Below are 66,506 nucleotides of genomic sequence, written 5' to 3'. Positions count from 1 at the left end.
GAAGGAGCCACTAATGCGTGCCCTTTGGCTGCTTGCTGTGCTAAACCCATTTATCTGAACCATGACAGCATAAGAAGCAGTTTTAGCGATTAACCCACTTTTGCTGCCATAAAACTAATCAAGCTGCTTCTTTTTATTTACTAGGGGAGTCCGTTTTAAGTTCCCAGATGCTCAATTGTAGGGGGGGGGGAAGGCGAGTTTTGCACGTTTAAAATGGAGTATTGTATTCATTTAAGGAGCAGGAGGGGAAGGAAACAGTGAGTGATCCTTTCCCCGCCTGAGGATTGACAGCCTGGCAGCCTCCAAAACAGAAAAGTCTTTGTTTATTCCGTCACGACCACAGTGCCCACAGCTGTCAGGTCCGGCGCTCCCATACTGGCCAGCTCATAATATTAGGAAGAACCACTGTATCCAAGTCATCAGGGACAAGCTGAACAGATCCATCAGTGCGGGGCATGGGAGCCAAGCCACAGGTCAGGCGTGTTTCAGGCAGCTGATAGCTGAACATTGGGAGACCCTGGAAATCCAGGAGGGTTAAGATGCTCAACACATCTATAAGGCTGTGGAATGAATCTTCAGGGAAAAAACAGCGCAAGCAAGCTGTCAGATGCTACGGAGGAGGGTGGTTGGAAGGTACCGCTTCTCTTTTAAGTGGGTTAGCAGTCTTAAATGTGTACTTTGAAGATCAATTATAATCTGAATCTGTAACGCATCCCACCTCCAGCTGTCCTTTCCTGGCTGGGGGAGATGAGCAGTGACTCCCACCAGCAAGCCATGTACAGATGGATGGAGAAGTTGGTGGGTGAGGAAGTCCTAAACCACAGGCTTAACATTAACGTGAAGAAGTCCCAACAGGTGCCAACTGGAGTTATCCTGCTGCACTGGAAGAGCAGTGGTGGGGAGAGATGTGGGGCCAAAGGGGACGAGCAGGAAACACTGTTCTTCAGGTTTCAATAATAAGAGGCCCCTAAAGCACAACACGTACTATCCTCTTAACTTCTAGCAAGAATTGCCCGTGGGAAGTAACAGCCCCCTTGGGGCCACAGAGCTCACCTTCCCCTGCTTTATAGCACTGAAGAGCACAGGTGATGCCTGTCAGCCATAGGTGGTGGCCCCCCCGAAGTGGTTAAAGGCTGCTCAGCTTCTCTGGCCAGCTCTTTTCTCAGCTCTGGTCCAGGCAGACCTTGAGCCAGCATCTAAACAAAAGAGCTTTGCCCGCAGCTTCCCTCAGCCAACTTTGAACTGCAGCTTAAACAAACAGTCCCTGGCTGTGACTCAGAGCAGCGCTGCTCGTGGGCACGCAACCAGGACCTGCCCTGCGCCTCTGACAGCTGCCGTTTCAGCTAGTTGCAAAGTCCTCCGTCTTGCTCCTTGCTTTTCCTCATCCACAGGATGCAACTCCTTCCGCCTTTACGTCCTAGAAACCATGACAAGACCCTACTAGAAATATTAGCAACGCTTTGCTCATCAAAGAGCCACCCCACTGCACTTGCTGCCCCTTTCAACATAGCATTTGCACCAGCCCTGCTGCTCTTACTGTGTATTCCAGCTGAGCGACTATGGGCAAAACTAGTCTATGAAATGTTGTCTTGAAAGCATTAAGGTTATTACTGAGATTGGGACCTTTCAGAGACACTGCAGCAAGCAAGCTGAGGCTGGTTGTTATGTTGGGTAATGGTTTGCCTTGCAGGGGGCCAATCCACAAGAGCTCAGGCAGTAAGGCAAGCCTCAGCCACAGCTGCTGGCCCTGAGTGAGCCATTTGGAGTACTTGCTAATAAAACAAAACAAAATAATCATCTAAGTGGAGCAAAGGAGCAGTTAATAGCCCACCTATATTTTAAACTCTGGAAATACGTAAGACGACTGGTTTAGACCCTATGTTGTCCTGTCCCCATTAGCTGCAAGTGCCAGCAAAACTAATGAAGACAGCAGTCAGAAAGCAGCTTTATTTGTAACAGTAACTGGTTCTGAATTGCTTGGCAATTCTAATAGTTTTCAGCTGACTTGGGCAAAGAGGCAAGCTATGGACACTACAGAAATGCTGAAGTGAGATACGGGAGTGTGAAAAGGAGACAAACATACTAAAATCCTTCTGAACACAAACCCAACCCCCCCCCCCCCCCCCATCATTTTTACAAGGCTTTTCAGGTGCCAACCGGGTGCCCACAGCAGGGAGGAGACTGAGGAGCACCAGTAGCACTCAGGAGTTCCTCCCAGGAGCCACAGACAGGATCACAGAAAGTTTGCCTAAAAGCATCTGGGACATTGCCAGCTTTTGGGCTTTGAACCCAGGTACAGAGGCTAATGAGGAACAGAGGTGCACTGCCACTGAAATAAGTCTTCCATGAGCAGCAGACCCAGTGGGGATTCACACCCCCTGCGCTGTCCCACCGCAATAATCCATCTCCTTGTTGCTGTTCCCTGGGTCATCCCAAAGAGCACAGCCAGCTCCTCATCCCTGTCTGTGATTTCTTTCCCATGTTTTTCTCTCTCCTTTCCCATGTGTTTGGGCCCTTCACTCCCTGATGTGGCCTCTAAGCCAATTTCCCAGCTGCCTCCCTGCCCTCCATCATCTTTTTTGCCTCTTGGAAGGTCAAAAGCCAGCATGAGATGTGGCTAATCTGAAGCTACACAGGGCTAACTGGCCACCAGCTGCCACCAAGCAGAAGAGCTGGCCTTCGCTTTTCCCTTAGTAGAGGCATTAATAATTTTCTCTTTTCTCCAGCCATGGATTTCTACATTGACCTTATGGAAACTTTTTCTCTTGGAGGCCTCTATTCGTCTGCCTAACATGTTTATATGGCCAAGAAATTCAGATTACCACAAACAGAGAAACAGGCAGAGGGACTGCACAGATGCAGTTATCTTAGGGAGCTATGTTAAAAAGCTGGAATGCTATATGTATGTATACCTGAAAAAAATTAAGAAACCTGTAATAAAAGAAAGGGGTTTTACTAGTTTCAAAAGAAAGATTTCTGGGAAGCTGACAGATAGCAAATAGCTTTATGTACATCATTAGATGTCTGGCAGGTGCCCCTAGAGAAACAAATTCTGTATTTCTACATGCTCCGTTCACCCTTTGGGAGACACTTCTTCCTCAGACTGACATTTCGGTTACATTCATTCCCTGAGGCATTTTACAGGAAAACACAGCAAGTATTTGATTGTTTAGGAGGTACTGAACTTTACATAGATGCCATTTGGAAACACAGAGACCTCATGCCTGGGAGCTCCAACTGCTTTGAAAGAAGCAAAGCTGCTGGACTCAATTATATGGAAATGTAAATTTGGTGTAGCAGTAATACCAAAACAGGGAGAGAAGTTAGTGCTGCTGGATTGCGCTAACCTCAGCTGCAAAGTGTACTGGAAGTTCACAGTAAAGTTGCTAAAAACTAAGACTAGAGAAGACTTTTTGCAGTGAAAGCCTGCGTGGGGAGAACCACCTTCCTCTGGCTGTCCGAAGCCAAAGTCCGAGAGTACCATTGGGATAACATCCTAGTGAATGTGAAATGTAAGTGTTTTAAGAAACCTAGGATGTTTCCAAGGTCCCAGTCCCAACAATGAACACAAAATTAAGTAGTCTGTCATGCACTTTAGATAATGCCTCAGTTGAACAGGCTGAGGCTTAAGCAGTGTGTGTGAGGGAAGAGCAGGCATGGATATGTCACTCCTCGTTAGCCCCTGCAGACAAGTCAGCGTGAAGGAGAGCGGGTCCAAATAAGAATATGCCACATATGTGAAAATGTGCCGAGTCAGCCTCTACCTTGTGTTTAGCATTGTCAAACCACAGAAGAGCACCAGGGAAATAATCTGTCTCACGCTGACAGCAGAAAAGACAAATACACACACTGCCAAATGCAGTCATGGGAGAGCTACAGCAACACAAGGAGCAGTGTGAGCCAAAAACCCAAACCTGCTGTCGTGAGAGCAGCCCCTGGAAGATGCTTCATGTTGTGAATGCGATGGTGAGCGGCCCTGAGCGGGGCGCAGGGGTTACAAACGCGAGGCAGCTCTGTGGTCGGAGGAAGGTGAGCCTGTCCCAGAGGAGATGCGTCCTCCAATGCCCAGAGGAGAAGGAGAAGACGGCCAAGTTGGCCAACTTGGTCCAGAAGTTGAGCCATAACTCGGGCAAGATGCTGGATCATCCAGCCCTAGCCCTGCACTTGCTTAATTGACCACTTGGCTTCTGCCTGCTGCTCACAGGAGAAGCTGGCATGTAAAGCTGAAGCCTGGGAAAGGGCACAGGCTCCTGGCCAGCATGAAAAGTTTTATTTGAGCCTAGTGTGCTCCAGCAACCAGCCAAAACTGGGCATTTGGCCCCATCAGCTGCATTTACCCCGTCAGACCTGGGAGCAAGAAGGAAGGCATAACACTGTGCCATGGATTTACAGAAACTGGGGCCAGAGGAGAGAGTCTCAAGTGTAAAGTCAAGATACGACAACTCTGCGTAAAGCATCAGTTTCTCACTCATACGCACGGTCTCTCTTATTTCTGAGTACATCTTGAAATATATTCCGCTCCCTGGAAAAATCTTGCCTCCCTTCTTCCCAGCCAGAGAGTGCAAATGGGTTTGTGAACCTTAGTACATCATTTACAGCTGCCGTAAATCTGGAACAATGTACACTATCGGATGTGCAGGTCTCATTTATAAAGAAGGATTTATGATTTCACCCCTTAGATCTGCAGATGGGTTTCATTGTGATTTATGCCTGTGTCATGAAGGACCATATATAAGAATTACCTGATGTTATCGAGGGACCTATTCTTTTTGGCCCTTATCTTTCTTCTGAAAGCAGAGACTACTTAATCACTGTTAGCTATAAGCTGAGCGCAGTGTCCTCTGTGATTTACCCATATCCCCGTTTTCAGTATTATTAGCTTGTGATGTTAGGACTAACCCAATGAAATACTCACAGCACATGCTGAATTGCAACTATATATACAATTTATAAATGGTTCTTTGGTGACTGTGTTGGTAAATATAATTACCGTCTTTTTAAAGGAGACATTACATCAACATTAACTGAATGCCAGCATCAAACTGAGGTACAAAAAAAGGCTCTTTGGGTCCTCTGAGTAAAATATTTAGGTTTCCACTATTATTGGTAAAGGCTACACCTCGCTAGCATAAATTGTAGGGAAAAATTCCCATTTCTGAGAAAGATTGAGGCCAGATTTCTGAAAGCATTCAGCCGTCTAACCACCACTGATTTAAAAAAAGCATTGAGACACTACAGAGGATCTTGCCTGGTGAAACAGAGGGACATATAGTAGAGTTTCACAATACCCTATGCATTAGGCTTCTGTGGTTTTCACTAGACCGGGGTCCCCAAAGAGCTTGTGAGAATGCCACTTAGGTGTACCCCACATCTCTTCCAGTGCTGATGTGCCCTCAGAAATCAGGCTAATAACCTGTTCTTCCTTGAAAGCTAGCAAGTCATAGGCTCCTGGAGATGTTTTGGTATCTTACAGTCACTGGAATCACTTTTGATGGCTTGGGTCTAACTGCATAAGAAAAGATAACCTGTGTCCCTTAAGTGGGTTTGAAACATCTGCAGCAATCGCTAGGAGAGGCTGCAGTTACAGTAGACCTGTTTACTCTCAAATATACTAACAGCCAGGGGAAGGCCCAAAACATGAAGCTCCAGCATTGCATCCTATTCTGCAAGTGCTCCTTGGCCATATAGGTCTGATAGTCCTTTTTTTCTGCTTTTGGTCCAGGAGAGACAGGGAATTTCTCCACTCAAAACCTCATACAAGCCTGCATTGAGACACTGTCTTGATGAGAGAGGTCTTTGAATCTCCTTCAGCCAAGGGGTGAACTAATCCTTGGATTCCGGCTTCTTGCTGATTGCAGCACTAGGAAACTATACAAAACGTGGCATTGCTGCTGGCCTTCCAGAAGCTGCGACTGCGTGTTATAAGAGAAGGGTCCAAGCATTTTCATGGCTCCATGTGTACAAACAGGTCTCAACAGTGATTGGGCTTGAGCCCAGTCTTGGTCTCAAGCACCACAGACCTACCATAAGGGCAAACCTCATGTCTAATCACATATTCATCTAGGTGAGAGGATAACTGTAGCAACAGCCCTCTTCCCCCTTCCATTTCTACCTCGGCAGTAAGAAGCACTCCCTGGGAAGAGGCTGGGGCAGTCAGACTACCAAGACCTCAGAAAACATCAGGCTGTGAGATGCTACTGCTGGGTCTCCTCCCATGTGCCGTCTGTTGGCCCTTTCCTTCTGCCTGCCGAGAGCAGCAGCTATCTGCAGTGCTGTCCCATTTCAGGGAGGGAGTTAAAGTGCTTTCAAGTAGCGTTTTCCTCCCTGTGTCCCGCAGGACATTTGTGAGAGCAGTGAGATAGGGATTGCAGGGAGCACTTTCTTACCCGAGGCTTCCTAAAGCTTTTTGCCTTGCAGGAGAGGAACTTACCAGGTATACATCCCTCCTCTTGCCTTGCCTGCTGTGATGGTAGCTTCTTCCTCTCTCATGGAAAAAAAGCCCCAGCAGATTTCTGAAACAAAGTTGGGAATTTGGGTTATCTAAAAGATTGCACAGAGGATGTCAGTGCTTGGTGGAATGGTTCATTTAAATTAATTTGGCTTCAGGAACGGACTCTCGTGATTTGAGTCCTGGCTATTTTTTACATCCACGTGAAGGTATGTGATGTGCCAAGACTTTGATCTTGAGTGCTGGCCCAGAACCTGCAGTGGGCGAGTCATCAGGCACCGGGCTTAAGTTGTTGTGAACCATGAGTGGATGCACGCTGCTCGGAAGTCCTTTTAGGAGCTCGAGAGCAGCCTAAGCTGCCTGCGTAGGGACAGCCCTTTTGTCTGAGGTATTCTTAGTGCATGACTACCAGGGGGAGCTGCTGCAGGGATTTAGGGAAAGGAATGCTAAATTTCTGGATCCCAAAGAGCTGTAGATGCACATGACATACTGAGCAGCTCAGCTGGGATGGGATGGGAGCACTTCGGAGACCCAGAGATCACAATGACTGTAAACATCTGGGGAACTTTAAACAGGGAGGTGCCTTTGGAGTTTACACAGGCTGAAAGTCTGTCAAAAGCTGAATAGGGTTTTGTCAGCATCACAATATTAGATTTAGACACCTCCATTCCACTTTAGGTTTAAGTCCTTAAGTACATCTTGTTCATACCACTCAAATTGGCTTCAAGAATTTTCTTATTCTATGTGCAGCTTCCCAATGACTGTTCCATTTGCTTTCAGGTTGACAGCCTAAAGCACCCCAGTTTAGATCCTTAACTGCTAAGAAATATATATTTTTTCATCAAAGCAAGTAGAAATCTTAAATGAGGTATAGATTCTTACCAAAATTTCAGCTTTCAGCAACTCTTGTTATATCCCTTTAAAAAAGGTGTAGGCAGAAGAGTTTTTTAGAAGTGTAGAAATTAATTTCTTCTTCAGAATCCTGTAATTCAAACAGCAATTTAAGGACTACAAGGTATGACCCATTCCTAGTGCTTTCTATTACATCTTCCTATTCTCTCTTACACATATAAGTTTAAGAACAAAAACCTCAGCCCCAGAGGAGCATCTCAGATAACACAAGTGCATGAAAATAAGAGGCTGTGATGCTCAGTGTTTTGTAGCTTTCGAAGTGGGCCTAGAAACATTTACAGCCTTAGCTAATCACATTACATTTGCTTAATTAATGGGAAGAGCCTATGCTCTCAAGCTGACAGGCTTTGATAGATGAGTACAGCTGCCCTGGCTTTCAGCAGCATGTGTGAGTGCTTAATAGGAATAGGGTGGGGGACAGTAGGGGATGCAAAGCAATGAAATATATGTACTATATGCGAATGGAGCTCCCGTTCATGCTTACTCTGCACCTGAGACGGAGAGGTAGCTCCAAGCCGCCTCTCTGTTAGCTGCACCTGAGGCTGTGCAGGGATCTGACCATCACCGCTGCATGGAGGGGGCAGCCCTTTCGCTGGCACAGCCCAGACCCATCACCGTGCTCTGGGTCACCAGCCCATGGGGGTGCTCCCGCCTACTTAACATCATTTTAGACAGCTTGAGGGAACCTTATGTTAACAAAGACTTGGCTATAAATGAGAGCTAGAGGTCAGGGAGAGCATCAGTGGTTTTTCTAGGCAGGGAAAGAGAAATCCTGCTGTAGATGGCACAGAAAATCACCTGCATTTTTCAGAGCTTCTCCTGTACTTAAATCAGAAAAACAGCCCTGTCTCTTGAATTCTCTGCTCCGTTCCTGTCCAAGTGACTTCTCGTGTGCTTGCGTTACAGTACACGAGCCTGAAACACATGATATGAGCAGCTGCCAGGCCAACTGCTCTGATGATAATCAAGCCGGCTGTACATACTTCTGTACATCATACCCCATTGCATCCGACTCTTACTCACCCCGTTGCCAACTGCTTCTTGTCTATTTTCTCCAGGAAACGGACTTTATCAGTGTAATTTGCAAGAAACCCTCCCAGTCCCAGCTGGGGAAGTCATACTCTCCCCCACCTCCCTTCACACTTTCTTCAGGGCTTTAAGTTGCGCAGCAGGGCCGATTAGGAATTCAAACCAGGTAGAAAGTGAATATACAGTAGCATTAAGAGCCAGTGGCATGATTGATGATGCTTATACAAATGCTTCTGGCTTGAAAAGCAGTGTCTGGGTTGATTCCAGAAGCTGTGTCTAATTTCAAAAGGATCTTCTGAAAGAAAAGAGGGTTAGCAGCTCATGCTACAGAAGGCAACTTCTACAGATTATTCCTTCCCCAAAATATCAACCAATTACTAAGAGCAAAGCGTGAGAGAACTAACAAGAGCTTTTACTCATACTGATCCTCCTGCACATTTACTGAAATAGGGCTGACACTTTTTTTTTCTATGGGCTTCCCAATAGTCAGAGTTGCATTGGTCTAAGTATGGTTTTGAACATGTTGTTACATATATTAGGAATAATGGCTTAAAATTATGAGAACCTGAGTAGCTATTAGCCACAGTAAAAAACCCAGACACTGAATTTCCCGCTGATTCAAATGGATCTGTGCAATTTTTGGAGAAAACAAGAGATTTTCTTACATCAGCCTCTGATTTTTACTGACATTTGCTAGTGATGCCTGTCTGTGAGTCTGTGCATTCACGCACAGCTTTGACATGGTTAAACCAAAACCCCTCATTCCCTGCCTGTCCTTCCTCATCAGTCAATGGCCCTTCAGTACTGTCCTGGCATATCCCCCTCTGCCAGCCATGGCAGGAAGAGAACAGAAATCCTATGGAAAGATGTTGACCCAGTTTTACCCTGGAAGCCTCCAAGTCCAGGAGGGTGGGTGTCAAGAAAGCGTGAGGACCTGCCAGCTCCACAGCGACGCGGGCGATGAGCTAGTGGATATCTGGATGTCTGCCAGCCGGGCTGCTGGGCATCCGGAAACCTTGGGCAAATGCAGAGGGACACTGTGTCCCACACGCAGCAAGGCTGGGGCATTGGGATGCCTTAGCCTTCTTCCACGTGTGCAGAGGCTATTCTGAGCAATCCAGCTTGGGATGCTTTAAAACATACTTTTGGACCCAAAGGAGTTGTTGGGGTTGTGTGTACAGGCTGTAGCCCCAGAGGGCCTAGGGTGAGCGCACGGGCATGGAAGGGTGGTTAGGATGGACAGGGGAGCTGGAGGTCTCCCCTAATACTTGGTAACGTGGCGAGTATTTGCACAACCCAACCTGAGGCATTTAAATGAGGTGTCTAATTTAGAACTGTGGTCTCCAGAGGCCCTTGTATATTCATTGGAGAGAGGCAGGCTTTCCTGAGGTGTGATCTACGTAGGAGGCTGTATTACATGGGAGAGGAGCCCATCTCATCCAGCAACTGCAGAGGGAGCCATGGTAGTTTGGACTTTTCACTTGCACACCTAAGCCAAACCCAATTAAATGCCATGACCAGCACGTCTATCCAAGAGGGAAAAGCTGTAGTGCTTACGTGTCTAAGCAGATGTCTGGATGGTACAGGACATCCCTGGCCCTAGGCACAAGACCTGTAATGCTCACTGGACCCTATCTTCATGGTCCCGCAAGAACCACTTGCCTCTGGCTCATACCAGCAGGACTGCTGTTCCTGGTCTTGTTCTAGCTCTTGCCACCAGTGTAAAACATGATTTCCCTTTACCCAGGTGTCTGAATCATACTGGGATCTGACTGGCACCTACTGCCATCCGTCTGTGTGTGGTGCAACTGGTACATGGTTCAGAGGAGGGTGCATCATCCCTCTGAGTAACGTCAACCATGGTAAGATGACCCACCTCTCTGAAAGTTTTTGCTCCTTTGGTGACTATTACTTGATTGCCTTTAAAGTGGGCGCTATCCTTAGCATCAGTAGAGCTCTTCAAGCAGGTTTAGGGTTTTCAGGGTGCTGGCTGTTCTTTTATTTTGTAAATACTGAGAGAGCTGCAGTAAGATGGGTAATCACTGATGCTTCGTTTAAGGCATTATTGCATGTGGCAATTCATTAAAAAGCCCCAGGGAACGAGAATGAGGTTTTTATTTTAAAAGCTATAATCTCTAGGACACACACAATGTTCTCTCCCAACCCAGATTTGTCACAGCCGGCTGCTATAAAGCGCCATTCTCTGCTGTAAGCCATCTTCAGTGTATTGTCATTATAATTGACAACAGATTTTTTTTTTTCAAGTGACACTCGAGGAGGATTGGAGGATGACAGCACATGACTGAGTAAAATTATAGTTAGGGAAGCATAGGAAGAGCCGACTCTTCCCAGAGAGCTTGTGGCTGCCAGGCAGGGTTTTCGTTTTTGTGTCTGAAATGGGATTAAGCCAAAAGGCTTATGGATTTACTGCCATTTGTGCTCTGCTCCTTTACAAAAACAACTAAACCAGTGTCTATTTTGAATACACTGGATTAAGATCTGACCTCACATTTTGCAAGGTTTGGGCATCAGAGCGAGTCCCTGGCAGGGCCCAATGTGCACGAGGGAGTCCGGGAGGCTGGGGAGGGCTGCCCACGCCGCTGTCCTGGGCTTTCCTGCGTGGTCGTGAATGAGCCCCTTTGGCTTGCTGGGACCCCCCGCCTTGCAGGCTGCTGCATGATATGCATGGGGAGGTCTCCAAATTTGTTTTCAAATTTGTTTTAAACAATCTCTCTCCCTGACTCACATTTCAGGCAAGCAGCGTTAAGCTCTTCTTTGTCTAATCACTGCTTCCCCTCCACCTATAAGGTCCCTCTACTCATCCACCTGACCGAGACTTCTCTTGGTTCAAATCAAACCCCTGCTCCGGTGCCACCTTACAGGCACAGCCCTGAGCAGCGGGACTACATTTTAGATCCTACATTCAAAAGGGCTTCAGCAAAGAAAAAACATTAAATGCCAGTAAGCCTTAAACAGATGGAGAATCAGTGGCAAAAACTAACAGCAGAGAATGCTCCAGAAGGATGAAGCAATGAAGAAAGGCTCTTATACCAGCTATGGTGGATAGATAATATGGAGGGAAGACGGAAAGGTAGTGATGGAGGAGTAAAGGCAACAACTAAGACAATGAAAGGCGGATAAGAAGGAAAATATGAAAGGAAAAATGATCCGAGTGCTGATTTGTGGAGAGCTGGTTTACTCTTGTAAGCTGCAAAGTACAAATGCTCTGCTTGAAAGTACCCTGCACCAGCAACACAAAGCATTTTCTCTCTAATGCATGCATTTAGTAAGCACTCTGGATTACGTTGTAATGGCCTGCCATAAGTCTCTTAAGCATAACTGAGCGTACATTTAACTGCAATGGTTTTATGAGCAGGTCAGATGGACTACAGCCCCTCTGCAAACCAAGCCTCTTACTGTACTCAGCAAATATGACTTGTCCTAAGTCTTAAATACATATCTGTTCGGTTTTGTATGGCAAAAATGCAAAAATACTTGTTAATAGGCTACGTCTGCATGTCGCTGTCATTTTTATGTGGTCTTGTATTGCTAAACCCAGTGAAGACAGGCTTCTTGACTGAGCAGCGCACTGTGCAAAGCAAACAGAAAGGTGATTCTCAAAGCACAAGAACTAGCAAGGTTCAGAGTGCAGGTAAATAAAAATAAACTTCTGTTTAAAAAAACCTCATACCCATAAACTGGCAAGGGATCAATTTACCTGCATAACCGTCTTTCTGCGTTTTAGAAAGATGTTACCAGATGAAGACAGGAATAAATTATGTGGCAGAATTGAATGTTTTAGGGAGAGGTCATTTCTTAATTGAAATTGTCCAGTAAGAAGGATGGCTATGAATTAAGGCGTAATTGCAGAGGCATATGCCTTTTGTATGAATAAAGAAGCTGGTCACAGCTTTTCTGTCAAAATGATTACTGAATTGAAAATTATTGGTGAAGCTGGCACTTTTTGTGGAGCACATCTCCTTTCACAGAAGCACTCTTCATTTCTATTGCTAGAAGCCTGACCAGTGCAAGGTCTCAGCCACTTCCTCCCCTCACCGTGTCTAACTGAATAATTTCTGATTTATATTTTGGCTTGCTTGATGAAAAGTCAACATTTTTTTCTGCATTTCTCTCCATTGCCCTACCCTGTCCACTGCTTAAGAATAGAAGAGCAGAGAAATAAAGCAGCTACAGAGTACAGCTTCCCAGTACCTCTGAATGGACAATGTGCTTTAGCAGTGACTGAAGGCTCCTTTGAAACCAACAATAAAAGCATCTTTTCTGTCGAGGAGCACAAGGCTCACAGGGGCAAGAGACTTTAATGACACCATTATCTTTCAGGCAATTAGGACTCACTGGCACAATTGGTACAGGCACTCTTTTGATTGCGCTGCAATGGCTTAGTGAAACGTAGACTGCTGAGACTTAGGAACATCATAAATCACTTTTAATCTCAAACCACCATGGATAAAAATGTACTAACACAGGCATAATCAGAATTCACAGGCATATTTTCTCTTTTAAAAACATATGCCGGGGAACAGAGTTCTCCCCTCCTCCCATCCTCTCCCCGCGTATTACACGAGCTATGGAACGCTTATTCTCCCGCTTCTCTCCTAACACGCTTGCAGAAACGGCTTTGAGCCTGCCAGCTGCGTGTATGTTTGTTGTGTGTTGTGGATTATATTTTAATGACATACCCTAAGCCTCTTACGCTCAAACAAATGTGCATTTAACTGTCTGTGCGTTCGTGCTGGTTTATAAGGTAGAGGGTCAGCCAGCTTATCCCCCGGCTTCTCTGCGAGGGCACTGTCCAAGAATTTTAATGGACTTTTCAAAAGCCTCTCGTTACGCAAGGTGCCTATAATGGAGAGTCCTTCTGCCTCTGAAAGTTCCCTCTTGTTGCTAGACACAATGAAAGGCAAGCCATAATCTCCGCAGAGAGTGCTCGGATTTTTTCGTGTCGCAGCGTGTAGCTGGGATGCAAAGCACGGCTCCCTCCGCTCTCCTGCCACAACCAGGGGGATTCATTTCATTAGTTCAGAAAGCTATTTCGAAGGGAAGGGAGGTTATGTAGGTCACCGATTCATCTCTGCTGCCTTGCAAAAAGAATTCATTATGAAATTTCAGTTTAATTAATGCAATGCACGGGCTCTTAATAGTATTTCATCAGGACATCTGGTAAAAGCACATTAGCTACAGTTTAATGTTAAGACATAATTGAACAGAACTCTTGTTGGACCTTGGCTTTTGCAATATGTTTCACTTCTGCTTCTCCTGCAAGCTGCCAATTAAAGGAATTGTGGGACTCCCTCATCAGAAGGTGATGGAGCCTGATCCAAAGCCTGATCAATTTAACAGAAATGCTCTGGCTCACATTCACAAGCTCTGCAGTGGGTCTCTGAGGAACAAACCCAACATCCATCCTGTATTTACATACCAGGTTCTACTGGTACTGCTGCTGATCTGTAATCCTGAATATAAAGTAACAACTCTGGTGTTTTGTTCCAGTTATGCTTGAAAGGCCATAGTCAAATGCTCTTTATAAACCATTTTCTTTTGGCTTAACTTAGGGCTTTTTACTGTTCTAATTTTATCTCTGCATAATTGTGTGTTTTAATACTTATTTGATTATCTGCCCAAATTAATGTCAGCGCAGCAGCTTTCCAAACAGCCGTATTAAATATTCACATCCAAATGGGATTTTTTCAGCCCTTTGTTTTACAATGATCTCCTGGAGAATAAACGTGAACTCTCAAAAGATTTTAGTTACTCAGTAAGTACTAGGTCATGATTATTTAAGTCTAAGTAACAAACTAAAGAGTCTTTGGAAGATTACTGTATTTAGAAAAAGTTTGTGAACTGTTTGAAATCTTCTGTTTGATTTGAGGCTGCTGCCTCTACTTCTCCTTTTCTTTTTTTGGGTAAGTGTTTGAACAGACAATAACAGTAATAATAAAAACATCCACCACTAACACAAGTGCAGATTGCTTAGTTTCCCTTTTACATTCTCTCCCTTCAGCAATTTTTTCACCATTGTTTTTGGGGCAGTTTTACTCCCAACCTTCACTTAGAAGGGACATGAAGGACTAAGGTGTTAGAGTTTCTGCTCTTTAGTGGTTCTTTGGGCTATTTTCTGCAGCTGTAGGCAAGAGAAGGGGACAGGAGGGATCTGGAAAAGTGTAGTATGCCCTCACCAAAAACCCTAGCGGTGCCCAGCACCCAGCAGTCCTGCTGGCAGTACCTATCCTGCACACACATGAAGTGGTCCTGAGGGCAAATTGACCTCCCTGGTTGCACCAGACACCATACAGCTGGCCATTTCTGAAAGACCCTGTGCCACCCACCCTGTCTGCGTTTGCTGCTGGACATTGTTGGAAGGGGCAGGTGGGACTGATGGAGACCGCTGGGACAAGACCAGTCCACATGGCAGGTAAGGCCATCTCTCATCACAGATGCTCTCCTGGGGTCTAATCTCTGTATACAACAGCTAATCCTGATATCACGTGAAAACACAGACAAATCGTTCCTGTCCTCAGCTGGTTGACGCAGGGGATTCACTTCTGGGAAACAGCCACATTGCTCCAAAGAGATAGTAAGACCAGCAGGTTGGCAACGAATTTGACCCTGTCCTTGAAGCTGCTCTGTGCAGTAGACACAAACCCAAGCCCACACCAGCAAATTCAAGGTACCAGCTTTTCTCTAGGGAGGAGCACCAGCTCTGTCCCACCGTTACAGAGCCTGTGGTAAAAAGACTGTTGCAGAGAAGAGGCAGCTGGGCAGTAAAAGATACTGTGCCATAGCCAAACTGTCTCTCTGGTGATTTTTCAGTGCTACAAGTCCCATACTGGTCACAGTAAGAGGAAACCCAACTGAGACCATTGTTAGGGCTGAATAAGCCTGCAGTTTGGCATTAGTTGGCAATAAAACACAAGAAACAGAGGCAGCCTTCCTCCCTGTAGCATTGGTCAGGCTGATGCTAACTCTGGCCCAAGAAGCAGAAGTAGTTTATCCAGCACAGGCGTTGGTAACATTATTTATATGGCCAGTTCTGAAGGTCCTCTGGATGCTAAGAGGAACAGCCACACTGAGACTAGATACCATCATTTCTTTGTTGTTGCCTTAGGACAACATTGCCAAAGGTCCTGTTATTTTAAAAATACGCATTAGCCTCTGCCCCTCGGAAACTTGAAACAGCAGCCTAGCTGTGGGCTCCCATGGCTTATGCTTGGTGCTCACAAGGGAGCACCAAGGTTTGTTCTCCTAGGGCAGCCCATCGCTGATACAGTCACCGGTATTGGGGGCTCCATGGGACAAGCAGGATTCAAGCTTTTGTTCTGTAAGAAAACCAAAAGCAGTCACGTAAGTAAGTCCAAAGGCATTTTACAAAGAGTATGCTTTTTTTTTCCTAAATGAAGTGATCTTGTGATCTTTTCCATTTTTATTTTATCTCTAGGATGTGATAAGCTGAATCCCAAATTAGGAAGGAGATGGATTGTTTAGAAAAAAAATTGGAAATACTAAGAAATACACCATTTTTGGAAGCAGTCTATATCTAGTAGGTATTTACAGTTTTTATCAGGGACTGAACCTCTCAAGATAGCTGGCCTTAGACCTCTTCTGTCAGCATGTAATATTTATCTTCAGTTAAGTCTATGCTAGTTGTAGTTTCACAGCTTGAAGCAAATTGAGGCCAAGTCCCAGCAGTGCTAGGTGTTCGGGCACCTCACCAACTTCAGCTCGTTCTTTCTCCACACTTCAGATTGCTGCGCTCTCGTTTCTGCAGCCTACAGAACAAGATCTGCCACCTCTGAGTGTCCTCGCTGCAAAGTGGTTGGATTGATTCATGAATGCTTTAAGATCCTGGAATGAAAAATCCTTAGTGCTATTTCTCTGTTCTTATGGCAGCAGGTATCACGTGAGTTTTCCCAGAATAATTGTTACATGCTAGAGTAAAACCACCAAAAACCTAGCAGAATGCCACCTCTGACTTTATTTTATGCTGGTGGTGTGACTGCTTTGCTTTCCCCATCTCCTGCTGGACCTCCTCTCCCCATGAAGCACCTCCTGCCAAAGGCTGCCCAAACACCCCCCCGCCAGCAAGCTAACCCTTCTGGCCAAAGGGTGCTGGAGGAGACAAAGAGACTTCACCAAGCCAAGCAAAAAAACCCCAAAAAACGTGGGAATGAAACTCTGCGACCAGCTCTGTGGGAAACTCAGTGCCAGAAACCGGCTTAAGCTCTTGTGAAGGTTTTGAGATGGGGATGAGGGCAGGGCAAGGCAGGAAGCTCCCGGGGGGAGGGTGAGCAGCACCCTGTCCCCAGCTCAGGCCATTGTGCTTTGTTCGACCCCCACAATTGTGTGAGCAGAGCCCAGTGCATCAGCCTTCGCTTCGAATTTCCTGCTTTTTGTCGGCTCACATCCCGGGGACGGTTGTTTGAAACACGGCTTTTATTATGGAGCTAGCAGAAAAGAAACCCCTGCCCCATAAGCATGTGCCCAGGCGTTTCAGTGGGTTCCCAGCGCCAGGGCTCCTGCTTTGAGGGGACGTGGGCTATTGAGATGCAAAGAGACGTGCCAAGTACCTGACTGGGTCTCAGGCTGGATAGGCTCGATTATGGTAGTCGAGAGGAGCCGCTGTGACAGAAGCCACACGACAACCACCCCTGCGTGCAGCTGTTCAAGGACCAGCTCGTGACTTGTTCAGCTGGGCTGACTTCTCAACAGAGATTGTCTTAATCACAGACTGTACAATGCCTCTTACCCAGATTTGCAGAGGATTTGGCTTTATAGAACAGGCTCCCAATTCACAAAGGTCCTTCCTCCTTCTCTTGCTCCTGCTCTCTTTTTGAGCAAATCCAGGATTTTGTCCCAGTCCCTCCTCTTTGGCTCCTGGACCTCACCACATGCCCAGTCTGAGCTCTCAGACTATGTTGTACATGCCCTGGTCTGCAGAAGAGACCTGGGAGGGGGGATGGAAACCAGAGAAGTAGTAACGCTTGTGGCAAGTCAGGCGGCTGCGCTGGGCTTAGCATGATGTTGCGGGTCCCCCAGGATTTGGCAAAGGGAGCCCTCAATTCACAAGAAATAAAAAAGCTGTCCCAAAACTGCCAGAAGGATTAGGCGATTTTGCCTGTCTCTACTCCGCACTCAGCACCGCTGGACATCCCCATCACTGTCAGGAACACTAACCCTTGTGCTCACCGACCTGGCAGGTCTCACATGCTGAGCGTGAGCTTTCCTCTCCCGGCCCCCTCCCTTCGGCACCGCACACAGCAGCGATGCAGCACCCGCACGTTTCCCCTGCCTCGGGAAGCCTTGGTCTGCCTGACCTGCTGGCCACTTACGTGTGACTTCTTCAAGCTGGAGGGATTTGCCACAGTGGTGGGTAAAAGCCCCCAAACCAGAGCATACCTCCGTGCTGCCGCTCCTCCTCGTCCCTCCCCGCTGTGGGATCCAGCACATGCAGTGTCGTCTCCCTGCTCTGTTCTGTTGCAAGCAAGTCCCATGTCATCCCAGAAACTGTGTCTGTGAGGTCATCTATGAAATATTTATTTCCCTTGCATGCAAGAGAAAAAGAAGCAAAAAGCCTGCATAATATCGATGGAATCCCTGATAGCCAAATATTGAATTATTTACAGCCTAATTGTGCAAGTGATACTCATGAGATTGCTTAGCCTGCATGATGCAATTAATACATTTTGCAAAATTGGTGACTTCTACTTCAGACTTTGTTTTGATGCATCGGTGAGTCCCTAAAAAGCAGGTGAGATCACTTTGCAGGAGAAGAGCTAGAATATCCAGACACTTGAAATATCCACAGACTTTTCTCAGAGTGCTGCTGTGAAATAGGAAAGAGCTCTCAAACAGCCAACTAGCTGCTCAGCTAGCTGCCTGAAGACACACATCTGGAGCCATTTCAGACGCTCAGGTGAATCTTACCTGGATCTCCCATAGGTCTTGTGTTACATCTGAAACTCCCAGGCAAACACCCTGGATACCCCAAGGCATCTCAGACAGCATTAAGTATATATATACAATACACAGAATTGAGCCTATGTGACCGCTGGCCCCAGCAGACCTCCCAGCACAGGGAGCAGAGACCAAGAACTGCAACGCTCCCTGTGCCACAGCATCCTTCGCCTCCTTTTTACTGTCATGTTTGCTGTGTAGCTGTAATGAAGTACTTCATGAGCGCACTAAAGGTCCTCCTTTCTGCCCAACCTACGGCAGATAGATTGGCCACTGAACCCCAGCTCACAGAACCTGGATTTCCAGACACAGTGCTTTTCCGTCCAGTCCTAGGTACAGAGCTTGATGTGGCAGTTGTCACAGGGGCTTGGCTTTTTCTTTAATGCTCAACTTCTCTCAAGCCCTCTCTTTCTCTCTCTCATTAGGAAATACATTATCTGAACCCTGACAGTTGGAGTAGTCCACAAGTTGTTGTGTCTTAAAACACTCTTATATTCTGTATTCTTCATTATATTCTATATTCTTCATTATATTCTACTCTTGGCAGAGCTTTGGGCGGATCGCCTCCTTCCCAAGCACTTCAGCTTTTAACAACCATCCCTTGAAATCACTGGAGCTGAACAAGGCTCTGAGCAGTCTGTTTTGGCCTTAGGACGGTAACAAGCAAAAAAAAAAAAAAAAAAAGAAAGGTCTGAGCCAGTATCACAATGCTGTCCTCTCCGTGCCTAATAATACTCATTTCCTCTCGAGACAAGACACACCATGTATGTCTAAAACCCTCAGCCTATCCCAATTTACAAATTGTAGTACAGCTGTATGTTTAAAGAGCCAGCCAAAATTAATTATGACAGATTAAGGAACAGAGCAACATACTGCAATGGCCTCTTGTTAAACTGAAACATCTGATCCAAACCGAGCAATTTCAGCCCCTCATTAAGCTCTTCCTTGTCTTGTTCACCATCTCTAGTGTTTTTCTGCTGAGCACCATCATCTGAAAATGGCTTACTCGGATGTACCCAGACTGTCATTTAGCAGCTTTGCCAGCAATAGCACTGGCCTTGGCCGAGACAGCCGAGAAAGCAGGTTTGTAGGTAGCCCACCACCTGCAGGCCTGCTCAGGTGGCGGTTTTTTGTTTGTTTTTGTTGTTACCAGGCTTTTGTTCCATTTAGATTTGTTAGGCAGAGAGGGACAATTAAAGCCTCTGCTTACACCAGAGGAAAATGTATTTATTTCAGCCAGGTACTTTTCCTTCCCTTCCTTCCCACCTCCCCTTTCCCTTAAATGAGAGACAAAGGTAGACAGACAGATGACTTTGCCTGTACAATAAATGCCATACATCTCAAAAGCTGGTAAGAAAACAAGCCAGTGTCTGCTTTATAGGCAGAAGGACCTGAGGGAGGAAACGGCAACATGATTCACCTGAAGGCAGTGGTATAGCTGGGATGAGATCCCCGGTTCGGGAGGTGATTACGCCTTTACGAAGCTAAAACTTATATAGCTTAAGGTTTTTTTGTTGTTTTACAAATATTGTTCAGTGTCTAAAATGAAAAAAGGGGGCCATTTCATTATCAAATACAAGTAAATCTGCAAGGTTTTATCCCTCTTCTCTTTTCATTTTGTTTGAAAATGTGTATTGAAAGCAAGGTAAGGCTATGGCCAGCTCTACCTTCTAAATTCCTGTTTAGTAGAAGAGGAACCAGATTGCTCCGAGACAAGCGAATGCAGATTAACCCAGGGGCTGAAGATGTTAGGTCACCTGGACCATCAGCTCTTTGTTAAATAAGCCCCAAGCACACCCTTACAGGATCCTTCTCCAGACTCTCTGACCACAGCAAAAAAGTGCCTATCCGCTGGATGCTCCATAGAAAAAAATAAGCTACCCACCAGCATAGCTGGTAGCGTAAGTACCACCAACCGGTGTCTCACAACCCAGGTCCCCAGGTGCTGCGTATAGCAGGGAAGGTGCTCTTGGGTTCCCAATGGCCCTGAATATGAAAAGGTGAATTAGATGGCAGTAGGCTTTGTACACCTCGCTATTTTGAGCACCCTAGACTTGCTAGAGATGCGATCCCTGTTGGAAAACACTCCTTGCTATAAACAAGTTGATGCACATGGAAGGAAACGGGCATGCTGTCCCCATTTGCCACTATCCATATTCAGTTGTTAATCTGCTCCTTTCTCCTCCTCCCCATTATTCTGCAATAGCTGTTAATTGCTAAAGAAGCTGAAGGAACAATTAAGATGCTTCAGAAAAAGCAGGTAATTTCTCACACGCAGTGCTGAGTACCCAGCAGATGTGACTCAAGATACACACATGCTGTTTCCAGGCAAGTATTCCCAATGGTTTAGATGAAAGTAATGATGAGGGGTTTCAGCAGAAATCAGGTTATTTTTAAGTGGAAGGGCTCTAGGGGGTATTAACAGGGCTCCCTGAAAATGCCATCATCTTTTTGTGTGGGGGATTCCATAGCATTAGCTGTGTTAATTAAAAAAAGTTAAGCCAGTAGTCAGGCTAGACAAGGATTCTGGCAGGAAAGTGGCAACGGGGGTTACAGCAAATTGGTTTGGTTGCAAATATCAGACATCTTCTGATTTACTAGAGGTTTCCAAGGCAGAATAAATGAGATGCCTACAGGGAGCTCTTCACCTCCAGAAGATAGTGGCAAGTCTCAAGAGCCAGGATTTGACCCAGATGGGTTCAGTCACCACAGTTCAGCCAACAAGAAAACAATAAAGTAGGAGAAGTGCCGCGATGGTCTGGAGCCAGATCTCGTTTGACACAGGGTGTTGCAACTTTACTGAAGAGTATGGCCCACATCCAACACTAAGAGTCCACGAAAGATATTTCTTTCCAATATCCCCCTTCTTAATCTATCCCCAGCATCTGTCATCACACAAAAGGGGACGGAGGCAATGGAGCCAGCATCACAGCTCGCTGAGCCGGCCGCAGACATTTGCCATCTTCTGGCTGTGATGAAGACTGGACAAATTAGGAAAATGTTTTCATTAGCCTCACTCACCTGAAAAATAATCAGCAGCCAACTCCCTTTTTAAAAGGTGGCCTGGCAAAGAGTCAAGAAACGAAATCCGGTGGCAAACAGGTTGCAAAGACAAATGTAAACAACTAAGTCTGTGATGATCCACCATCTTGAATGGATTGTCAATATCCAGTACTAGGATTTTCTGCGCTCAGAGACACAAATCTCAAGCATTCATACTCTGCCAATATTTTAAGTCATGCTTATAAAGCATATTTGAATAGGATTCAAGCTGATGAAAAGCAAGTTGTTACTTTCAAAGGGGTTTGGTGACCCTGTGAATGGAGCCGATGGCTTCAGTCCAGCAGATGACAATCCATTAAATTAAAGAAAAATTTGCCACTGCGATTCTTAGTGCCAGGAAAGGTATGAAAGAACGTGTGGCCCCTTCAGGATGGGCACAACCATATTTCTGGTGCTACAGATGGTGGCTTGAATGGCTGCAGGTTTTTTGCCTTGCCTTTTCATAAGGCATAAAGATATTTAGCCTTTGCTGTTTTCAGGGAGACATTTTAGATATAGTAAGCTTTAGATATAGTGAGCTTATGAAGAGACACATCCCACTTGAATCATTTTCAAAACACCTCTTCCTTTCAAGTCACCAACTCTCAGTGAAGGAGGAAGAAGAAGAAATGAAGAAACATTGAGCCAAAGCCCATAAACAGATTTTTTTTCTCTGTGTATGAGATGAGCCTGGGAAAAGCAAAACAATTCATCTACCCAAGAATGGCTTTGCAGGGAAAGGTTAAGGAATAATAAAGAGGGATTTAGATCACACGGCTTTACACACATTTATGAGGGAGAAATTCAACACCCAGATAACAAATTCAGTTCAGGTTTTACTTCCTCTCTCCCTCCCCCCCCCGCCTTAAAGATGACATACCCTTCCATTTGTAAATTACTTTAATTTAAATACTTCCAGGTTAACAAAACATCGTAACTTTGACATGCCCCAAATTACAAAACAGAAACAAAACCTCTTGACAAAGGGTAAGAAAAAAAAAAAAATAATCCAAGCCCAAACCTCCTTTCCTAAGCTGGAGTTTATGGTCTGTGAGCTGGCTGCCCTCCAGAGTCTGACACAATGTCTGGAGCACCCAGAGCAGCTGGAATTCATTTTCTTCCTCCAAATCTATGCACTTTCATATGAAGTCGTGTTTTGGCACTGCCGCCTAAGAGAGAGTTCAGTGCAAAAAATCTAACCCCGGCCGTGTTTCTTTGCAACCCAACACTCGCTGAGCAAACAACGAAAAAGGAGAAGAGGACAAAAAAAAAAAAAAAAAAATTAGAGAAAGAAAAGAAAAGCCCTCTCCCTTCCCCCACACATACACAGATGACTGTACCAAACAGGGGGGCTATTCATGGCTGTTCAGAAATGGGTCACAAGGAGAAATGTTTGCAGATAAAACCAACATTTTTTTTTTTTCTTTTTCTCCCCCTTTTTTTTTTTAAATAAACATCATGGAGGCCCCTGGAAGGCGCTGGGGATGTTCGAGAGCCGAGGTCCTGCTGATCCCTTCCGCCTCCCATTCGCGCGGCTCCCACGCCGGCCCCGACGCGCAGCCCCCCTCCGGGGGGTCCGGACCCCGTCGAGCCCCCTCCTCCGAGCCCGAGCCGCCGTGGGGAGCCCGAGGGGGCGGCGGGCTGCTGCTGCTCCTCGCCTGGGTCGGCGGTGGGTCAAGGGGGGAGGAGGGAGGCATCCAAGGCACTCCCAGGCGGTCCCGTCACAAAATCACGCACTGGAGTTTGTGGGAGCCCGTGGCTCTGTCCCCTCGCCATTTGGTCTTCTTCTTCTTCTTCTGGCTTTTCTCTGGGATCTGTTGCCTGGTTTGGGAGTCAGAGAGGGAAATACGCAGGTGAGACACAAGGCTGGGTCGGACATCGGCATCCAGAGCTCTGGGCAGCCAGCAGAATGGCATCTTGGCATGCATATGTATATTTGCATATACCTCTCCATATACCCTGCCAGCACCACGTGGCTTTTCATGCCACAGAGCTAACAAGACAGCCGCCTGCATTTTTAAGGAAGGAGGAAAGAAGCCATAAGTGAACATTAAGGCTAACGGCAGGGACGTATGTCCTGCCAGGGCACTATGCCTCCGGTTGCCCTGGGTGAACCGCTGCCTCTTCCCCTGCCAAGGGCTGCTCCGGGAAACACGGATGTTCTAAGCAATGCAACGTCATCCATCACACTGCTGCTAAGGCTCATTAGGGAAGAGGCTGAAATAGAGATACAGAGCGCAGAGAAATAAACCCTCCTGGAAAGATTTGTTTTCAGCTGGCGTTGCCCTTAGCCAGCTGCACTGCTGTGGACTTGGTTATGGAAGGGGGCTAAAAAATAACGATGAAAAAACAGAGTCTGCTGCCGATGGGGCTCTGGCCTCCCCTGGAAGTTGCAGAGGGCACCAGAGCACGGAGAGCAAGCTGACCCCAGAAAGATGTCCCTGGCTGTGGGAAGTCACAGCCACCGGGAACACGCAGCTGAGAGCACTCCTGCACGCCGCAGCAGCCCCCATCAGTCAGGTGGGTTGTGAGCGCCCTCTAAAATGTGACGTTGAGGTCTTCTCTCTTTTCATTAAGATGAGGCATTGCCCAAATGCCTGTTTGCAACTGTGCCTGTTTGCAGAAGCCACTCAGCTACCCCAGCGGTGCAAATTCAACAGAAGGCGGCTTTGTAGTTCAAACACCCGATAGGCAGCCTGTAGACTTAGATTTTATTGCATGATAAACCATACAAACACTGGCAGCTTCTGTAGATGCAAACAGTGTCTAAATAACCAGCCTGAGAGTTCGAATAGTTCAAAACCAGCCTCTTCGCTATGTAATACGCCAGGCACAAAACAGAGCGTTTAGACCAAGTTATCCAGACCAGGATGAGACATAGGTCGGGGACAAATCATTATGGCTTTAGTTGATGTTTTTCTTACAGCCTCAGCTCCCAAATGCTTGCAGCCACCTGAAAAACTCAGCTTTGGCTAATAAGAATTTTTTTCAGCGAGAATGAAGGCTGGACGCTTAAAAAACATAAAACTTTAAAGCTCAAAACTAGAAAGCTGAAATAAAAAAAAGACTTTAAAGTTAATTTGGATACACACTAAGTGGCCACAAGCTGTTCACAGTGTTCTGGAACTGTTTTAGAGATCCAGAAAACCATGTCCCGCGCCCACTCAAGATTTCTGCTGTGACAGTCCTTGTGTATGCACTGCTGCGGCAGAAAAGGGTTATCAGCAAATTTAAGAGACCCGTCGGGCAGACTCAATCACCCCACTCCTTTCTGGATTACTTCCAGACAACAGTTTCTTGGATGAAGCTAAATAAACTAGAAATCAGCCCAGTGCAAGGAGTACAAACAGTGCCAACCCCGAAGTAGTGCCCTCACCCTACAAACTCATAGTGGCTCTGAGGAGCCTCTACACTTGTAAGCACTCCAGGAATGACACAGTTAGTAGGGAGCTGTAAAATTACGTTTTATTTGGAAAAGCTCACTTAAAAAAAGAAAAGCAATACTTGGTGGGTGATGCCATCCTACGGCTGCAGACAGTTTGCAACATCCAAAGACCATGCAAAGCTGTTTTGTGGCAAATGACCAGCTAGATCACGCAGCACCTCTCTGCTCTCTGAATTGACCCGAGTTCCAGCTCTTGTGAACATCTGTGGTGCCCTTGATGCCATGGAGGGTTTCACCTGGCTGGCAATGACTTTCATGGTGACTACTCAGGGAACTGACGTGCTTCACCTATTTTTGAGGTTATGGGGAGCATTTTAAGGGCTTGAATTTAGTGATGTCTCATTACAACGCTCCTTCCAGCCTGTCTGGAGTCATGTTATATAGAGAAAGTAAACAGAGCCTCGCCATCTTATTTTGGCTATGTTTTTTCTTCCCTGAGAGTAGAATAGATGGTGGTAAGTGCTCACTGTAACACGAAAGTAATATCTAGCCAGCTAATGCTGAGTTACAGAACAGTTGGGAAATAGCTTGGGACACTTCCAACTCAGCTCTGTAGTTCTCCAAAGACTTTCTGCCCCCTGCTTTTGAGACATGTGGGAAGAGTGGGCAGTACCATCTGCTTTTGATAGAGGCTGACTCGAGGCTGCGCTAAGATATTCACAAGTACAGATATGCTGTGAATAAATGCCTCATGGTTTAATTGCCGAGTGAGGCACTTTGACTGCACGGCGGGGAGGAGCATGATTTCAGCTCAGCACCCTCCCAAAACATGAAAAATGAGGGCCTAGAAAAATCTGGCAAACAACTGGTGCCAGAAAAACAAATCTTCTGAGAGAGATTTGAAGTTATCAGCCGAGATGCTGAGATGTGCATGCAGCTCTTTTCCCGCAGGGCAGCCGGGATCTTTGGAAGGCAGTCCCTCCCTGCCGGCAGCTGGAGCAGGGGTTCACCCGGGGAGCAGGCATTTGCCAAGGCGAGCAAAGGCAGCTCATGCCAAAACTAGGAACAAACCTCTGCAGTCTGAGGAGGAAACCTATGGCTTAGCCATTAGGTCATGCTGTTTCTCATATAAAGCGGCTTAATTTTTTCCATGTAGTGAGCAAAAAATGTTAGCAGTCACCTACAAAATTAGAATTTTGTGGAATTTTTTGCCAGTCCTTTTTAACCTCTGGCAACACGAGACCCTGAGAGAACCAAGCTATGAAAACCCAAGTTACTGGTCTAGAGCTTTTAATACAGGCCTTTTAAAGCTGATCGTTATCATAGGCTTTGCACTGTTCATTGAATAATATATTCTCGTCACGGCCACAGCTAGTTCTCATGCTGCCTAGCACTCATGTCCTGCAAGGGTAACTAAGTACTAGTAACATCCCTATGCAGACACAGGACAAGAAAGTTTAATAAACTCCAGGAATCTCCCACCCCCAACCAAACCACCTGGCCCCTGCTCCCCAAAAGTTGGCTCCTGGCTCTCCGGGCCAGGACTCCTGCACGTCCCGTCCACGGGCAGTGAGCAAGTGAAGAGTTTGCAGCTTACCTTATTACCCTCACGAGATCATGGAAGGCCTTGTCAACATTTAGAGGTGGGTCCTTGGCACTAGTTTCTATGTAGGGAATCTGGAGGAGAGAAGTGTATCACGAAAGAGATTAGTAACAGCCTACACGTTGGTAGCAAACCAGTTTCAAAATGAAAACCCCTAAAGGCTAGAGAAATCGGGTGCCTAAGAGACCAGGGAAACAGAGGTAAACAAAGCGTTGTCATGGCACTGCTATCAACACATTCATGCTCACAGCAAGGTCAGTGAACGCTTACAAAAGGTCCGGAATAAGCACCAGGCAAACCAGCTGCTATCAGAGCTCCGGGTTTGGGGAAGAATAATCACAGACTTCATGTTGTCAGATGTTCTCTCCCCCTAAGCTGTGCTTGCAGACATGAAAGTAGCCGAAGGTTGTTGAAAGACGAGCACTTGCCAAAAATTCTTGCTTGCCACATTTTATTAGGACTACTGCATGAATATTTCATGACTACAATTCCCCTTCAGTGTAAAATGATCTTCTCCTTCAAAGTCTGACAGCCAGATGGGGCCTCCTAGAGTGCTCGTCCAGCACGCTGGCAGATTTATAAAACTGCTTCTGATAAGGTATTTTCGTACATGGCCTTTTCCAAAGCGTGCACGTACAGATGGGTGCAACATGTTGTGTTGCAGTTTAGGTGTCCTGGCTCCTACAGAAATGAACTTCCTTGGGGAGAGGAGGGAGTGAACCAGTCCTGCCAAACTCCCATTGTGGCTTCTTTAGAAACACCACATAGCCTGCTGTTTAGGCACAGCAAACTGCCAAGAGGTCTCAGGTCTCTTGTTTGCCTTTATCTTTCCATTCAGTTCCTCCTACGGGAGTTGTCTCCCTCTGGGTATTCAGGACTGCTGGCATTTAGAGGTGATTAGTGGAGTAGCACGGGATTTGCGCCCATCCAAGACCAATTTCTCAGGCTAAACTACGGCATGAGTAATGCAGAGCTAAGATGGTGGACCAGATTTTACAGGCTAAACAACCCTGTAACTTCATTATCTTTAACACCCTCCGTTCCTGCAGACACCTGGGTTTACTTCCTAATGCCTGACTCCACCTTTTCACTCCAGAAGAGTGCACTTTCTTCCCTCATTTTGAACATTTCACATTTCTCACCACTTGCAGACACCTTGTACACATGGCTTTGTGATGGCCACAGCTTTGCTACAGCCTGGTGCACAGCAGAGGTTCTAGTTTCAATGAAGAACTGGACCTACTGAAAGGAAACTGCATAGCCACTACTTAGGAGTAGTCAAAAATGTAATTGCAAATGTTCAATTGTAAGAGAAATGCTTTAATTCAGCTCCAAATGAGCAGAGAACTCAATTCTGAATGCCTGTAGTGGGACGTACAACAACCAATTAAACAATACCACAAACTTACATTATGTTTTGTTGCCATTTCTCTTCCCTGTTCTCTTGTAATTTTCCGTAAATGCATTAGATCAACTTTGTTTGCCACCAAAATCATTGGAAAGGACTCTCTGGAAAAAATCAAAACCACCACCCAATTATTAGCAGACTACAATAAAAAATGCTGAGCATAAGTTTCACTTTCTGATGCTGCCATCATCTAACATTTTCAGCTACAGACACACCACATACGTATAAAGAAAGACCAAACGAACACACATGAGCCCCCAGACTGTGCTACCCATATGTTAATATTGTGAAAATTTACTTGACAAGTTGCATGCATGCACACATTCCTTCTTATTTGCAGGCACTTCAGGGACTTAGTGTCATCGTTTTTGCAATGCCTGGTAATAGCTAAGCCTGAAGACCCAAAAGAAAGAACTACAGAATTAGTCAGGAAATTAACTGAGACATACAGACAGATCTTGAACAGGAGACTGGGACTCTTTTATAACAGTTAAGGCTTCTCAGTAACTGCATATCTTGGCAGCTGCTTGAGGTATGGTGGAGGAACCGGTGTCAGTTTATGTCCTGGTCATTCACTGAGAGCAACCGTGGGGGAAGAAAAGATGGATCTGGGAGCTGGTGCTTAGAGAGGCATCAAATGGGGGAGAAAATGACAGGGAGCAAAGATCCCCATCAGCTGTTACCCCAAGACAAACTGAAAGACTGGCAGTGGTAGCTGGAATGAGGCTGGAGGAACCCAAAAAGTCTTGCTAAGCTTCCAGACGCTATTTCCTACCATCTCCTGCTTCTAATCCCAGAGCAAAAACCTGATGAACAACCATCCTTTCGTACCAAACCCATCTATCTCTGTAACGATGCTCAGTATTTCTCTAACTTTACCGGGCATGTAAGTGTCTCCAGCCACCACCTGAGAAGAGACCCATCTCTCCACGGCATGTCCAGTGCAAGGCTCTCCTGGCAAGGTGTGTGGGCCAGGTTCTCCCCCAGCAGAAATCCCCGTAGCTCCAGTAATTAAACAGAACCAAGGCAGCTCGTGCCACGGAAGGTCCTGGCAGCCCAGCTGCTGCCCACCCCACCCCGCTTCCCATAAGGAGCCTCTCCTCCGGCTGCATGACATGGAGAGCAAAGTCGTGCTGCAGGGCTTTCCCCACTGCTAGGAGGGAGGAGGTCCCTTCTGATAATTGACAGTTATTGCAGTATTATTTTCTTAGATTTAACTTAAACCCTCCTAAAATGACTCCAGTGTTCTCTGCTGTAACAGAGCGGATTTTACTGGGGAAAGGAGCAGCTGGCCATACTCATTTTTGCATAAAACACTTCCCTGAGTAACTCTGGATTTTCAAATAGCGGTTCCGTGTAATTTTTCACCGAGACGATAAGGGCTCCATCTTCTCTCTGGCATGCTGCCCCGTTGCTCTGGCTGGAAAAATACCGTGCTGCACTCTGCATTTTACATCAGTCTTACAGTTATTCATTCTGATAATGTGGCTTTGATTTAATTTTAATACCTGAGCATTGGTATATCTTGACTCTGATCATTCTGGAGCAAAACACTTGCTTGTCTGGATTATTTGATTCCTTTTTGGCTTGCAGCACATTGATAAGAAGGGATTACATTTGGACAGTATCTCATTTGCCTTGTTTACATCAGGCATAAAACTCTATGGGGACTTTGTTCCCTGTTGTAAGCCGTACGATTGTTAGTTGGACAAAGCTACTATAGTTGGAAGTTTTACTGTAATGAAGGTTATGGAAAGAAACAGGAGGAAGGCTTTGAACGGCTCTGCTAACGCGGCAGCCTGCTATTTCTTTGGGTTTTAAGTTGCCAAAACTGACTGCTAGCTTGAAAGCCAGGGCGATGCTCTGCTCCCAGCTACCTGCGGGTCTGGCAGGACGGTTTCTTTGCTCATGCTGCTCCTACTGCTGCGATTTTCTCGTTCTGGACGAAGTGTGAAGCTCCTCGCGCACTGCGCTTCGGTGGCGTTGAGCGGGGAAACAAAAACAACCCCACCAGTCTGTTTCGCTTCCTGCTTCTCACACGCCGGCCGCGGAGTCTGCACGGCGTACGGAGGGGTAAAAGTTTCAGACTAGAGCAAAACAGTGAATACTGCACCTTATTTTCACAAAGTTCAATTAGATAAAACCGACATTGGTTTGGGGCAGGTTGCCGGAAACGCTGTCCTGTCTTCTTCAGCTTTCAGAAACAGATTTAATTTGCCCCAAGCCGAGCTGGCAGTGAAGAAAAGACTGTTGTGATCTGGGAGGCAGACTGAGTGACTGACATTTTTCTTCATTTAGATGAAATCAAAGGGTGGTTTTTCCTTTACTTTTCACTCTTGTGGGCTCCACTTTGGATGCTTTACTGGAAGAGCTGTCAGCTTTCTCACAGCTGAACCTCACATGATACGAGTCCACCCTTCCTGTGGGGAAGTTATTCAGAGCTGCGAAAGGAAGCCAGCAACGAGGCCTGAAACCTCTGGTGGCTTTTCTTGATGACTTCCATAATTAAAAGCCATTATGAATGGAAAAACTAAGTGTTTCAAAGCTGCAGACATAGAAGGGCCTAATTCACACCCCACCCAGTGAGGATGGATTCATCGCCTCCTGAACTGGGATGGGAAGAGGGAGTTATCTCGGAGATAAGCTGGCAGCTTCCCCTCGCTCTGTCAGGACGCATCTGCTTTCCACGATTCAACTCTCAGCGCTACCTTCTCCCATGCGTGTGCAAGGACGGGGGCGGGCGACCTCTCTTGCTTTCTCCACAGTCACGCAGAGATGTTTTATTCATTGAAAATGGTCGCTACAGAGCACGATGTGTTAACTGCATTACACCCCTTGTAAGAAATACAGTTCCTTCCCACGTGAGCCATCTTCCCCTTCAAGACTCTTGTTCACAGGGCCAAATCATGCAGGACCTTCTAAGGTTTGTTTGGCACAAACTGAAGGCAGGGAAAGAAGGATGCTGCCAGGACACACAAAACGATTAGGGCCAAATGGTTGCTGTCTCCCTGCTGGTGCTCCCAAAGTGCCTGCACTGTGCACAGAGCGTCCTTCCTCCCTCTTCAGAGCCAAACTGGTTACCTTCCGAGGTGTCCGATCTGCCTTTCTCACACTGCTCTGCCAGACCGTTCTGGCAGGAGCTTCTCCCTTCCAGACCTATTTCCACTCCATCATAACACTACTGAACTTTTCCACACTGAAAGCACTACATGCTTCTCAGAAGTGGTAAAACACTTCTTATTCCTCATATGTAGGTCCACGAACCCACACACAAGGACGTGCCCCTAGACACCCAGGAGGCGAAAGGCAGGGCGAGATGTGCCACCGGCCCCATGGCACGGTCTCCAGCGCGGCAGGAGCAGGGTCAGGGAGCGCCTGGCTCCACGGCACCCACCTGTCCTTGACTCTGAGGATCAGCTGGTGGAACCGGTCCACGTGCTCGAAGCTAGCCTTGTCCGTCACCGAGTAGACTATAAGAAAACCATCTCCGGTCCTCATGTACTGCTCCCGCATTGCGCTGAACTCCTCCTGGCCCGCAGTATCCAGAACTAGGACAGAAGAGATGAAGGCTTTTAGTTACTGTGAGGACCTGCGGCTGCTGTCACTGCCATGTGTCCTACATGGCCCTTCTGCCACCGGTGGGCTTGGTCCTCTCAAAGGCTGCACAATTTGATGAAAGCAAGTTGGATGGACAAGGTGGTTTCTTGTTATAAACCAAAAAACACTCCCAGACCCCACTCATCACTGTGTAACTACGCTGGGAGCAGATGGAGGGGAAGAAGACTATGTTGATTTTATTTTCCTTTTCCGGTACTAAATACTGACCACTGAACTTGGGGAGTTGCTCCTCTGGCACGATACAGCTCAAAGTATTTCGCAGCCCGCCATCTTTCCCTCTCCCAGCTCTCTCTGTTCCCTGCATGGAAAAACCCAAGACTGGAACAGTAAGTAAATGCCAGTTTAAACATCAGGGACAATCTACAAACTGCATGGTGAAGCAGAGCTGAGAGTCAAACCAGAGTAATAGCTACAAGCATTTTCCTCTTCTTAATACCTGGATATTATTTCTACACTATCATGTGCTTTCAGAGCAAGATAGTACAGCCTTGAGGAACTCCCCTTAAACATTTAGTCCCAAGTGGTGTGCTGACATTGGCAAGCTAATCAAAACAGGTGGAAAAGCTTTAAGTGACTTGCATATCCTATATAGCGATCATGTTTCTGTGCATTGACGATGCCTAAATCTATGCTCAAATCCCCTAAAATACCCCAGTTGTGGCAGCAACCCAGATACTGTTCCCCATCAGATTAACCTCCTCTCTAATGTGACCATAACTCAATGTTTCTCCATCACTCTCTCTTGCAGGGGGTCCCATCACCTACATCAGGGACCACACGTGGAGCAAGCTACACCAGCCTTCTGGGTAAACACCACATACTGATGCCCCAGCTTTGTACACTGCCAGGGTTTTGACTGCCAGGAGGAGGGTACAAGAGGAGTTCATCAGTTTAGGCTATGCCAGTACAAATGCGGCGTGAGCTCCAAGTGCATCGGCTCCTCAGAAGTAATAGTCCTAATGCATCGTTGTATCCTAAAGGCAAATGCGGGACCTTCATGACAACTGGGAATGTTTTCACATCCCAGTCAACTGGGCTGGGTGGGAAAACTGTTTCCGCCTCCGCCATACAGCCACAGCGTAAGCATCTGCTGCCCACAAGTGATGGGGAAAGCCCAGGGCACTGGTGGATGGAGACTGTGGCAAGAGCATACTGCTGACAGAGCAGCAGGGCTTCATACGGGTTTTTCTAGTCTGAGCAGGCCCACGGTCCTAGCAAGATGTTCCCTGTAAGTACTTAGGCTGCCCTGATTTCCAGGTGGGTCCAGGATAAAGCCCACTTTGCTGCTGGTGTTACTTGCTGAATCAGGACTGATGGCCACAGGCGGGCACGCTGCACGTCAGAGCGCACCCCACGAGCCAGCCCGCACACCTTCACTGTGTGTCTGAAGGAAAGGCAGCTACGCTGGAGGACCTGGAGACCTCGCTTGGTGATGGCAGGCCCTTTAAAGCCTTCAGCCTCATTCATTCACCTGCCTTAGCTGGTCTTGAATTTCTGTTTCCGTGAGCCGTTAAGGTGAAAAGAGCTTTTAGGCTCTTGCAGAGACCTCGAGATTTAGGCTTGTTTGCGAAGTAGCTGGGGCTTGCTGGAAAGTCACAGCTGTCTCTTCATAGCCTTTTATCCTGCTTCACCCCTCTAAATCTAGGAAACAAGGGTCTCAGTTCAAAGGTATCCAGGCTATTCTTAGGGACTGTACAAAAAAAAAAAAAAAGAAAATAGAAAAACAACCCGAAGACACTGCATGTGCTGGTGAATTTCTATGCCCTGGGCAGAACTGCTACCATGGAATACGGCCAGGACTGCGTGGCTAGGACGGAAGAGGAAATTAATCCTTCCTACCCGCCCAACCTGTAAGGAGAAGCTGGGCTGCCCTCATCTGACTCCTGCACCAGCTGGACGCGACGTCAGGGCAGGGCTGAGAGCTGACAACCAACACACACACAACCACACACTCCCTTCCCCTCTCCAACACACATACCCAGCCTGTGGTGGAGCGGGACAGCTTCTGCAGGGGGCCAGGCTCTCCCACCCTCCCTCCCCCCGAGACAGGGCAGGTGCCCGAGCACAAGCCGTGGGCAGGAAGGTGGAGATGGATGTGCCGTATCCTGCGTGGTAATTTGCTTAGGGACTTCCCCTTGCTCTGGCACATTTGCAAACCTCCCATGAAACACATGAGGAGCATCCAGCTCTGCTCTTGCACCCGTCAACCCATCCCCAGCTGCTGCCCTTCCAAACCTTTGCATCCCTTGTGAGAAGGCAGGGAATGAGCCCTGGGGTGAGAGGGCTGTGGGGATACCCAAGGGACAGCACGGGGCTGTGCTCCTGCCACTCCTACCTCGCCTGGATCCTGGCCATGGCTTCACGCTAAACACAGGCAGAGCTGCTCTGTCAGCAGCTGCTATTTAAGGGAATTCACTTGCAGCATTTGTTGAAAGGCGAGCAAGTCCAGGCAGCATTTAAAATGGCACTTTGAAAATGTAAGTAAAAGACACGCTGTAGTAATGGTTAAGGTTAGTCTCGGATAGGTTGTTCATGCAAAGTTAAGCACCATGTGGATGGCCAGAGAAAGTCCTTGTTTTAACTTTAAATGTGCTCTTCATAAAGACCCCCCCCCCCCCATCCTAACACTTCTCTGCTACATGAATCGCAAACAATCAGAGAGGAGAGTGTGATCTGGATCCTTTGTAGGGAGTATGGGACCACATCCTGGAAAGCATCAGCCCCGAAAAAGGGCCAGATGCAAGTGGCTTTGCTTCTGGTGTAATCTTGTGGCATAAAAACTTCAAGGAGACTCTTACCTACAGAAATGGGAAAGTGGCAGGAGAAACCTTACAAAGATGAAATTGGGAAGGCGATTTGGCTGGCTTCCCAAAGGTGTGAGGAGATTTGGGATGTTGGCCAGCATTTACCTTCTTTTAAAATTCCCATTTCTGCAGACAGGATGCCAGAAGACAAAGAAATAATCATAAGCAGAGAAGAACTGTGAGCTCTCTCTTCCCCTGGTACACTTTAAAACAGCAGTTGCCTCTTACTGGCAGTCTCCCCACTGGCAGCGCATAAAAGCCAATGGGGAAACAAGGCTGGACCAAAGCACAGCGGGTTTCCCCTACCTCATTCTTCCAAAAACTGAAATCAGATTCATAGGCTGCACAGCGCATGGTCAGGGACTTCCAGCAGCCAACTTGGCGAAGTTCCCACAAACTTGACCGAAGAAGAAGCAAGGAGGAGCATTAACAAAAGCATTTGGGTAAAGATTGAGGAGAGAGAAGCTAAGGACTATGTCTGATGTAGGAACAGACATCCAAAGAGGGCAAAGCCATTTTACAGAGCTATCGCACAATCAGCTAGAGTCTAAACTAAGAGCAATTAGGCTGTGAGAGCCCAGCAGGGAGGGCTTTGCAGGTAAGAGGTTGCTGAGCGAGGAGATGGCCTTTTCTGCTTTCCAGTGGATGTGGCCCCAAGTGTTGTGATGAACTCCTTGCTAATTGAATCCTGCCCCCTTAGAGCTCTCCACACCATTTTCCTCTGAATCCTGATAGGAGGGTGCGGCTGCTTAGAGAGCACTTCTGAGCAGACACAGGAGCCCAGGGATACACAGGAATTTGTGGCCCCAAATAGAAGCACTTGGTGCTTCCAGGTATTTTATGTGGCAATGTCTGCAACTGACAGTGCTCTGAGTGCCCGTCCAGAGACACAGGCATGTAAATCTATACCAAAAGTAGAGACATACTATGACATCTAAGTCACGGCACTGCTTTTTCTAGAGCCTAGGCTGGATTCAGTTCAGATTCAAAAAGAGCCTTCCCAGCCTTCGGGGAGCTCAGATCTGGTTGTGCAGGTGAGTTCCTCTTCTCTTTTCATACCTAGGCAAAATTCCCTCCTACGTCTTTATCTTTACATTGCTGGGCAGCTAGGTGTAGAGATCAACTCCAGGGAGTTTCTCCACTGTCCATGGCGTCTAAGGGGCCAAAGGTGACCAGACAGGCAGGTCAAACCCATTTTCCATCCTTCAGCCCTTGGGTTTCACTGCCTGAATCAGACACCGGCAGCCTGTTCCAAGCAGCAACTGCACATTGCTGCAGCCAGTCCTGAAAGCAGCTCAGTGCGGCTCTCGGAGGACCTTTCCTTCCAGCATCCAGAAGAGCGGCTCCACACCACAAAGCTCAGGAGCAGGACACAGTTGTTTGTGCCTACCTCGATCTCACACACGGAAAGGCAAGCACAATGCGTACGACTTGATTTTTGCAAGCAGTCTCCAGTGAAATCCCTTTGGCTACATAAGTCCAGCACATGTGCAAGCCTTTAAGGGGCTGGATGGGTCAGGAGGCAGACAGGAACCTGGGTTCACAGCGCCAGGGAGAGGAGCGGCGCAAAAGAGTCTGACTCCAGGCATTTTCTGGTTCTTTGACTTCTTAATATGAAATACAGGAAAAGTCCCTGGAACAAAGAGCAGAACTGGGAATGTGGCACTGTCAGGGGACCAGAGGTTACAGAGCCAGATTCCTCATGGCGCTTCTTTCTCCAAGCCTTGCTTTCCTCTCTCCAAGCCTTGCTTTCCTCTCGGCATGGGAGCTCTGCTTCAAAAGGTGGGGCCAGAGAGAAACTCCATCCCCAGCTGCCCTGCAGCTTGGAAGCTAAACTCAAGGGAAAACTTAACTTGAATTGACAAGTCAAACTAAAGAGTCCCAGGCTGAGGAAAGCCATCTCCACAGTCTTTGTCTTTCTTCCATCAGCAGTGTGGTGGGAGAGGGCACCCCCCCATCAGCTCTTGGCTTCAGCTGAGGAATGAGTATTCTGGGCGCTGAGGAGATGGAGTGCAGGGGCCACAGCTCATATGCTGTGTTCCCCCACCCCAAGTCACCCTGAAGAGGTATGAGGTGCCCATGCGGTGCGCAAGGCGAGGTAGAAGCTTCGCTTGGTCACTCTGATGCTTCTGCTCCTTCTCAGATAACAGCCACAATGCCCGCGGCATGAGAGTTTTCCTCAGGGAAAAAACACACAATGGGGAAACACTGGGGCTTTTATGAGCTCTTCTTCTGTGCCCTAACTAAATACACAGATGTTATAACATGGAAAACTCGAGTACTTGAATTCTTGCCCTTTCTTTAAGGAAAAAGAAAAGAGAGGCCTTCAGAAGAAAGGCTTCCACATCAATAAACAGAATAAAGATGCGAGCCCTTGAAGGAGCTCTTTCTCTAACAAAGGGCAAGTATTCAAAGCCTTGTGTTTTCCATGTTGCAACATCAAAATTTTCCTGGCAGGAAAAAAATCCCCACAACCCAAGACAAAAAACCCTCTTTCAAGGTTGCAAAATCCCAGCAATTAAGTGAGGGAAAATACTGTACACACAAATAAGAGAATGAAAGTACAAACTTAATTTGAATTTTAAGTCTTTCAGTGATGCTACCCAAAGTTTAAATAAAAAAAAAGAAAGCAAGCCACAAACCAACCCTTCTGCCTGCAAGTCTGAAGCGACCTTCGATCTCTCCCTGGCCTCCTGGCTGAATTGTTCCCAAGCTTCCTGAGGAGAAAAGCAGAAAAGCAGACAGCCTGTCCTGGGATGACGAGGAGCAAAAACCCTCCGCAAAAAGGGAAGCATGGGAGACACGGGTGAAAAAGGCGGAGAGGGAGCCTGGGGGAAGGAACGGTGCTTGGTGTTACTCCACAGGGGTGCACACCAGGGCTGTGCAGGTCTGGCCCAAGGCAAGGGGACCCAGGGATTGAGAGGGGGACTTTGGAAGAGGAGAAATAAAATGGAAAACTGAAGCTCAGGAGTAGGAAGACAACTTCTAGGCAGTGAGAGTTTAATCTAAAACATACCAGGGGAAGGAAAGAGAAGAGGAGGGAGACCACAGTCTCCTTTCACCCAACACACAGGCACAATTCCTTGCTTTGCTGGTACCAATTGGCACAGCCCTACTGATAGCTAAGAGTTTAGCCCAATTCATCAACATACCCAAGCTACGTGCTTGCAGCCATCTCTTCCTCTCCTCTTCCTCGCCACCTTTTTATTTCTGTGTGGTTATAAGGAATTTTGAACCATCGGGAATTTTTTGCCATATTAAGGTATTCCACTTTTGGCTTCATGCCCAGATTAATAATTCCAGACCGGCATTTTGCAGCCACACCAAAAAAAATCCTCTGCTAATTTCTAAGTTAGCCTGCACACAGAAAGTAGCGTACAAAATTAATGATAGCAACTCAATTGGAGCAACAGCTAATCAAAGCAGATTAACTCTGGCCCCCACTTAATTCTGACCTGATGTGTCTATATGGCACCTGCGTGTGAATGCATCTAACCAAGCACATCACCATGCTGATTTCAGCATGAACAGAAGGGAATAATTGAAGATAAGATATGCGAAGAAAATTGGAGGCTGATCTTAAAGCCTCGTTGGGGTGGCAGCAACTGAAAAAATGCCGTGCATCTCTTATTCAGGTTAAGTGTTCTGTTCCACTCTACACTTGCCCTCCAAACATTGCATCGATGGTCTTGTAAAGTTGGCGTAAGGCCAACAGTGGAGTATTTTTGTGTAGTGTTGGACTTGAACACACCAAGCACAGGTCCCACGAGCTTCTGGGAGGCAGGGAACTATCATAGACTCTTCTTTGGAGAGAAAATAGACACAGAGACATGCCCAAGCCAGAGAGCAAATATGTAAAAGAAGAGTTTGAACATAGGTTTGGCTCCAAGGTCTAAAATCTGAAATAAAAGCCTATTCCATTTAAGTCTAGTTTCAGTGAGAGATTTCAGCAAAGGAAAAAAATGCAAGTCAAACATTTCATCATGCTGCCAGTTAGTGCTATTGAATAAATGTGGGTGGAGGTCTTCATGGAGGGAAGCCAAATGCTTTATGCAAGCTGGCTAGCACAAGGGGTTTTTTACAACATAATGCTGGTGCAGACACCAAATGCTTGAGATGCTTTGCACAGAACTACTCAGACAACAGCCTGGAAGAGGGTGGGCTGTGTTTTCTTTTTTTTTTTTTTTTTTTTTTTTAAGTTGTTGGATGCCAATGTATTTGGCTTTTTTTTTTTTAAATAACTATTTCTGCAAACTTAGAAACTTATGGATCCCCTCACGCTATATCCTCAGTTGGTAGTCTCATCTTCTACAACTAGTTCCTATTTTGGGGGTGGGCAGCTTCTTTCCACAAAGCACTGCACAAAACATCAGCTTGTAAAGGATTTGGTCATAAAGGACAACTGGAAAGTTTAGAATTTACCATGATGCCTCTTTACCCTTCCTATCATGTTTGCCCCTAATTTTATACCGTAAGTGATTCATGCAACCACGTGTAACCACAACAAGAGCAGCTGTCCAAGTATATGGTGACCTCCGAGGATTGCCTAGATCCAAAGCCTATGACAGAAAGATGTGGCAGAAGACACATGTGATAATCAGTCTTTATGCTCTGTTTCTACTGGGCAGATGGTAAAGGCTCACATGCTTTTCCAAGCAAGAATATTGCCTTTCTTCCAAAATTCTGATTGTTCAAAATCTCAAGTGGTAGGAAAGAGAAAGAGAAGCTGCAGTTTCACTTCTGTGGCCGCAAGGCATCTGTGGGCACATGAACTCTGAAAGTCAGGGATTCCCAACATGCCATTCAAGGCCACAGCTGAATTCAGTTCAGCCCAAGTACAGCCACTAAACTCCATCTGAGCAAAAGAAAGGCTTTTTCATTAAAACAAAGGGTTAAGTTTCTGCTTGTTGGAAAACAACCTTTTTCCCCACTCCCACCCAGGTCAAGGTTGTTTTTTGGTTTTTTTTGACTAAACAAAAATTCCAAATATTCAGTGAAAGATGTCTTTTCTACTTCCAAATAATTTACAAACCCAGGCTGTTTCAGCCAACACCAATGTGTACAGCAGCTGGTACTGTTGTATCAGAACACGGGGCATACCAGCAAAGATAAAAGTTGCTTGTTTTAGAGGGCTAGATTCTGGACTAAAAAGAAAGAATGGATTTCATTTACAGCAGGATTGGATTTTTCTTTTATACAACACTGGCATTTTAAAAATAAAGGTGCAGAGGTACATTACATGATGGTTAATTGAGAGCATGTATCTCTGATGCAGATGACAGCAAGAGACATGTTTGGGCACCGATTTCATAAATGTTCCCTCATATCAGCTATCAACTACTAACATATTTAAATGAACAAATGTTGGCAAGATTAAGTTGTTTTGTTTTTTTTTTTAATACTGACTACAGGCTGTTCTTTAAGGATCTCAGGGCCATTTGTACTCACTAAATTGTATCCGATAAATCCTTAAGAGTGCAACTAAGATCTCAAGTTTCTCGACCAAGCTTAAGGTCTTCACAGCAACCCCCACCAGCCTCCACATTCCACCATTTATGCCAATCCCCCAGTTTTCTGTCCCCACACACCAATGATACATACTCAGAGACACCGAAGATCTTGAGCGTCTTCATGACAAGAGGGTGGAGGTAGGAACTCGACATAAGTGAGGTTAAATTTAGTTCAGTCGTGCTAGTGACCACATACATGCACTTGGGTCATTAAGGGACAAAATATTTGCTTGCTTTTATGTATAACCTAATTATTGTATCAAGTCAAACAAAACTTACAACATTTAACAGCAAGGTTACCCTCATGGCTGTGGTCAGTCTGTCTCTTGCAGCGCAAACTAGTAAGTTGCAGCTTTAAGTAATATACGGCTTTTTCCACAACTGCAGAATCAAGATTTTTTGGTTTTATTTTTTTGGGGGGTTGGCTGGTTTGGTTTCTTTTTGTTTGTTTGTTTAAAGCAGTTTTTCTTCGAAGAACTTGAAGACCTTCATTACAGCATCTCTCTAGGCCAGTAACCTACCCATATTTAAATGAAACGGGTAACTAGATATGAAAACATCACGCCTGAATGATGGGCGTTAAGAGGTGTCACAATTCTTCACTGTCAGTGGATGACAGTTTTAATTAAATGTTCTTTCTGGTTATAGCCCTCATTCAGTTACCCACTTACTGTTATTTCCCAGGGGATGAGCCTAACCACAATCAAGTATCATTAGCAATAGCCACCTCACAGTGCTATAATTCACCCTTCATAGAATCCCAAATATGTATGATGATCTATAGGCTTTTACACTCCCGAAAGAAACATTTCTGTGCAGAACTGGAACCAACGCAACTGGAAGCAGAAGCTTTGCTGGAGATCAGCTGCAGACCACGTGCTGCCACTCACAGGCCAGTTTGCACTCAAATTCCTGGCAGCCCACAGCAGAGTAGGAGGGACACAAGGGCACAATACGCTGTCTGTGGGAGGCATTGAGGTCTATTTGCACTTATGCTGAACTAGAAGGGAAGGGGGATGACAAGAGTCGCTCGCTTACCATCAAGAATTGCCCATTGCCCATCTATTTCCGTATGCTTCAGGTAAGAGTCTTCAATAGTTGGGTCATAGTCCGGCACAAAAATCTTCTGGAAAAACTGAATGGTGAGCGCGCTCTTCCCTACGCCACCATCTCCAACCACCACCAGCTTGTACGTGGGGAGGTTTTCGCTGGGAACGGCACTTGTAGCCATGCTTCCAGTATGCTAAACCTGCTGGAAAAGAGATCGATCGCTCGTTAGCAATGAAAAGAGGGCAACATGCACAAGGCAGCTTCTACCTGCTGCCTAAGAAGTGAGGATGAAGGCAGTACTGACATCCGAAGTCCTTTTGGACAGGACTGGCAGCACCTACTATCCCCAACAGCTCTACCACAACTCAGACCCATCACTTAGGAGTGCAGACAACCCCACCGCTCTGGCTTGGTTACTCCTGCCTCATCTACAAGCATCACTAATTGACACCAAACGCGTGTGCAAAACTTATTATCTGAATACCTTTCCTACAGGGGCTAGGCCCAGGTGACCATGCCAAAAATCACTCCAGGTCAGCGCAGCTATCAAGTTCCAGATAATTTCCAGTTGCCAGTGACGACATCCCATTGAGAGGTCAGAGCCTTGCCACCCTTCACTGCTTAACCCACGGTACAGCAAACGTTAAACGGCATGTTATGTCCTCGGGGCAGATCTGCAGGCAGAACCAGTGGTGATGGATGAAAACGAAGTTAAAGGTCCAATCCTGGCTCCAATGGCAGACAAGAATGCACTTAGCTGCTTTCTTCTGCCTCATTTTCAAGTTTGAGAAATAAAAACAAGAAGGCAGCAGGCCAGGAACGACAGGTGGTTTTGTTTTGCTTTTTTTAAAAAAACAACAAAAAACCCCAACCGTGCCATGGCAGGAAGACTGGTTTTTGTGGTTATGACACAGCCCGGAGAGCCAGGAGAGCAGCTTCCCCTGCAGCACGGTCACACCGCTCCCCTCATCTCGGGTGAGCTGCAGAGGAACTGACTCTTTCAAGAAAGAAGAAAAAAAATTCACTGGGTGCAACTGGGCAATGGCACACGTGTGCTGAGAACGGACAAGAGGCAGCCATTGCTGAACGGCCCATTTCAACACTCACCAGCAGCGACTGCTTATTTAAGCAGCAGCCAGGCGAGAGGTTTTATACGTATGCTGCAGAAGGCAGTGCCCCCCTCCCCACCTGCCGCACGTAGGCAACAGCGATGCTCACTCAAATCACACAGGCAATGGGTGGCCATCTCCCAAATCTGAATGACCATTGCATTTTCAGGGAGGTTTTTCAGAGAGCAAAAAATAAAATAAAATAAAAAAACGCATCCTAATTAACGATAAGGCTCAAGAGAGGGCAGTTGATTTCCTTGGTATCGGTCTTCTTGACACAAGCCGTACAGCACGGGAGCAACTGTGGTGACACTTTCTGCAGGCACCTGCTCCCATCCATTTTGGTTTTGCTCGCGCCCTTCGGGCTGCAGGCGCTGGCTGGGGTCAGAGCTGAGCGGGGATGAGGACTTTTCTGGACCACCTGCTCTGGGGAAGCCTCCGTAAACTGCTGGCATCTCAATCTGCAACCCCACTATCCCATACAAGCTTTTGGAGGCTTCCCCAATAACTGTAGGGATTTTTCTTCATTAAGATGAGAATTTTAACTTTTTTGTTCTCAGAAAGCACCGAGCAAGGCCAATGCACTCGGTGCTGCAGCTGGCCCAGGTGGTGCTTAGGAGCTGAGACTGCAGGGCTGCTGCGTGCACAGTGCAAGTTGAGCCACCAACTAATATAACTTTATTTCAGCCTATAGGATAGAATATTTATTTTCCCCAGAAATTCTTCCATTTTGATATTTTCCAAACAGAACACACTTCATTTCCAAAGAGGCCCAAAAGCCAACTTGGACCATTTTTCAAACAGACAAGAGCATAACCCATAATGGTTTGATTTCATATTGAAGAAGATATCAGACTTCCAAGTTCATTTGCTAGTTTCTCTAGTTCCCTTCTCCTAAATCACTGTTTCCAAGTTTAATCCAAATTATTGAACCATAATGGCACTTGCTTGGAAGTCCCACGTTCCTTACTGTATACTGGAGACCTCAGCCCCTGAGAAAGGGCTTTTCACAGTCATTTCACAGCTCTACTAAGCAGCTTCCCCCCCCCCCCCCCCCCCCCCCACTACACTCCCACCTTCCCACGCATGCAGGTAAGTGCATGAAAGGAGACAAAATAAAATGAGTTGTGAACATTCATATCTGAGTTTAAGTTTTACGTATGGAAAAAAGATCCTCAGGCCAAAGCAGCCTGTGGAATTTGAGCCATAATCTAAAATATAACTCTCCAAAACATTGTGTTAGGTGACCCGAGGCATGCTGTGAGAGCACCATTCAAACCACAGCATGCCCAAAGACAATATCAAGACGATGAAACTTGAGTGATTCACTGTATGCCTTTTCTGTCCGCAAGGTAGGCATGAGGACAAGGCTTCCTTGCTACTTCTTGCCTCTGATCACCATACTGTAATCCAAATAGTGCCAGCAGGACACAGCTCTGGGAGTTACATTCCTACCTACTGTCACAGCTCAATGTGAAAAGAGAAAACCCCTCAATTTTTAAAATGAGGGAATGTCCTCTCCTCCATCCTCTCCAGCACCACGTTAGGTATGATAAGGTACAGCTTGCGTTTGAGAAACTTCTGCAAATACAGGAATAACTTGCCATATGGATAATCTACATGGTGTACAGCTTAAATGCCTTGACCTCTAATTAAGGTTATGTACTGGATGTTTCTCCGTGAACCAAATATATAGGAAATGTCTTAGTTCCTCCTCTAAAAATAAAACTCCTTAAGAGGGAGAGAGAAGGTGATCACAGAGGTGAGACTGCTGTGGTTTCTAAGACCCGCAAAGGCCTCTTGTCCAAGTTGAGACAAGACAAAATTTTCAGAGCAAGAAGAACATGATCAAGTCTGCTTGTTTCTAAACTATCTTTGGAGAAATTCTTGAGAACAGCAAGAATTTCCACTGCAAGCAACAGCTGCTAGACAGGGAGGAGACCAAGCACCAGCTGAGCTCTCAACCAGTCTTATTGCACTTCCTCACCATAATCCCAAGGAAAAGTTTCTTACTCCCATTTTTGGGAGAGTAAGCAACTTTCCTCTATTTACAAGATCACACCATCAACAAGCAGCATGCTTGGCTGCATAGAAACCTACAAATTTCAACTAAATCTCTCATTTTTGCTTGGAAGACCAAATTTTCTTTCTGCGTAATCCTGCTTGGGTCAGACAAACCTCACAGGCTCTTTAGGACAGAGATCCTGGCTAAAACCCTGTCCCTCCCAACACATTTGATGACAATTTTTTGCTTTGCCCGTGGCCAAGATTTCACTCTATCCTTCTTTACACGGCAAAGTGGCTCCGGCCGGGCAGTATGAAAGACCAATTATTACTGACAGGGCTGGGGACAGGCCATGGATGTGAAAACCATACTCCGTTTGTGCACAATTTTTGACCTCATCACAAAACCACAAGCTACTGCTCAGCAGACAAGCATTACATCTTCATTGACATTTTGTACCAGCCTCTTTAACTTGCTCCTAAGAAGCCTCCAGCTTATCTTGCATGGAACGCTCTCCAAAGTACTAGGATAATATTTAGCCCATTGTACAAACTGTGACTCTGACCAACATGCTTATGGGTTGAATCAGGGCATTTGCTTCCCATCGATTCCAGAAGTTTTGTCATACTGTACATCTAAACTACCAGACTGAGTATCATGTATTCTAGGGAGAACAGCAAGAACTGAACTGAACAAAAAAAAAAAATTAAAAAAAAAAGAAAAAAAGAAAAAAAAGTCAAGAACTGTAGGCTGGTTTGTTAAGCACAACCCCCCACATTCTAGGTGATGCTAGCATGCACAGACAAATACTTCTATTGAGTGTCAAAAGGCAGCAAGTTTAGATGTTTCTGCAGGGCTCTTTCTACTGCCCATGGAAACACTCCTCCTTCTACTGAGATGGCAGGTCCCATGCTCCCAACATGCAGGTACGCAATGCAAACCCTCTAAAAGCCAAGTACTTCAGTCCCTCTACACCTCCACCTGCCCTGATAACCAAAGCAAGAAGACAGCTCATGCCTTGACAAGATTATCATCTAAACCAGCCAATAAATCAAACCTTAAAAGAAACATATGTCACCTCCTGGAAAACATTAAACACTCCCAAAGGTGTGCAGAGCTCCACACCAGCTGGTTACGTCGCTACAGGCAAGTACGCAAGACTTGGGCTGATTTTCATGTGTTTTTGGCAAGAGTACTGACACAGTCCTGCTCAGATGGGAGCAAGAATAAGCGTGTTTGCTGTAGATCTGACTGAGAAAAATGAAGCACAGACGTTTTTATCTATTGTCTGAATACAAAGCAGCATGTGGTAATATGCTAATAAGCTCTGATGATAATCATCTTACAATTTATATAGTTGTTTATTTTGAAGGAGCCAAGAGAAGGATCCATAACCTACGCTGACGAATGCCGTCAGGGCTCTGGTTAAGTCACTGGAAGGAGGGTGATTATTACCATCATCTTCATACGCACTGGGCAAGATCTGTGTCCTGACAGCACAAGCCAGTAATGCTGAGACAGTCAGAAATGTGGCTACTTGTAGGGTAGATGGCAAGGAAAAAAAGAGAAGTGCTGACCCAAGAGTGTCACTGAGACTGAGCCTCCTCCGCAAAAAGGTTTTTTTATGGAGGCAGAATAAACTGCATACAACCCCATTTATTTGTCTGGACATGGGGATGGAGTGGAAGGGCTGAGCTATTCCCTCAGAGCAGCCAAGTAATAGAAAAACACCAAAGACAGAGAAATTCAGTTAAGTTTGTGCAGCCGGACCACCAAGCCCGAACAGGTCACCGCAACATGTAGGTAGTATATCTGATCCCCATCCTCATTGCAAAACTTGCCCTGAATGCAAGTGGGACAGATCTCAGCTTGTGTAAACCGTAATTTCTGTTCATCTGAGCAAAGGTGTGGCCACATATGACCATAATAAAATCAACCCCAGATATTTGATATTTGATGCACTAGCACCTCTATCTCTGGTCCCAGCTCTGCTCTTCTCGAGGCAGAGCTCCCAGGGCAAAGCCATTACAGCAGGTAAATGAGCTCAGAACCAAGCCCTGGATTTGCAGGGGAGGTTAGTGCAATTAAAGACACTGGCTCCCTGACAGAGAAGCCCAGCATGACAGTGATTTACGGTCTCCATGGCAACACGCAACACAAATTGCTTAATTCTGTTATGAAACCTCAAGAAAAAGCTGCAGCAGGGTCTGCGTGGGAACCACCAGCTCCCTCCTCTGCTGCAGCTCTCCAAAACTGACAACTTTAGGGAGCTTGTGGCCGCTATAGCAATAGGCTGAGATTTAGCATATACTTAGGTATATGTATGTATGCTGACCAATTCCATCAGCCCACGGCCGAGGGAATTTTCCTATCATCAGCTTGCTTTGGTCCGTGGATAGCTCTTCACATACACCCTGCCAGAGCTCTGCGTACCTGCACCAACCTCACCTGAGGCCGAGGAAGACCATCAGCCACTGAGGCTGCCAACTACTCCTACAGTTGCAATTAATAACTCTTCCTCTGGCCACAGCTCACTTGATTACGCCCTTTTACTTGGCCCCTTTGCAAGCATTAGCAGCTCCATGCAATGCCTCCAGGGCTGAAACTCTGCAAGATTTGAACGCTTCCCTCTCTGTTCCTCTTGCAGACTGCTGGCTGCAGCCACACAACCACCATGACACACCCAGAGATGCTCGCCAGGTACCAAAATAGTTCAGCTTTATGTGTTGCAGGCAATCCCTTGGATTGGGAGCTACTGAGAACCCTTGAAACACAGGACATGCCCTTCTAGGAGGCAGCTGCCTCCCTTGAGTCATGCTGATCAGGACCAAATGAACTTCAGGAATTCCTCCCTCAAGAAGGCATGACCGTGTCCCAAACCTTCGAGACCTAAAGCACCCGTAGGTGTATGAACAACCACCGCCAATTATTATTAAATAAAGATGATTAACTCTTAGCCAGGTTTCCTCCAGTCTGTCAGATTTCCTGCCCGGTCAATGCCTCAAAAAGGACACACCAAGCAAGAGCTGGACCGAGTGCAAGTCTTCAGTGGGAAGGCAGCATGGAAGAGATCTGTCATGTAGGAAGCCAGAGCCTGATGCCCTTTGTAGTTGTGGCCTTAAGTTGTTCAAAACCCAAGTGAAATTTCAACTCTCTGATGTTTTCTAGTAAGGAGGATTCTGCTAGGTGAGAGCGCTCTCAACTCCCATCAGCTTCCAGAAGATCTGATGGAGCCCAGCACCTGGCAAGACCCGCACAGGAAATTACAGGCATTTCCTTTTGGAGCAGCGATCAAAGCACTATCAGATTGCTACTAAAGAGGGGGGGGGGAAAAAGTCATAAACCAACTGTTGTTTAAAAATAAAATCCTCAGCCCAGCAATAAAGAGCTGCAACCGGTTGGGTTTAGAATTTGAGGGATGTAGCTGTGTGTCCTGGAAGTGGCCTCGTAAATTCTCCTCCAGTGCAAAAAGATGCTGTACCCCGAGGGCTGTGCTCCCTGAACTCCTCACTGGCTTCCTGTGCCTGCCAGACCTTTTCTCCTTTTCAACCCAAGATCGCATTGCCTCCCCCACCACACAGATGCTGCTCAGATTTACTGTAAGAGAAAGAAAACGCACCGGGGGAGTAATGAAGCACTTCAGATTTGCACAAAAGGCAGCTAAAGGCAGTAGCTGCCTGATGAATACTTGGTAGTTATTTCAGGAAACATGGAATTATAGTCTGAACAAATAATAATAATAAAAAGCCACGTCACTGGAAATTGCTTAGGTGGTAGGCGGTCCCCCGTCTCCCCCCGCTGCGAATCTTTAAGCGATAAGGAGCCCTTGCTGTAGCACTGAGCAGCAGCTTTCCCATGGCCAGGCTGGGCTCTGGGGCTCACTCACATTTACGTGGAAGCACATGCTTGTCAGTGTCCTGATCTGTATGTAAATGCAGCACAGCATGCATCAATCATATTGACAAACGTCATCCGAAACAAACTCCGCTTCCCTCCCCCAATTCCTCCTCCACCTCCCACAGCAACTCCATTAATCTTCAGCCTGTTTCTCTCGGTGATGTAGTGCCCTTTTCAAAATACGTAAGAAGATTCCTGTCCCTCCGACAACCCAACAGACAGATGCAGAAACCAGACTATTATTTTTTTAATTAAAACCAACACTTAAGTCAGATTTGGGTCATCTGTAGAGTTACAGCACTGCTGCTCCTGGTTTTGTAGGAGAATCCAGATATGCAACCAGAAAGCAGCCACGCGAGATCCATTCCTATGTCTCTCAGAGCTCAATTAAAACTGTATGGTTTCCAGTTTAGGGGTATCCAGTGGAGGCTGATCCAAGCCTTTTGCCAAGGCATGAAATGAGAGCATCCCGGCACAGTAACTGGGGCCTGAGGAAGTGGATGGCTCAGCTACTTTTACTTCCATCACCTCTCGTGTGTTGAAATCCACCATCCTTTTCCTTACTCATTTATTTCCAAAGCCCTCAGGAGACATCAGGGGATGACAGATTCCTGTATTACTCTTGAAAATTCTTCGCTAGTGAGGCCAGGAATGCCTCTCCTCTGTTATCATGGAACCAATGAAGTTGACCTAAACATACTGTAGCAAAAAAATCAGAGAGCCAAGATGTTCCCCTGCCCTGCCCAGCCAGAGATAACACAACAAGAACGAATTTACAGTGGAGGAAGCGGCTTCGAATTCCAATAGCTGCCCTTCCTGCTCACACAATCCCTGGAAATGGGCAGCTTCCCTCCTACATATCCCAGCCTGCTGACACACCAATAAAAAGACCCCAAATCCACTGCCCTGGGTGATTTTGCTGCTCTTATACTGCTCAGCTAGGTTTCTGAACCAATAGCCCAGTGCTGTGGCAGTGCTCAGTTTGCAGCCAGATGTTCTGCTGCGTGCACGTGTCCCTGCTGCTGGCGACGCGGCCAGATGTGCATGACACAGCCAGATGTGGACGGCACAGCCCTCCTGGCCTCAGCAAGCATTGCCTTGGGCAGGCAGAGGCAGTCCACGGGACGAATATGTGCACTGCAGCACAGAGCTGGGGGGGATCCTGAGCAGCGCCAAGAGCTGCCCAGCATGGACTATCCTCACAGCTCTGCCCTGCCTTCTCCACCGTGGCCCGGCATCCCCCTGCCAAAACAAGGGGTGCTTTACAGTATCCTGACCGCACTGTGCACCCACCCCTCCACCCTGCTCCTTGATGGCTCACTGCACTGCGGTCTTATGGACATCACGCCAGGCACAGGGCAGGCATGGCTGAGCCAATGCACAGACTCCATGGCACCCACGGATGCTTTGGAGATGGTTTATGGATAGAAAGGGTACCAGGCCATCTCATTCCAGTCACCCTCCTGCAAATCAATCGATGCATTTGGCTCCAAGTTTGTCTTCCAGTCAAGCTCAATTCAGTATTTAATGCTTTTTACATCTCCAGTGTTGCTACCGGATGTCTTTCGAGATGTGAATGGCTTTTTAAAGACTCCCTTCCCTGCTGGCAAACACACTTTGCGTCTCTTCAGACAGCTGTAAAGAGCTGAAGGCTGTGAAGGTCCCTGGTAATAGCATTTCCACCAGGGGATGGGTGAATCCTATTAAGTCCCAGGCTGATGCTCCCTCTCTTGGGGCAGACGGAGGAAAGTGAGAAGAGCAGGGATCTCCAGGCTGTTTCCAAAACCTGTGCTCTACTGGAAATCTTCTCCAATACTTGACTCATTACTGTCCTTACTAGGCAAAAAGACTACTGTTGTCCATATCCTATGGAAAAAGACAGATCACCCATTCCCTCTCTGCATCCCAGTGTTCCCTAGAACTACCTGTGAGCTGTGGGGCAGCACAGGTGTTTCTGCAACACTTCTACACCCCAGGGCACAGGGCAGGCTTGTAGGGTGCTCTGTCAATTTTCCCAGGCTCCTGGGTCAAGGACAGTCCTTCTGGTTCCCTGCAATCCATTTAATATTCATTTACAGGTACAGAAGAGCACAGAGCATGCTAGTCTGTGATGCTGGAGCTTTAGCAGAGCTTCACCAGTATGGACTTCAGAAGATGAAGGAACAGCCATCTCCCAGGTTCACATAAACACCATCTCCCAGGTTTACCCAAATAGGCACTTGGCAGATTTTAGGTAGAATTTCATGACTCTAAATCCCAGAACCAGGTGGAAGGCTATTTTCCAGGAGTTTCCCGGGTCCGTGTCATTACTCCGTCACTTGGAAGACTCCAAGATCTCATCACTGGCCCAGGACCCATAACAGTCATTTTTTCCAGGCTCGTTACAGTGTCTGCCAAGAGCATGAGCCTCTTATTTACATACAACGTGCTGAGGAGGCAGCTCTGTACTTGGCAAATCCAATGGGTTTGTCTGCAAGAGGAGTGGTGGCAGAGCTGGGGGCCGTGTACCAGGGTAAGGAGCGGGGCGGGGGGGGGGGGGGGGTGCTGCGCTGCCCCCTCCTCTGCCCTACACGTGGTGACATGCAGCTTCGTGAAGCCACAGCATCCCCACAAATCTGCCTGAGGACAAGGTGCCCGTGCTCTGCCAGCAACCCAGCCGCGTGCCAGGCCAGCCCCAGCACCTCTTCTCAGCCCTCACCTTTGGCAACCTCCTCGACTGTCAGCTCCCTCCCTGCTGTCCTCCTCCTGCTCCCCGCCAGCCCGGGCAAGCCCTCCCGGTGGCAAACGCACACCTTGACACTCCGACCCGTGGGCAATTGGCAAAACCACGCTTGAGGAACAGAGTTTACCCATGCATGACTCAAGTCCTCCCTCCTATTGTGTGCATTCACCCTGCCAGCACTGGAGAGAAGCATCCCACGAGGACACCCCTTCAGAAAAGACACCGGGCTCCCAGCCGGTGCTGCTCAGTACCTGCACTTTGCATTTGAATGCTCAAGTCTCTTCTCACACGTCACGAGTGGACGATACCATATATCAGAAAGCAGCAGCTGAAAATCAGCGCATCTTTGAAAGCACCCTATGGGTCAGTAGACCCAACTTTAGACCCCTGTGGCCACCCCTCACCCTCCAGTTTCAGCACAGACCTGCATCAGGATACCCTGAGCCTGGTTCCTTCTATGCTCAGTCTAAACCCTCTGCCTCAACTTTTAAGTCACTCAACTTGCAGCTGCGTGGGAGGGTATATATGTACATTCATTAACACTTCCATTATGCCCCGTGGTTTGGCAGGTGGTGCTGCATTATGGATTTAAACAGTGCCAGCAAGCAAGTCTATAGCACTTCGCTGGATTAGCATGCTATGGGAAATCATACCTCAGAAGTGTTTTGCACTCTCATGAAGCACCTCCGATGAACAAGGCAACAGCAGGGCTCCAACTGCCACTACCTCTGTGCAATCACATCAGAAATTCACTCACAACTTCAGGAAATGATAAACCCCCCTCAAAAATCAATTGCCATTTAGGAAAAAAAAAAAAAAAAAGAAAAAAGAAAAGAAAAAGCAACAGCAGAGTCTCTTCCCAGTTAAAGGAAAAAGGAGAGGCACACCCTCCGCTGCCATTGCCACAAAGCATCTTTCACCAAACAATAACATCTTCTGCTTTTGCCCTATAAACTGGTTCTACCATTCATGGAAGAAACACACCACACAAGGTTACACTGATTTCAAAAGTCAGCCTTCAAGGTACTCAGCCTCCCAGTGCCCCATGCCAAAGATGATGCTTTCCATCTAATGATCAGGCTGGCATTAACAGATTTCCAGAAACTGTGACGTTGGATTCCCCAAAGAGATGCTGTCCCAGAGGGATGAGGAGATGTGCTGGGCTACAGCCAACCCACCGAGGACCTCCCTCCCCGCAGCATCGCGGACAGCAAACGCACCACTCAGTATTGGCAAAGGGGCAGATAAGGACCTTTGATGGGACAAGAGGATAAAAAAGGTTGTCTAAACACCGGTATCACCACATTGCTTATCATTTACTGGGGCTGGACACACTCACTTTTCCTTAAATGCGAGTGGTACTATGTGCAGTTGTACCTGCAGTGGTACAGAGCACTGGCTCCCAAAAGCGTACAGGACTTCTGCTTTACCTTGGCAATGGGAAGGGTCGTTTCACAGGTAAGACCACGCATGAACTGAACAAAGCAAAGTAACTGGACCAAGTTTCCGAGTCTAAATTATTGAGGTCAAATGAAGAACTACTTTCAAAGAAGAATTCCCGGTCCTTGATTAGCTCTTCCAGAGCATCGTTTTGGTTCAATTACTCTGCTCTCCTGTTTGAACAGGTTTCCTTGCTCATATTCTCCTGAGTTTCAACCCCTATTCTCCTGAGTTTCAACCCCCTACAGATGTTGGTGGAGAAGTTTCATAGAAATGTTTAGGCTCTGCCATCAGAGCCCGGGAAGATCTGTTTTCAACTTCCATCCACCACACAGCTGCGAAGTACAGCTATGCTGCTGCAAAGCCACAATGGAGTCAAGACATCAAGGTCTTTTCTAAAAAACAGTGGGACGGAGCGTTATGGTAGATCTCATATGCCATTCCTATGCCTGTGTAGTTCCATTACTTTTAAATGCCAAGCAAAGAGATGCTAGCCTTAGTCTTGGCAACTCAGGTGAATCTCTCATTTGCATCATATTTTACATACCAGACTCGCAGAAAGAGCAAGAAATTCGGATTTAGCCCTTCTTTGAACTGCTAGGCTCTCCCTAATGGACATTTGCTCCACATAGAGGCCTTTTTCACATGCTTCAGTACATTCAAGGACACTGCAAAAATAAAATTTGAACAGAAAAACAACTGTAGATATCCTTATGTTTTATCTTGACCTTGTGAGGTATAACACAACAGGGGATGGTTTACCCTGATGGTGTCTTGACATGTTTCTGCATAAAAAACCCCCTCTATTAAAAGCACAGATAGAGATGGCATGGATTGCAGCCACTTGGAAAAAAAAAAAAAAAAAAAGCCCCAAAGCATTAAGGGCTGGTAAGGGACAAGATTACTTTCATCCTGCCACAGCATGTTTCAATTTAACCACTGCATCTCTCAGCACTTTTGGTTCATATTCTTTTACCACACAGAGACACAAGTTTGGTACACACCCAGCCTTAGGAAGGGGAAATGGTATTTTTGGTCATCGGCTCCACCCACAGTGCCCACCCACCCCTCCACTCAACAAGGCTTTTGAAGTCCACCGGTCTCAATCAGGAGCGAGAGCACGTTAGCCTGGGGTCAGGAGGGCTTGGGGAGCCGGAGCGCTCCTGAGCTTGGGAGACATTTCGGGAGCTTGCTGGGGCCAAGCGGCTTTGTCAGCAAGTCCCTCACCTCCTGCTGCCCGCGAGGACACCCTGCCCCTCTGCCCCCACCATGGACTCTAGCAGGCACTGCCTCACCTCCTTCCCCAGCTCCTCATTCCCTGCCTTGAGGGTGGCGGACCTCCACCCACCCGGTGGCCCAAGCTCAGCAACCCTTCACCACTTTGACTTAGACAACTGCTCTTTGTACCTTCCCACATCTCGGCTAGACCCATCCACCTCTGCGAGCCATGCCAAGCCCGTGCAAATTGCAACTACTCTTATTTTTCTCTATTTTTTTTACCCCCAAACAGATCAGACAATCTGGCCTCCAAATCAGAGAATTGCTCCCAGTGTTTTGTGCAGCAAAAGGATTTATTCTTGCGCTGCACAAAGCCAAACAGATGCTTCAATGCAGGATATGCCTGAAAACACAATTTTGCTGCTTTGCTTCGACAACCTAACATTTATTCACATATTCTTGTGAGGCTGGTATGTAAACAACAGGGAGTAACTTGCTGTGCTCAGGAGACCTTAGAATAAGAGTTGTATTTCTCTGCCCTCCCGGATGCAGTAAGTCATCCTCCCGAGGTTCAAAGAGTTTCTGAAGCTCGTAATTTAAAAATCCAAGGAGTAAAAATGGGTTGCTGGAGATCTCTACCAACAGAAAAGTAGATTGAAATTGTTCTGTTATTTAATAATTCAAATCCCAGATGCTTAATTAAACAGCCTTGCTGCATTGCAAAAAGAATAAGAAATTATATATCCCCTTGGCTAACTTTGCTGATGAACGTGAAAGACTTTTCATGCTCCACAGCCATTCAGTCCAAGTCAAACTTTTGAAGATGGACTTAATACTCCATAGGTAAATCTCATGTAACAAACCACTTGCTGCTCACAGGACAGGGGTGATGCAGCATCTTATCAGTATCTCTGTGCTGCACTGAGCCATTTTGCAGAACGCACAGAGGAAACGATGCTCAGCAGAGCATTTTAACAGAGCATTCGGTATCTCTTCAGACCAGACCAAACCTCAAGAAAAGCAAATGGTCCACTCAGCTCCTCATGCCTGCTATTTTGCCTGTTTGCAGATCAAATCTGAAAGCATCCACAGGACGTGGAGGAAACAGAGAAGGCTCTCTCCAAGTGCTCTGCCCTTAAGCTACAAAATATATTCTGAGGGAAGACCTGCAAGTACTCTTTCAAGTCCACCTCCTTGCTACGGTTCATCGTAACCTTCGGACTTTTAATTCAGAGCTACGATCCTTCACCAGCTACCACCAAGGTTTCTTCAGGTGGAAGTGAAGCAGGGCATGCACAGGATGGGCTCAGGCGATACTCGCCTTGTTCTCCAAGGAGGGTTATGTCAGACGTAGACTTGTGGCTAGGCGGGTACCTTAACAGCAAGATCACACGCTACTCCGAGAGCTACGATGGCATTACTTGACCTTACACTGTTGTTTCACAAAAACAATTCGCAACAGCTTAGGGTTTTCCCAGAGCACTGGGGCATGTCTCCTCCTCCTCTGAGGTTAGCTGGGGACTCTTGTCCCCACCAAACGCCAGCAGCCATCAAACCAACCTCCAGTCTGCAACTGCAGCTCAGCTGCTAGCACTACAGAGCCAAAGGGATTCCTTCAGTGATCTCCCCCTTCCCAGTTCATCGCCCCATAGCACAAGCTGTGTGAATGCCTTTCATGACTCTCTGGGATTGAGTGCTGGGTACCGAATAACTTCTTCCCAAAGAGTCCTACCTTATGGATACAGATGTTCCCCACCCAGCAAGTCTCGTACTTAGACTGGTGGCGCTAATACTTCCATACCATGTTTTACACAAGACATTAGCTACATATTTTCTGAAGATCACGATCTCTGCTAAATTGCCAGCTGTCTATGCAGACCACTCAAGAGCCACCTGGGTATGTTAAGTACAGATGACAGACCTGATAACAGTGTCTGGATGTGCCTGAAAGATTAAATTCCATCTGCATCCTGTTACTTTTTGTCATTTCATACCTTTTTAGAGTCTTTCTGTGTCACAACAACCAACTGGTAAAGAGCTTATATCTCCAGCTCACAAACTTACGGAAGAAAATCCTCTAAATGCTTTTTTGGAGTGACAGGGTGCCTGGAGACATGCTACAGTGGGAAGGCCAGTTCAAGAAAAAAACGGATGGGATTCCCACTACACTAATGTCCATTAACATCCTTTTAACTTGGGTTGGGTGGGGTTTTGTTCCAGCTATTGTATATCAGACTCACCATTAAGCTTTGCGCTTTCAGCAATGCAAATAACAGATCCCTATTCAAAAGTTTTTCAACCCCTCTTACATTTGCAAGATGAGCAAGTATTTGTTTCCACAAACCAGAACCAGCCTTACACTATTACAGCCTTTTCTCTTTACCAGTGTACCCCTCAAAAATATATTGAAGGAAGCTTTAACATGCACATTTTCATCCTGATATGACCGATTCTTTAAAAAAAAACCCTAGCAACAAAACAAAATGCCCAATAAACCTGAAGATTTCAGTTTAATAATTATTTTCTGCTTGCTTTGAAAACTCCTCTTCTCAAATAAGTGGGCAAAACAGAGGAGCTGCAGAACACCTCGCTGTTACCAAATCTGCATTTTCTGGGCACATCGTGCTGTCTGGGTTTGTTCACAGTAAGTCCATCTCCATCCTCTGTTCTTGGCCCACCCAGTAGTGAAATCCCAGTCCCAGACCTTCCTCTACCTGTGACTGGAGCTGAGCCACGCTGGCAAGCAGGCACCTGCAAAGCTGAATTCACTGGCACTCTCAAATAGAACGCTATTTCATTACGGAACTTTTAAATAAAACAAACAAACCCCAACACTTGCACTTCATAATTAAGTGCAAGCCAACTGAATTAGCATCAAGATGTGCCATAAGCGTGTACCGCCACAGACCCCTGACCTTACTTCTCTTTGGGACCACAGCTCTTGTAGAGGAGAGGGCAGAAGCAGAGACGTGCCCAGGCTCTGCCTGCTCCCTGCTCCCGTGGTGCTGTAGGCATGGCCTGGGAGGCACAGGGACATCCATCCCCTGGCTGTGACCGCGGGGTGACTTTCCCGCAGAGGAGCAGTAACCACTGGCAGGGTAAAACCTCTGCTGCAACCTGCGGCTCAGCGAGCTGCCGCCCGAGCCCAGGGAAGTCGACAGCACTGAGCGCTCCCAGGTTTTTCAGGAAGAGTATTTCACGGTAACCAGCACAAGGTAAACAATACGGGCCCCGAGAGAGGCACAGCGTGACTTACAGCTGACTTCAGCGGGCTTTAGTTTGATCCGTAAATCCTCTAGACACTTCACAAAAGTATTGCTCAACTCCCGCTGCCTTCAGCCTCACAAGAGGTAGACATAAATACTTAGCATTAGCATAGCTCCCCATGACTCATTTTTTCTCCTTTTTAAATATAGCATCCCATAAATGTGGATATATTCTGAGCAATAAAACTCATATTGTTACTGTTCACCACGCAACCAAAACAAAAAATTCCTCCCAAAAACCTTCTCCTGCCAGCTTTGCGACAGCTTCCTCCCCCAAAACCTAAACACTTGTGCCCCTCACAAGGCCAGGACAGAGCGAAGGCAGCTCTCCTCCATCAGGGAGCCCAGGCAGCACAGGGACGTGGCACGGTGGCAGCAGATGTGGAGCCAGCGGCAGGGCAGGAGGCTTCATCATCAACCCAGCCACTCATGTCAACTTTACTAAAAAGAGCAGAGCTGGCTCTGGGCACAGGAGGAGCAGAGATTTGCCCAGAGGAATGGAGTTTCAATTGTCATGAAGCAGTCTGTGCCAGCATCAGGGAAGCTGGGCTCGCTGAAGAAATGGTGGAGGCATCTCTAGCTGGGAGATGCTCTGCATTCCCCATCTTACCCCCAGGCGTACATCATCTTCCTCCCTCCATCACCAAGCTTGAGCTTTCCTCCTGAGAAAAGCCCAACCCCACCTTGCTCAGCCACAGAAATGCCCCAAGCTGCCTCAGAAGCATAAAGGAGGAACCTGATGGGAAGAGCATGGACTAGAGCTCGGTGGTTTTCATGGGAACTGAGACCCAGTTTCAGCACCCTCCTGCCTGTCCTGCCGCAGACTTTCCTGTGTGATCCTGTGTGCTGCGTTTAGCTTTACTGAATGCTCCAGTTCCCCAGCTGTACACGTGAGATAAACAGGAGGTCCCTATCTCACAGGTATGTTGCGAAAGAAATGGATTTTGCATTACAAGTGTTACAGGAATGCTTTAAAAATTGCACAAGTACCAAGACTAATCCATCACGCTCAAAAAGAAACCCGAGATTGATAGCAAATTTAAGTCTTACCTACACAAACATAAATAGTAGAGTATGCAAGACTGTTTTCTTAGTTTATTCATTTCTTCTGATAACCATGTTTGCCCTGGTGACTCGAACGGTTCCAGTCACAAGTTGTTTGAACTCAGTGCACCAAATCACGTCTGGAGAAACATATGTTCTACTCTGTCTACAGTGACGGCCGAGACATCGGTCTTCCTCCCAGCCGTCCTAAAGACATAGCTGAAAATACATGCTCACATCCATCCTGCTGTCAGGTGACTGAAGAGTATACAGTTTTACATTTTGGACCTCTCTAGCAAGACTACCCATGAGAATCTGTTTTCCACAGTATTTTTCTAATTGTTTCTTCAACCTCCTTATTTAATATCTGAAATGAGTGGCAGAGCTGCCACACTCATCCTAGAAACTATCATTTTAAAGACATGATAACAGAAGCCTTTTCTTAAAACTTCCAGGAGCATGTGTGGCTTAAAAAGCTGATTCTTGTTTAAAATAATGACTAAGACTCTTAGGAATCTAACTCCCAAAGTCACACAGGTAGTTTTGAATACGTTACCCTTTTAGAGTAATTATGCCATCAAAGTCATAGTCAAAAGCTGATGAGCATTACTAATATATGCCGATGAGTGAGCCTGTAAGTGAAAGACCTTCTTGCTTTATTTACACTCCAGTAAATCAGAAAGCACACCAAGACTTATTTTCACATACAAGAGTAACGGACCTGACCCCAGGAGATACTTAGCGGGGTTAGCCCACAGCCCAGGGAGCAGGTTTATTGTAATCTGGCTGCAAGCTGATGCAGTTGTACTTGTTTTCACTGGAGATGATGGAGACTTGGAGCAGTTGGTTGGTCTTCAGCGGACTAACAACAGTCACTACATAAACCAGTGGTAATGATCAAACATGGTGGGCCAGACAAGTCACCACCATTCAGATGCAAAATAGTGCCCAGGAAGACCTCAGTGACACTCGTCTCTAGACCAAGAACTAGGCAGAGGCAGTCAAGAGTTGGCAATAACCAAGCAGAGAGAGCAGAGATCAGCAAACCATGTGGGGGCATTTCCCCCACCTTTTCAAAAATACATAGATTTTCCCCTCCATGACATGAAGCGCCCACTTCAGGTAGGTTTAGCAAGTTAATATGGGAATGAGGACTGTTGTACATTCGAAAGAGAGGCTTTGTATGAAACTATGTGAAATTTGCAGCAACAAAGAAGGCTTAGACAGTGAAGGGCTGAGAGGGATGAAGAAAGAATAAACCATTTTTACCACACTGCACAAAGTTATATACTTGTTACAACATTCTTACCAGAAGCAGACCTGAAAAAGAAGGCAAGGCAGGCATTATGTTATCTGGGAGAAGGCGAAGGGGTATCAGCACACTTTTTAAGCTGCTCTGTAGTAGTGGTAGAAGAAAGTAGTTCAAGATTTTAATCTCAAGCCCATCAATGGTAAACAAATTCTGAGGCAAAAAAAGATTTAGCCAAAAATTAATAAGAAACCTCAGTTGTAGAAGCACTGAGCAATTCTGCAGGTCAGTTCTGGCCAGAAGCGAAGCAGCAAGAAGGGGAATGCAATCCCAGGGTATCTCAGATACTTAGATGCCTTCTGAAGTATCTCAGCATTTACTACGTTCATGCTCCCAACAAAGAAGAAACTTCTACCACACCATTTTAGAAAGAAGAAAAGTGGGCTCAGTGAGAGGCAGATTCACAGTTACAGGTATCTATAGGAGTTGCTGACCTTAGCCAACCTGCCTTTGGGCAGCCTGTGACAGAGAAGGTACCTGGGAGCAGGATTCTCATCTCTTCTGCTAGCTCCAGCCATTGGACTGGTCTCTCTGACAAAACCTATACGTCTGTGAAGCACTAACCACCACTTACTGAAGAATTAGTGTCTGAAGCAGTAGAACTAGCAGAAGAGTCAGTAATAAGTACTGTAAGTACTACAAGTACAGCAAACCACTTAAAAATATCATTAACCTCCCCCAACCCTGCCCCCACCTCCTCCCTCAATCATTATTTCAGGAGACATATTTTTGTATAATTATGTCATCATCTAAGAACAGGTGGCCAGTTCGGCGTATCTCTATGCAAGACTTCCATAAGTATTACTCCTCCACTGACATTTTCTCACATATACATAAACGCATGGATCAGCAATTGCTCCACTACATTGTCAAATGGAGAATAAGAGAGTCATAAATCTCAAAAAAATGAGTACGCCAAAAAATTCAGCATCTGAAGTTACAGCTGTTCACTTCTCCTCTCTGTTCAGAAAGAGCCAGTCGTGGCTTATTGCAGATGTTATTGAAGTTGATGGGCTTGCTCTGGATTTACATTGGATGCAAACACTCAGGATGTGACCTACTGGGGCATTGGAGCTTCGTTTCCCCATGGAGAAAAATACAGCCAGTGACATTCAAGTAGAACAGGAAGGCTGTACTCGCCTCTCCACTAAGTATCTTCTGTCAAGTCCCTCTGTAGGCAACAACAGGAGAAAGAAGCAATAACTCCACCAAGGAGTGGGCTAACATTCCTCCCATCTGCCAGTCCCACGCTCATTCTGTTTTCACTTGGACCAAATCCTCCCAAGCCCTTCTGCTTTATACTTCATTAAACTTGGGTGCCTCAGACACCAAGAATAATATCGATGATCTTGGAAAGGTCACTTTCAAGGCACATTTCCATATCTTAACACCACTCCTCTTCCTCAGACCTGTCTATAGTACTGTCTTGGAAGCCTGAAAATGAATTCCATATTTTCCATATTGAATCTCTCCCTCCAACCCTGATCTCCTTATTTATGACAGTAAAAGCTTATGCAAACACCACCATCATGCAAAAACACTCCCCGCTTCGTTCCTGGGGATTCATGTTAATATTCTCCATCTCCAGAGTCTGGAGATGTGTCAAGGGCTGCATGTTCCCATGCTGAGGTGCAACCCCTCCTGCCTCCACCTCTGCAGCTAAGAGAGATAAAGGGATGCGCAGTCATGGAGAAGTTACAACGCTGAGGGAAGGGCAGCTCCCACGCGTAGGGGCACTACACCGCACCAGAGACCCCGTGTAGGCTGCAAAGGCTGAGCGAGGCTGGAGCGAGGAGCGACAGCATGGCTGGAGAAGTGCAAAGCAAACAGGCAAAACCAAATTAAGACTGGTCCAGTTGAAGTCTGGAGCCTAAAACCTTCATAGTTTAGACAGACAGATTCATCCTAATGGACGGACTCACCTGTACCCAACAGGTCAGCAGGGATGCCCATGCTGGTAACTGCAGGAGGTAGGTGGAGGCTCTTGGCTTGAACCCAGCCACAAAAAATAGGTCACACCCAAAAGAGGGAAGTTAAAAAGGAAAGGGCAGAAATAAATGAAGCCAAACAGCTTTCCTCAAGGAGCTCTCCAGAATTAAGAGCAGAAGGCAGTAGAGTTTCTGCCCTGAAGGTATCAACAGTGAAACACCACTGGTAGCACATGATGCAAGCTACAGGGCCATGCAGGTCTCCGGTACCGGACACTGTTCCTGCCTGCACTTAAAGAGCAGCTCTAAGGAACCACAGCATGATGTCAAGAATAATGATTCATCACATTCATTTTTCCTATATCCACTTGTCCTTATGTTGCCCTCATGTACTACTTTGCCAATGACAACACCAGCTCATGTACAGGGCTCATCCTCCTCCTTCCAGTGCCCAAGTGCCGTGTCTCCCTCAGTGCCAAAAAGTGTGTGGAGAGGAGGAAAAAAGTGCTCTCTAATCACCAGATGATACAGTTTTATTCCTCCCTTTTGTTAGCCTCAGTCCTAGTTTATGAAAAAAAATACCCAACCCAACACATACCAAAAACTCCCCCCATAAATAAGGCAAGCTTTGTTTCTGTAATTCTTAGTTCCTCTGCAAAAAATTTTGAGCTTGTGAAAAAAAACCACCAAAACTTCAATAAATAGAAACTGCCTTTCACATAATTTCTGAAAACAGATGCTGGGCCAGCTCTGACCCTGGTGCAGCTGCTCTGGTTCGGGAGTCATGCTGGTGGGGTGTTTGGCCCTCTGCAATCTGGGCTACACGCTCAATTGTATGGGATTATCTCCTGGAATGGAGGACCAAAATCAAAGGAAGTCAAACAAATTGATGCAGAACTGTAATATGAAGAATACTTATTTTTCTACATGCACTAGTATTTTTAAAGAGATACTGTCAGCTTTGTATTTTCAGACTCTAGTACGTAGAAAGAAATCCTGTCTCTATTAGGCAGTCCAAAGCTATGCTACCGAGAGGTGTTTTTTTTGAACTAATTACTTCATAATTTCCTTGCCACACCCTTGCTCTCTCTCTTATCTTCTAGTTTTTCTTAAATTAAGAGACCCCATTTTTGCAATGCCCCTAACAGATTCAGAGTAACAAACACCTTTCATAAAGAGAAATAATGACAGGTGACCCATGCAGTTTTAGGCCTTTGAAATGCATCTCTCTTGTGCAGAAAAGGCCTGAGCTAACCGGACAATTTCACAGTGGAAATTCAGAAAGCACATCTATATCCAGGTATGACTACAGAGTCGGTGTGCTTGTTCTTAGTACCAACTACTGTATGAACAACGGTTTCCAGGTAAGACATAAACAGAACGTTTCCAGTCAATAGCATCCCTTTCAGCCTGCTACCAAGATCTGAACTTAGATGGCTTAAGATACCTAAGGAGTTGGTGGCTTAGATTTTTACACTTCCATAATATCAGGCGACTAAATGTGGAAAAGTGCCAGCTGACGGGCGCAGAAGGGCTGCAGCTACCTGTGCTGAGGGAGAGCCTCACACACGGGTCAGGACTCCGCTGCGCGCTTTGCTCCTCTAACAAAACCCCAGCCTCTACTCTGAGCTGCCACGGTGTAAAGTCCCAGTTTCTTGCATAAGCCCTCCCAGCTCGACAGGGAGGGTTACTAGAGCAGCCAAGCGCAGGATGCTGAGAGTGGTCCACCCAAGGTCTAACTCTTAACTTGCCCCTCAACTTGCAGCCAGCGTGGCTTTATCTTAGTTTCTCGTCTGGGAAGCAGGCTTTTCTAAACACTGTTTCTAGGGCTCTGGAGCCGTTTAAAAAAAAAAAAAAAAGAAAAAAAAGTTGTAAGTTTTCTTTCTAAACCCCGGCAATCCCAAGCACAAGAGCTGAAAAGTCCTTGTCCTTCAGCTGTGGTTCAGTTCATTTTTGTAAAACAGAAAAAAAGTAAAACAAAAAAAAAACCCCTAAACTCTCCTCCTCTCCCTGTTTCTTTGTAATTAAAGACAGTATCTGTCTCTTTCTTCTAAAAGTCTAGCAAGTAACTCACACACATGAATCGGGAAGCTTTCACAAAGTATTTAGTGGTCCAAGAGCAGTTTTAATATAAGGTAAGAAATCTTGCAATACACAGATCAGAACACGCACGGGGTAGGAAAGTAGAAGCTCAGCGTGGTTCTGATTCTGCTGGGGGGGGGGGGGGGAGGAACCCCAGACACACAAAAAAACCCAAAAAACCCTCAGCTTAAGATCTTGCATTACACCTCGGAGGGACCCCCTCTCCCCACCCCGCACCCCGAAGACTCCGTGAAACCCACGGCGGTGCAAACCATTGCTTTCTATAAGCCCTTTTCCCAGCTTTCGGCAGGGAGGGAAAGACCCCCCACCCCCCACCCCGGACACGGCAAGCCCACCGCCGCCGCGCAGCGAGACCCGGCGCCCCGAAGCGACCGTACCGTCCCAAGCCCGGCGTCTGGCGTTGCTGAGAGCGGCGGTTCCGCGGCGACAGTCGGCGACAGCCCTTTCTTCCCGACACCGATCTCGGGCCCAGGGAAAAAGCGGCGGTGCCCCGGGGAGCGCTCCTCCTGGCGGGGCTCATGCCAGAGCGCGGCACCGCATTTCAAGCGGGGATTACTGGGGGAAAAGAGGAAAGGGGAGACCCCCGCCGGCCGGTTACCGCTGGGTGTCACGGCGATCCCACCCCTCCCGCGGAGCTTTTCACGCGTGGGGCGCCGCACACACCCCCCCCCCCGCTTCGTGGCGGGGTGTGTGTGTGTGTGTGTGGAGAAGCAAACCGAACCGCGATCTATGGCTTTTGGGTCCCCCCCCCCCCCCCGCCTCAAAAGCGCCACCCAGCCCCGCTCACCCGGGGCCGCGCCCTCAGCGCCCGCCCATGCCCGCCGAGAGGCGCCCGCCGCCGGGCAGCCCCGCCGGCCCCCGCCCGCCCGCCCGCTCCCTCCTTCCCCGCCGGCCCGGGCCGGGGAGCCCGCAGCCGGCCATCCCTTATATCGCCGCGGCGGCTGCTATAAATAGCCCGGCCCCGCCGGCGGGGGCCGGGCCGGGTGCCGCCGGCGGGGGTTTCTCGGCGGCGGGGACCCGCCATCACCCGCGGCTCGGTGACGGCCACGTATTTCTCACTTTTGACTCGTTTTTATGCCGCGGGGCGGCGGCGCGCCTCCCGGTGCTAGTGGGGGGGGGGGGGGACCCGGTCCCGCCGACCCCCGGCGCGGCAATGGGCCCGTCCGCCGCCGCCGCAGCCGCCGCAGCCGCCGCCGCCGCGTTAAGGTGGAGCGGGCGGCGGTACCTTAAGCCGCTCGGGCGGCCGGTGCGTCGCCTCTCCCCGCCCGGCACCCCGGGCCCCGGAGGAGGAGTTGGGGGGGTTCGTGGCTGAAAGGGAGCGGAGCGACCCTCCGGGCCGCGGGGGTCTGTGCAGCCACCAGCAAACACGGGGGGGGGGGGAGTGTCGGGGTGGGGGACGTGAAGAACCGCTTCTCGGCGGGGGCTGCTTGATGGACGGGGCAGCGAGCGGAGGGCACGGGATTGTACAAACGCGGTTCGTGCCACACGGCACACGCTATGCCACGGAGGACCGGCTCCCACACGCGCGCACACACGTGCTTAAATTGATACTGAACGCGAGGAAGCCGTATCGACTTCTGTCGCGATAGCAGAATTCGTGTTTAACGCGCCAGAGCTCATCCCAGACGGGACTCCAGGGAACACACCGGCAGCGGTTACTTTTCCTTCTTCTCCTTTGTGCCCTTGGCGCTGGGAGACAGAAGCAAAGCAGCGCTCCGCATCTCACCGGCAGGCTCCTCTGCCGCCTCGCACCTTCCCCTCGCAGCTGACCGGAGCAAGAGTCCCGCTTCCACGCATCTCCTTCATTTACGCACGCTGCCCTCGCAGGGGATGCGGGCAATAGCTACGTGACAATCATCCCTGTCAGTAAGGACGGGTCGGCCCGGCTGTGCCCCGTCTCCTACCGCGGGAGCATCTTGGGCACAATCCTGCCCCGGGTGCTCAGGCACGTGCCAAGGGCCCGGAGCATCTTAGGGGTCTGCATTTAGGCACCTGCTCGTTTACCTTGCTGGGTCAGGGCCTGCCTCCGTGCTGGTTCGCAAAGCAGATGTATATGACTCAAATTGGTTCTTACGGACAAGTGAACAGCCCCAGCTCCCCTCCTGTGCCAAATTAGCATTACATACACCCCAGTACTCCCTGAAAACGTCTACCCAAAGCAGTCTGGCACCGCGCCGTGGCCTGCATGTAACGAGAGCCTCCATGCTGTCTTTCCCGCAGAAGTAAGAGGCAGAGAGGACATTTTACAAACAAGACCCACGAGTCTCTGCCTCAAAATCCGCATTGGTCCAGCGGCATGGAGGAGGTGAGAGGGAGCAAACCCACAGCGAGTGGCCACAGCACACCCAGCTGTGGCCCATGCCAGCTTACCCTGCAAATTCTTCACTAATCTCGCTCCATCTCAAGACACGGGAGACATGTCCAGGAGAACTCCCACAGGCTTTCCTGACCGAACCGCGGGACGGAGGTGTTTTGTTCACGTGAATCAACAGCTGGGTTTGTAAGACACACATTTGTCAACAGGAGTCACAGATACGCACATGAATTTGGTGCTAAACTCGGCTCCTCTGTTGGCTGCAAATTTTCCTTCTGGGACAAAACGGCCTCCTCGGTTTCCTGAGGGCAGACTTTGTCAGCAGCTTTGTGCAGTGCAGCGATGGAGGTGGCTGGCTATGAGGAATCTGGTTTTTTGCTATCAGCATGTCTTGTGACGAGCGAGGGCAGCACTGGCGAAGCTGCCGGTAAGCGGTACCCATTAGTGAGTCTCAAAACCCAGCAGGTTGTTTATACACCCTCGAGGGGGTGTGGAAATGTTGTCACAAAACGCTGGGGACACGGCAGTCCTGGGACCGGTAGGCCAAAGGTTTCAGGTTTAGGTCTTTAAACCTAAGCATCCAGCTTTGTACTTGGGCATCTTAACCCAATCACCCTTCAGAGCAGGCACGTTTCTGTTTCTGTGGAGATAGCTGTATTTCCAAACCAAGCCCAATATTCAGACACCCAAACCTGAAAATCTCTGGTGCATTTCATACAAAGTCAGTAACATTTGAGAGGAAAAGCCCATGGCCTGGCTCCCACACGTTGGGTCTCCGGGGTATTCCTCAGTTCTCAGTAGCCTTCCTGCCCATAAGAAATACTAAAATTATGTAAGGAGGAAAGCCAAAAGCTCCTCTTTCAATTCCAGCCAGTATCTGGAGCAGCATTAAATTTCTTGTAGTGCGTATTAGTTAACAACATTGCTAAAGGGGAATTGCTGCTGTGGTTGAGCGCTTACACAATACGACTCCTATTTAAGTGCATTTTTGTATCCTGCTGAGTCACCCCAAGGAGCCCTCAAACAAAACTTCATGTTCAATTTGACAGCAGAGGCGGTGGCATGAAGAACCGCCCCCCCCTTTACCAGCCCTTCCCAGGGGAATGCGAGTGCAGGATGAGCAATGCTTCAAACCGTGGAACTTAATACAAAGCTAAAAGAAAAAAGTGACTTAAAATTTCAGCCAACATTTCTCCCCATACAGCTTTAAGCACATGACATTTCCAGTCTCTTTCAGCTTCACTTAATAGATTAAAGTGACCGTGCAGTCCCTGAACTGCTCAGGTCAGACTATACTTGAGGCGAACTGTTTCTAAACAAGAGGACGCATTATTTGTATAGCATAATATTTCACTGTTAGGGCTAGATGA

The 66,506-nt window shown here is 47.2% G+C and overlaps 1 protein-coding gene across 4 annotated transcripts; it reads right to left on the bottom strand.

The window, feature by feature from the left end:
- Positions 1-22,641: 22,641 nt before the first annotated feature.
- Positions 22,642-63,688, bottom strand: MRAS (muscle RAS oncogene homolog). 4 transcript variants are annotated; one of them, XM_049804551.1, is made up of 7 exons: positions 63,610-63,688; positions 63,200-63,377; positions 40,770-40,980; positions 31,194-31,347; positions 27,801-27,900; positions 26,386-26,465; positions 22,642-23,224 (listed from the first exon to the last, which is right to left on the bottom strand). In XM_049804551.1, exons 3-7 carry the CDS (start codon positions 40,960-40,962, stop codon positions 23,125-23,127), a joined length of 627 nt encoding a protein of 208 aa, XP_049660508.1. In that variant the 5' UTR covers positions 40,963-40,980; positions 63,200-63,377; positions 63,610-63,688; the 3' UTR covers positions 22,642-23,124. The 4 variants fall into 4 exon arrangements, with proteins under 4 accessions (XP_049660508.1, XP_049660498.1, XP_049660490.1 ...); XM_049804541.1 differs by lacking the exon at positions 63,610-63,688 and having other exon boundaries at positions 40,770-40,983; positions 63,200-63,571; XM_049804533.1 differs by lacking the exon at positions 63,610-63,688 and having other exon boundaries at positions 63,200-63,571.
- Positions 63,689-66,506: the final 2,818 nt, after the last annotated feature.

The sequence above is a fragment of the Accipiter gentilis genome, chromosome 1 (genome assembly GCF_929443795.1).
Source record: "Accipiter gentilis chromosome 1, bAccGen1.1, whole genome shotgun sequence".
In the NCBI taxonomy this organism is placed as follows: Eukaryota; Metazoa; Chordata; class Aves; order Accipitriformes; family Accipitridae; genus Astur; species Astur gentilis.
This window is presented reverse-complemented; position numbering and strand designations above follow the sequence as displayed.

What these genes read in the sequence shown, in the direction of transcription:
- MRAS (XM_049804551.1), bottom strand. Translation starts at nt 40,962, where the DNA reads ATGGCTACAAGTGCCGTTCCCAGCGAAAACCTCCCCACGTACAAGCTG. An exon ending in AAATGGCAACAAAACATAAT is followed by an intron (nt 26,466 to 27,800) that starts GTAAGTTTGTGG and finishes TCTCTCCTCCAG; the next exon opens with ATTCCCTACATAGAAACTAG. An exon ending in GATCTCGTGAGGGTAATAAG is followed by an intron (nt 23,225 to 26,385) that starts GTAAGCTGCAAA and finishes CTCCCAAACCAG; the next exon opens with GCAACAGATCCCAGAGAAAA.